At 40.8% G+C, this 70,228-nt stretch overlaps 7 protein-coding genes across 7 annotated transcripts in view; 4 read left to right on the top strand and 3 right to left on the bottom strand.

Annotated features, from left to right (window-relative positions):
• The window catches only part of LOC118776121 (WD repeat-containing protein on Y chromosome-like), a 19,215-nt gene extending 6,816 nt beyond the window's left edge, over positions 1-12,399 (bottom strand). Inside the window, exons 1-16 of the mRNA XM_036526216.1 lie at positions 12,376-12,399; positions 11,924-12,074; positions 11,591-11,709; positions 10,493-10,596; positions 7,433-7,625; positions 6,953-7,067; positions 6,218-6,302; positions 5,756-5,869; positions 5,314-5,392; positions 4,782-4,912; positions 4,483-4,550; positions 4,088-4,236; positions 3,097-3,234; positions 2,151-2,255; positions 1,224-1,451; positions 68-138 (exon numbers count right to left, since the gene is read on the bottom strand). Of these exons, the coding sequence (XP_036382109.1) occupies positions 68-138; positions 1,224-1,451; positions 2,151-2,255; positions 3,097-3,234; positions 4,088-4,236; positions 4,483-4,550; positions 4,782-4,912; positions 5,314-5,392; positions 5,756-5,869; positions 6,218-6,302; positions 6,953-7,067; positions 7,433-7,625; positions 10,493-10,596; positions 11,591-11,709; positions 11,924-12,074; positions 12,376-12,399 (1,874 nt within the window). The remainder of the gene's footprint in view (positions 1-67; positions 139-1,223; positions 1,452-2,150; positions 2,256-3,096; positions 3,235-4,087; positions 4,237-4,482; positions 4,551-4,781; positions 4,913-5,313; positions 5,393-5,755; positions 5,870-6,217; positions 6,303-6,952; positions 7,068-7,432; positions 7,626-10,492; positions 10,597-11,590; positions 11,710-11,923; positions 12,075-12,375) is intronic.
• Positions 12,400-14,660: 2,261 nt separating this feature from the next.
• LOC118776120 (salivary glue protein Sgs-3-like) lies at positions 14,661-19,386 on the top strand. Its single transcript, XM_036526215.1, has 5 exons — positions 14,661-14,782; positions 16,128-16,194; positions 17,564-17,618; positions 18,393-19,239; positions 19,340-19,386. The coding sequence occupies exons 1-5, from the start codon at positions 14,743-14,745 to the stop codon at positions 19,384-19,386; spliced, it is 1,056 nt and encodes a 351-aa protein (XP_036382108.1). The 5' UTR covers positions 14,661-14,742.
• Positions 19,387-20,261: 875 nt separating this feature from the next.
• LOC118776119 (cytoskeleton-associated protein 2-like) lies at positions 20,262-26,755 on the top strand. Its single transcript, XM_036526213.1, has 5 exons — positions 20,262-20,402; positions 23,035-23,190; positions 24,292-24,352; positions 24,672-24,813; positions 26,488-26,755. The coding sequence occupies exons 1-5, from the start codon at positions 20,262-20,264 to the stop codon at positions 26,753-26,755; spliced, it is 768 nt and encodes a 255-aa protein (XP_036382106.1).
• Positions 26,756-31,730: 4,975 nt separating this feature from the next.
• Positions 31,731-46,556, top strand: LOC118776117. Its single transcript, XM_036526211.1, has 5 exons — positions 31,731-31,771; positions 36,347-36,545; positions 37,468-37,574; positions 38,084-38,394; positions 46,511-46,556. The coding sequence occupies exons 2-5, from the start codon at positions 36,395-36,397 to the stop codon at positions 46,554-46,556; spliced, it is 615 nt and encodes a 204-aa protein (XP_036382104.1). The 5' UTR covers positions 31,731-31,771; positions 36,347-36,394.
• A 3,260-nt stretch (positions 46,557-49,816) lies between these two features.
• LOC118776947 (transcriptional activator protein Pur-beta) lies at positions 49,817-54,472 on the bottom strand. Its single transcript, XM_036527603.1, has one exon. It carries the CDS (start codon positions 54,396-54,398, stop codon positions 53,487-53,489), a length of 912 nt encoding a protein of 303 aa, XP_036383496.1. The 5' UTR covers positions 54,399-54,472; the 3' UTR covers positions 49,817-53,486.
• Positions 54,473-55,329: 857 nt separating this feature from the next.
• On the top strand, positions 55,330-59,669 carry LOC118776776 (histone H2A.V). Its single transcript, XM_036527321.1, has 5 exons — positions 55,330-55,418; positions 57,443-57,520; positions 57,633-57,746; positions 59,040-59,169; positions 59,340-59,669. The coding sequence occupies exons 1-5, from the start codon at positions 55,416-55,418 to the stop codon at positions 59,399-59,401; spliced, it is 387 nt and encodes a 128-aa protein (XP_036383214.1). The 5' UTR covers positions 55,330-55,415; the 3' UTR covers positions 59,402-59,669.
• A 193-nt stretch (positions 59,670-59,862) lies between these two features.
• On the bottom strand, positions 59,863-63,795 carry LOC118776115 (homeobox protein vex1-like). The gene is made up of 4 exons (XM_036526209.1): positions 63,504-63,795; positions 62,491-62,744; positions 62,126-62,250; positions 59,863-59,881 (listed from the first exon to the last, which is right to left on the bottom strand). Exons 1-4 carry the CDS (start codon positions 63,793-63,795, stop codon positions 59,863-59,865), a joined length of 690 nt encoding a protein of 229 aa, XP_036382102.1.
• Positions 63,796-70,228: the final 6,433 nt, after the last annotated feature.

The following is a 70,228-nucleotide window of genomic DNA, read 5'->3' as shown; positions in this document are numbered from 1 at the left end:
ATGAATGATGTTTTGTGTGTGAAGAACTGTACATGCAGCATGCAGCATGAGCAGGCAGTGTACTTACTTGTAGCATATGATGCGTTTGCTCCAGCCTGACACATAGATCCTCTTGTTGATGTGCAGGATGCTTGTTACCTGAAAGCAACACAAACATGGCTGCAGCGAGCAGGATTTCAGCACAGTGGGGTGAGACTTTTATCTTACTCGCACAACATTCCTTCCACTGCGAGGCCTGGGTTACGCTACTTTTCAAGTGTAGCAGAAACTAAAGCTTGGTCCAGTTGTCAGGAAAAACAAGGATTCTAATACTGTGTATTCTAACACCTGTGAATATGCTAATTGCATGCTAACCAGTTTTTAACAAAGATGAACATGAGATACACACACCTGTGAGGATGGAGAACACAAAACAATCATCAACAGGTACTGTATGACAAGAAAATATGAGAAATAGCAAAAGATACTACACTTTGAAGAGAACAAATAAGATCAGAGGAACAATGTAAATTGAAGGAATATGAAGAAAAGAAGAGGGGAGGGAATGACAGGTGATAGGAGGAGGGACAGTGGTTCAGTAATTGCCCATGTAGGGCAAAATGAAATCCATTTTATTATTCTCACTATTCCTGTCTATTTTTTCTTGATTTTGGTTTTCTCAGTTTTAAATCACATTTTCCATTCTCATTGAAAAACGTTTTTGATAAATGATAGAAAGAACATGTGGCATCTTCACTTCACTTATTAAAATGCTGAAAGTGAGAAAAGAACAATTCGTATTAACAAAGGACTGAAAATTTGAAGAAAATGAAACAACATTGTTTTGTACTAATACAAAGTATCTATGCCTGAAATCTTAAATACGTAAATTTAAATGTTTCTGTGCACAATCTGAAGAACGGTAAACTCCCAGATTCATAAAAATACTCATCTCTCCTTAACTTTGCAGACAGGGCCATATTTCTCTTTAATGCTTTCTTTGGCTTGCTCAATGACTTGTGAGTCATGTCTTTAATCACAAGCAGAGCCAGGGCATATTAAAACCTGTTTGCAACACTTCCCAGAAAGAATAAGGATGATTTCCCAAAAAAACCCTAGATTCCGTAAAAAACCTTTTTACACCAGTTCATAGAATTCACTTAGTCCATGATAGTATTTACCATAATTTTCTGTGAGGGGAGTAGCTGCAATGAGACCAACAAATGGGGCCATAATAGTCATACCTCAGTTTTGTCCACAAGGGGGACCTGTAAGAGCAGTGCCCCATTGTTGAAATTCCAGATGCGTACTGTGCCATCATAGGAACCCGTGATGAGTCGTCGCTGGGGTGTGTCGAATGCCATAGCAGTCACTTCCACAGGCTTCCTGGGGCATGTCTGGAACTGCATCACCTTCTCTCCTGTCATGATGTCCCACACGCAGACCACACCGTCATGGCAACCACTCACCACCTGGGTGGGAAGGGAGATGGGAGAGCATGTCTGCACGCTCATCTACTGTAGCTCACGCATGACTTTGTTTTCCCATTTACTGATCACTGATCTCCTTGTGAGAATGAGACTTCTTTTAACTCTTACACTTAAGCCCAACTTCCACCTAGGGTTTTCTGATCAGGTAATTTGATCTCAGCAAAACTGACTGACAAAACAGACTGAAACTATGCAAATGTCTGTGTTATAAAGAGGACAGGGTGATTCATGGCATTTTGCAATTTACCTATGATTAATATTTTCCACAGCTTGTGGCCACTGACTGTTTTATTCCTAACATAAAATGAAGATCTAAATTCAAATTAAGAGTGAGACTCATAAGCAGCACATCCATCAATCATTCATCACTAATGTGTGTTCATTTATTCAAATGTTGGCAGGGAAGCTGGAACTGGAGATTTGGTGAGTATCCAGACAGGGCCAGTGCTGAACAGCATCCCCCCCTGACTTACCTGTCTGAAGGTAGTGTGGTAAATTTCATCTGTGCCAGTGACAATATGTCTCTTCCAACTCATTTTTGAAGGGAGTGTGGTCATTATTCCAACATTACACACAAGTTTTTAACAGTACTCAACTCACCTGTACAAAGCTCATTTTGAGGAGAGAACTTGCCTTTCCAATTAAGGGTTAGTATTGTGTTGCAAGGAGCATCTAACTGACCTGTTTGAAGTTAGTGTTGTAGAGAGAAGCACACAGGGGCTCCTTGTGAGTTTTTGCCTTATAAATCATGTTCACATCTTCCACTGCCCCTTGTAGAACTCCCACCTACACGACACAGACGACTGCAGTTAACATATACTCTGCCTGAAGAAGACACACACTATATGAACAAAAGTATTCGGACGCCTGACCATTACATTGTAATGACATTGTATTCAAATACATATACTTTAATATGGAGTTGGTCCCCCTTTTGCAGCTATAACAGCTTCCACTCTTCTTGGAAGGCTTTCCACAAGATTTTGGAGTGTTTCTGTGGGAAGCTGTGCCCATTCATTCTGTAGAGCATTTATGAGGTCAGGCACTGATGTTGGACGAGAAGGCCTGGCTCACAATCTCCGCTCTGTTCCAAAGGTGCTCGATGGGGTTTGAGGTCAGGGCTCTGTGCGGGCCAGTCAAGTTCTTCCACACCCAACTCATCAAACCATGTCTTTATAGTCCTTGCTTTGTGCACTGGGGCACAGTCATGTTGGAATAGAAAAGGGCCTTCCCCAAACTGTTTCCACAAAGTTGGAAGCATAGCATTGTCCAAAATGTTTTGGTATGCTGAAGCATTAAGATTGCCCTTCACTGGAGATAAGGGGCCTAGCCCAAACCCTGAAAAACAGGTGTGGCCAAATACACTATATGGACAAAAGTATCTCTGCGATTCAGAATTATTACAGGGTAATATTTTTATACAATGAGTGGGATGTATGGGAAATGAAGGGGTTTCACTCAGAAACAGCAATGTAGTATATGCTGACTTCCGGTAAAATACAAAAATATATCTGATCCACTACGCCAGAGTTTTGGACTCTTCACCCAAGAACTAAGTGCAACAGGCGTATCAGAGTTCCCTGGGTTGCAGTGAATATGTATGTGAGCTGTGGCATGGCAGACAAACCAGACAGGTGGCAACCACCAGGGTGTTAGTGTCACGGTTGTAGAAGACGCCAGTGATGGGGGGCCTGCCCATCGATACTTCATTTGAGCGGATGTTCTGAAGACAGGAGCAGTCCTGGAGGTCCCACACGCGCAGGTTCTAATTTCAGAAAACAACATTACTTCAATACGCTGTGTGTCTAATATTGCTGATAAGAGACAAAGTAAAAAAGCTTACTGCTGTGAAGTACTTTTAAGTAGCTCTGCATTTCACTGGTTCATTGGCAGTTCTGCAAAATACTGTGCCATAATATGCCTACTTGTCTCACTACATGGTTCCTACTTTAATTAATTATGTTTTCCTGTCACATTTTACAAAGCTTATAGGACATTTTGCAAAGCTTACAGGAACCGCTGAACTGCAGCACCCAAGGACCATGAATGACGACATCAGACTTCAAAGACATTGAATAATTTGTCCTAGGCAGATGCCTTCATTGAGGGCAACCTACATGTGAGCCCTAGGTTAAACTCGTACATACTGTAATTATACAAATTGGAAAAGATCAAAACATGTTGAAACTGTTCTGCGCGTAACGACCTCAATGCAGTGCATGGAGTAGCAGTGTTGAATAAGTATGCCTCTGCTATCTTTCCACAAAGTTGCTGGCAATTGCATATTTACTAGAACCCTAGATGTGCAAGTGGTTTCCAGAAAGCTGACTAATACACTGTGTCCGACTGGGCCTCAGTTCAACAGGCCGTATCCACCCTTTAATGTTAGGCCAAGAACTGCTGCTCCCCTGGAGCTAGATGCTACTCTATCGTCATGGCTTTACAGCAGTATTTCTCAGCAATAGTAAACATGAAAAACAGAATACAGAAAGTCGCATAACTCAGGTGGTCAGAATCTTGCATTGTAAGGGAACACACTCCAATCAGAAAACCCTTGACCAAGTGAAAAGCATGACTACTGAGAGACTTAATTTTTTTTTCCCAAATAAGGAACTGACCTTGTCCTTGGAGATGCTAATGACCTTCTTGTCCCTGCCATTGACCAAAATGTGTGTAATGACAGAGATATGGCCCTTCATCTGCTGACAAGACCTTTTTGTCACATATGGGCTCCAGACTCGCACGATCCTGTCAAGACCTCCTGTCACTGTAGCACACACACACAGACATGAAAACCACTTACGAGATTTAATCTTAGTACAGGAATGTGCTGTGGTAAAACAAACCACAGCTTTTTATGCTACCCTCAGGATAGCAGATTCTTGGTTTTACCAGCTGTTTTGCCCTTGGTTTCTCTTAGAACTAGTAAAAAGACATCAGAAAAAGTTGCGAAATATCATGCAAAACCCTTTTTTTCTTAATGTGCAGCCATTAATAATAAGCAGTATCTTACCGAGAATATTCAGATCTGGGGAGTAATCAAAGCACATTATACCCTTTTGCAGATGGAAGACAGTGTTGCTGCCAAAGGAAAGAACCACATGAATATGGATAGCACAAAATGAGTTCATTAGTTCAAAGCACAGAACAAGTTTATTAGCTCAAAATGCACTTCATTCTACCTTGAAGAAGGGGAACGCAAAATATCATAAGGTTCTATCACAACTATCCCTCTGCAAATTAAATGTACAGTTTATGGAAAACAAATTAAACCATGTGAAATAATAGTAAAGAACACAAATGCAGCAGTACTGGACTTCGCTCTTGTATGAATCTGGAAAACTGGTCAACACCATTGCTGTCTGGTCTGTTGCAGAGCAGGTGGCAATGACATTCAGCTTTGGGAGGAAATGGATTTGCTGGCACCAATTTTTATGAAGAGCCTAAACCATCAAGAAAAAGAGATGAACACAAGGGCATAAGAACGGGGGAGGGATCTGTGGTCGGGTGGGGGTGCGGGTGGGGGTGGGGGTGGGGGGGGGGGGGGTAGAGGGAGATATGGGGAGGAAATGAGAGAGAAATAGGCTACAAGCAAATGATTAGTATAGGAGTAAAATAAGAATGAAGATGATTTCTTCATTGAACTAGGAAGTATTTCTTGTTCTTCACACCCATAGGGGATGAAGCTCCTGAACACAGCAAGGCAACAGAGTGGCAGAGAAATTCATCACATGATCATTAAATAACTTTTTTTTACCTTAAACTCATTGTAATATCTATCTAAATTATTACATAAGAAGCTAGCAGAAGCTTTCTTACACTGATTGTAAAGTGTATTACTTACAACTTTAAAATAGTGATAATTGCCGCAAGAGTTTTTCTGCAAGTCTGCCACAGTTATCTGACAGTCACCCCCTGAAACAAGAAAGGCACATCACTTAGTTTGATACAAAGGAGCATTAGAGCAGTGGAGCAAGAATGTGGGCTTTTCTACGAGGTAAACGCCTTTGGTGTGAATCCTAGTTTTATTCTGACAGTGATCTGTCATTTATATTCTACAACCTGATGCATCATAGATCTGATACCACCTGACCCATGCCTTACTGAAAGTAAAAGCATCCCCAACACACAGAACACATATGCAAAAAACAACACAAAAACATTTACACACAATGTAGGCCTGACTGTCAGTTACTGGGTGTGATGAGAATAAAGGAAAGAAACAATTCATGAGATAATCTGAAAGGGGTGCCTTTTTTCATGGAACCCCCCCCCCCTCAGTACCGGTCTTCGAGGTCCCTCTGTTGAAGAGGCCGTTATGAATCACATCAGCAGATGTGAAGACAGTCACACAGCCATTCACATCCCCGTAGGTGAACACGCCTTTTTTACCGTCTGACCTGTTTGAAGGCATCCAAATACACAGAGTGTTTATACACATACTGTACAGTATCTAGGCTCTTGGAAACAATACTGCCCCGTGTAACAAATACGGACAATACAGTGGGACTGATTGTATTTTGGGAAGAACAAAGGACGGAGGTCTGAAGGTAAGATTTTAGAATTAAAATTCTTCTTGCTACAAGCTCCAGAATTCACAAGTTAGTGTACTTCTCAGTCTAGAATGGTCTGTAATATTACATTTTACAATCTTCTCAGAAGACTCACAGGAGCCTGAGAATAGCAGATGATATCATTTAGTGACAAGATTCCATTACACTCTAAGCAAACTTCACTGAAGGCCCTACCAATAATCCATGACCGTCACCGAGCAGTCTAGACCAGTCAAGGTGAATGCAAGGTCACACTTCCTGGCACTGATGTCATAGAATTCTGAGACAATTAAACAAACATTGAAAAAAGAAGCATATGCATACATAAGTGCCTGCTGCAGCTGGTGTTATAGATTTGTTGTAAAATCATACAACCTAAATAGGTAGATAATGGGGTGTATTAGATGAGAGCTGCTAGTCTAGCACAATTTCATGATCCCCTGCAAGATTCTGCCTAAACAACCAAGAAATAATGAATGAAACTGAAACTAAGAAATGAACTATGGTTCAGGTGGAACAAATCAAACTGGCATTGATGCAATACGTACATTTTCTGACAGATAGAAGGAAGTAGTGTACACTGAACAAGATTTCATAGATATGCAGAAGCATTACTTTACGATTTAAAGTGACAATTTGAGGTAGATGTGTACAATATCATTCAGTAGCCAATGTGGCTGCCTGTTAAACAGATTGACTTTTCAAGGCCAACTGCAACAACCATAGCATGGGTTTAAACCACCAATGTATTGAGCTCTATTAGAATGGGAACAGGTGTTCTTAATAAATGTCAACAACAGCTCCAGGCTTCATGTAGTAGTTCAGCGGTCTAGTGGTTAAACTTGAAAGTTTTAAATGCCTGCTAATCTGGTTGCAATCAGTCCCCATGTTTTAGACCGTGAGCAGGGAGGCCTGTGGGGCAATACTCACCCAAATGGAGGCTGGTGGAGGAGATGGCCAGCAGGTCAATGTTCCTCAGGCAAATCATATCCGTTACCCAGATCTTCTGGAAGAGTTCGGCATGCATTTGCTTCAGGTTGTCAAGCTGGAAGATCATTGTTACAACAGTGCAGTGATAATCAACAGAGATTCCAAAGTAAAATGCTCTGCTGGTAAATGTGTACTGCTTTCAGCCTAGTTATGGCAGGCAATTACAAGTAAAAAGAATATTCTTTTTACAATTAGCTCAGCTTCACCTTGCATCTAGTTCATAAGCTGCTTGCTGATCACCATTTATTATGATAAACACACAAACCTAAATTAACTGTCAAATCATATTAGCAATATCTTCACATATCAATATAATCTGATATTATCGGCTATCAGCCCAACACTGCACCAAGCCCCAGTACTAATGCTTTCTGTCTCTAAGGCCACATCTCCTGTAATCTGACTGTACCCGCCACTCACATTCACAGAGTGCAACAGCTTGAACCGCTCACTCCAATAGCTGAGGATACCATCCTGAGTGATTGACAGGTAGTGACCTGGCTGGATTCGGGGTTTGGGGGCACACTCCTCAAACCCCCCTGAATCCCTTTTCTCTCCCTGGGGCTTCTGGAAAGGATAGAACTGCAACGCGACGATAGCCTTGCAGTGAGCACTGTAGAGTCAGAGTACATAGACTCAGGGGCAACATTCTCATACTCTGACCAGACAATATCATCATTAACACAAACACACATTTACATGCAAAAGAAACAGAGATATGGTGTATTTCAAAACATGTATGTTAGCAGAATGCGTTGTAACTTCACAATATATGCATAAAATACATCAAACTAGCAAATCCATACACTACTGCAACTCATATAAAAGTTCAAGTGCACATATTGTATTTTAGGGCATATATTTAACACATACAATTACCAACTATATAATTTCATTGAAAGGTAGCTAATCATCTCTAAACATAGTCATTATCACCCCAAAACATGTCTGGATCAGTGTGCTTGAATTACTACATTTGCTTTCAGTTAGATGGATGCCCAGATTTATGACAGAATAAGAGAACAGATTTCTAGATTTACAGAAGAGCTTGCAAATGAGAGTGACAAAGAAATAGAACTCTGAAAAGGCAACAAAGATTGTTTTTCTTTTAGCCTGTGGCTTTGTGTCACTGTATGTTACAATACTGAATATTTTTACTGTACTTTGTATGTAATTTAAATTATTCATACAGTATTAATATCTTGTGAATAACTCAATCCCATATTTGGCCCATGCAGCCACTACTTATTTAATTGTGTTCAATGTAAAATTAAATTTGGCTCCTGAAATTCCAGTTTATAACAGGCTTCGCAAAAGGGGACAGACTTCAGTTTAACCGTGTAGCTTTAACAAATGTAACGCTATGTGACCACGCAAAGTTTTTGATGACATCTACTGGACAGGCTAATGTCCTGCTCCTTTCTGCAGCCTGTTAACAGATACATTTGGGGCTAATTAACCTGTGTCTGGTTAAAAGTAGCAATGCAGTGACAATACAGAACCAGTCTGGGAAATATGAGGAGTGTTTTCTCCTGAACAGGTTAATCGCCTGTGTGGTCTTAAAGTTTTGACTGGCTGAGGACCCTGCTTGTTCTGGATGGGCAGAGACCCTGTGTATTGGTGTACATGGTTTTGAGTGAGACTTTCTTAAGGACAGATTTCATATTCTTTCCTTTCCTGGAGGCAAACAGCTGTAAGTAGCACCCTCTTCCACCCAACACTAACATGTTTCTGGCTGATGGGTTGTTGAGTGGATAGAAACCAGTACTGATGTTCAAATATATCTAAAAGCATGTATTTTCTTGCATTCTATTAGACAATTAAGCAAACAGTTTACTTATTTGCATAAATGCATAAATTAAATCCCTCTGCTTAAATCCCTCCACTGGCTTCCTTTCGCTGCCAGGATCAGATTCAAGATCCTGACCCTCGCCTTCTCTGCAATCAACAGGACAGCCCCTACCTACCTCCAAGAACTCATCCAGCCCTACACACCAGCCCGACCCCTGCGCTCAGCAGCAACTGGACGCCTCGCTCCTTGCATGGTCAAGGCAGGAGGTGCTTGTTCTGCCAGACATCGGCGTTTCACCTACATGGCTCCCCAGTGGTGGAACGAACTCCCTGTCCTGCTACGGACAGCTCCTTCACCCCATTACTTCAGACGAGCCCCCCCCCCCCCCCCCCCCCCCCCCCCCCCAAATCAGTGCTGCCGTAAATTGCTGTGCTTTTTAAATTGTTTCTTGTTGCCGCCTCTACCCTGACACTCATTGCGCCGTTTGAAGTTGTTGAAGTTTGCTGTTTGAAGGTGTATCGTATTAGTTGCCCTATACGCTGTAGTTGTACAAATCTGATAGTCCTGTGTCCTCAAACAGACTTTGCTCTCAGCTGAGAACTGTCTCATTGTGGAACTGTACACATCCTGTCCCCGTACTGTCACTATACTTACTGTATGCACTTTTGTGAGTCGCTTTGGATAAAAGCGTCTGCTAAATAAGTAAATGTAAACGTAAATTGTAATGACTTCAGGTGTATGTATAAATATTTACAAAAGCCAACCAGTGAAGAGATTCATGTGTTTAGGACCAAAACATAGACCAAAATTGCTTTAACATAATCTTAGCCATGAGTTTAGATCACAAGATTTGAACACTATCTCCTGAGAATCTGACAGTAAACCCGTTCCTTGAATCATTTGGGACTATTTCCATTAGCCACTTTTACCTGTTGAGTGGCCGCAGTAGGAACAGGTTCATTCATAAAATCAACTGCTTCCTTAAATTACCTAGAGGTGAGTTTACCTCTTGAAGGATGTCAGCCATCTGCTCCTTGTTCATTCTGCGTCTCTTGTGGTAGTAAACAACTAGCAACAAGTACAACTCCTAAGTAGTTAGTTAAATACTAGCAACTGATCACTTATTAGCAACTAGCTAGCTAGGCGGAGAAATGGTTCAACTTGACAAATTTTAATATGCTTCTGCTTTGTTTCATCTATACCAATAAAAGTCAGTAGTCCTCTTCCCATATTTTACCATTTTCATTCTTATGCGGATGACTCATTAGTCATATAGTTGGCTAGCTAGCACCTGCTGAAACACCAATGTAAATCAAACTAAAACTAATGTTTTCTCTTCTTTACTAAACAGTGAAAAAAGTTCCAGTGTGGCTAGTTATGTTCAATCTCTACTTTTAAAAATCAGATATATTTGTGGGTGACCACACAATTTAACTGGAACTTGTTCCTCCTTCATTGGTTATACACATATTCCTCTTTCTACCAAATGTAGTGTATCAGTGCCCTGACCGCAATGATCACTGTTTTCAACCACACCTCACCTACACATGGCTGGAAGTGGAAACATTTTCAGCATGATGCCAATTAATGGCACCTGGATTTGTGTTCATGGAAGCAAAGAAGCTGACTGTGACATGCTGGAACAACCTCAAACCCCTTGCAAACTCAGACCCCTTATAAACACTTACTGCCGCAGGACCTTGATGGGTTTTGGGAAGTACAGGGGTCGGACTGACTTTTGCATTGAGTCTTTGGCTTCATGCTCCAGCTGCATATAATTCTTACACTCTTCCTGTACACAGAGAGACAGAGATGTGACAATAGGAATGAATAATCCTGAAAAAAAAACATTTATCACCAGGTATGGCTCATAATTTATAAGAACATCTTTCTGATTGCACCAGAATGTGCAAACTATCTCAATATCACATTAGAATGCCTTCACGCAGACATCCAGACACTGTCACTAGTGTGAGAGCTGAGTGCCTTCTGTGTGATCATTTTGTACTCTTTGTTTTCACCTTCATGTATAAAACTTATACACAAAGATTTTATTCTTCACAAAGCCCTCTGTGTACTCTCCTGAAATGTTAAGGATGTTGTATCTTTCCTGAGTGGAGCAGATTATCTGCTTCATGGCCTTGACTGGTTTATGTCCTGTGTGGCTCTAAGGAAGCACACAGGCCACGCCCGGTCAGCAATAGGTATGGTTTCACCTGGCTAAAGTTTAAAACTATGTATTTTAAACAATGTATTTAGAGTTTTTCATTTTAATTAACCACAGAATATTTCAAAACACAATTATAACTTTTGTGCCTGGATACTTCCTAGAAATGACATATGTGCCTATTTGAGAGTTGCACGCCTTATCACCGCATAAAAATTGTGATGTACACTACTGAAAGTTGGAATTGCTCTGACTTCTCTATGCGAGTTGTTGGATGACTTTGCCCCTGAGAGCTTTCAGAATAAACACAGAATTGTCTCACTGCACTTTGACTCTGTTTTATCACTTAAGTTTCTTTCTAGAAGGTGAGATTCCATGACACTAGTAATGATTTGATGATCATTTTAAGCAACCTGGCCAACCTGTAATGGGCCCTTCACAGCACAGCCTGTTTAACATTTAAAGATGGATCTCCACACTGGGAATGTTCAACATCGGATTTGTGATTTTTCGTTGTGATGTTGAGATTCTTGCCTCAACCTTGGCTGCACAGTACAGCCAAAATAAAGGTACTCTCAGTGACAGATTTCTGTGCCATTGTAGAGACGAAGTTACCTACCCATTTCACTGTGCCGTCACAGTTGGCATCCACCTTCATGAATATACCATCAAGATCCTCATCCTTCACATCACCCATGATCGTTTTCATAACTTCCCGGAACTTTTTTTTATCCAAGCCTAAGAGTAGCACAGAGAGCCATGGTATGGGGGGTGTCAGGGTGAGAGAGAGAGGGAGAGGGGGGTGGAAATGAAGAGGGAATTGTTTACCATTTTCAAGGTTCATGGTTCTGGGTTAGTGCAGACAAAATATAGTGAGGTGCTGGGAGGGGTTTAAGGAGGGTGGGGAAGGGGGGTAAGGGGAAGATGCTGGGATGAGTAGACATGTACTAGCCTTGTTTATCATCAATGCCTGCATCATGGAAAACTGCCTCAATTAAACTCAGATTCTTGTCACTTCTCCGTTTCTCCTTCTGGCATTGCTCCTTTTTCTCAACCTGCTCTGTGGGTTTGATGCTCTTTGCCACCTCGCTGCCTGCACTTGGCTGCCCAGAGCAAAAGGCGCATCAGCAAAGCATAAAAGTTACAGATGCTATCAGTTACACAAAAAACAGGCACAGAGTGGCACAGTTTGTAGCATAGTAGCACAGCAACAGCTACAGACAATCCATTAATAGCAGACCAATGGAACAAGGATGAATATGTTCAATTAAGCTGCACTAACACAATCAAGTCACAACGGAAAATAAACAAAGAAATGGGCATATAGTACCTGCCATGTAAAAGGCTATAACAAAAAGATTCTCAATCCCTACGTGGTTTTACAGAGTGCTTAATTAGCATTACCTGGTCTGCATTATGTTTGTTCATATCTCTGTCAGAGGTTGACCTATAGATGGAACATAGAGCAATGGTGATTAAATTTCAGCAGTTCATCTTAATGTAAATAATTCTGTATTTCAATATATTTTGAGTAATTTTTTGCTCATTTGTTTCATAAAAGAATAATGGTACATAACTGGCTACAATCCCTCTTTTTAATTCTGAAAGCCGTTTTGGAAGACATTTTTATAAAACGGTGCAATCATAAATTCAGACTGAACCTTCATTATAGCACTGTGTAGCTTAGCATCATTCCATAATGTACAAACTACAAAAGTCATATGAAATACCTAGTAAAATTCTGTAAAGAAAAAGGCAGTTTTATCATAAAAATAAATTATTTGGGTCTGTTTTAAGTGCTGTAAGTGCATGTCAATCCACAATGGCCGCCAAACTGCAGTCACTATATATGGTCAATTTTTCACCTATCATACTGAAATTGCTCTGGACATCTGATTCTTCAGCTGGAATGTACCAAGTGCCCTCCGAGCACCCAGAGAGCATTCTGAGTACCAATATGCTGAGTGGATTTACAAACACAACTGAAAAGTACTTTCCATGTGTGCCTATAAGCAGGTAGGATTATATCATGAATATCACATACTGATGTACATGGGGGGCCTACAGTATTTACAGCTAACTTCTCTTCATGCCAATGTCATATGACAATTTCTCCAATTAAAATGGTGGAAATCTACAAATAATATCACCTCTTTGTAAAGGACAGTTCCACCAGATAGAGGCCTGAAATGTGGAAAGACAGACAACAGAGCAGTGAATAACAGATGTAGAGTAGATAAACCTACCTGCTGTTATTCCCAGGAGTGCTTTCCATAATGAACTGATATAAGGTATTTCTCTAGGGGTATAATGTACAGCCTTCAAAGCCTTCAAACTGGACTAATCCTTCTGAAATGGAGTGAAATCTAGTTTCAGTGTTAGAATTTTGCAACTTTTCTAGTAAAACCTACTTCCAAATAAAAAGAGGTTACATTAGACAACAACATTCCTATATGGTCTGAACAAAGGCAATAAACATACTGATACAAAACTAGGCCAACTGTAGGATATCAATGTACAAATTCAAAATGAATTTCCATGGACTTGTTTTTGGGAGATTTTAGCATTGCACATAGTCATGGGATTGAGTTTCAAATTCCTGTCCTACACTATGCAATACAGCCAAGTATCTTACATCTCTTGAGTTTGTGGATCGCTGCTTTTACTGTGGCATGTCAGGTCAAAGCCCAGAAATAAGCATGGACTAAAAACAAGAAAAATGCAGAGCACATTTAATGGATTACCTCGCCATGATCCTCCCACAGGCTGCTCCCGGAAAATCTTACTAACCAGTCATATCCACGGACTTTATGGCTGGTAAGCAAGGGTAATGTATTAACATCTGCTTAATAATGTCCAGTGTTATAAATGGACACCATCTAAATAAAATTGAAAAGTTATGTAAATGTAAAATGGGTGCGGCTGTAGGAAGAAGTCATCACTTCAAACAAATGCATTCGAGTTGTATAAGGACGGCTGCTGCATAATTGGTCAGTTGAGGTTAGAAATCTATCCAATGGTTTAGCTATTTATTATTGCTTTGATGAAATCGATCACCTACCCAAGTGTCTACAAATGTTTGCCAGATTCGTCATTTGTACGTGTTAATGTAAAGAAGCTAGCTAACGTTTCGAAACGTTTACCAGCGTGGCCCGCAAACTATAAAACTCAGTATATGTTCATAGGTTAGCCAACTTGCGAGCAAGCATTTTCTCCAAATGGTGTAGCTGTCCAGTTACCTTAAAATCTTGAGTGTTGGGGGATGAGTGGAAGTTAAATGTATTATGCTTTTAAATTAGCGTTAGCTCATTTAGGAAGACGTCATTTAACGCTAGTTGGCTAGTAGTATTGTACCAGCTAGCCCTTAACGTGCCAGGGCGCATTTAGTCTTAACAAGACCACAAACTCAGGTTTGGGGGTCTCACTGTGCCTGCAAATAAAAGCCACCGGTCTTCGCAACTAAAATTAATCTATTTCATTGGGCGAATTTGTATTCATGAATATTCAAATAAACATACACAGCAACCAATACCTGAAATAGTCGACGCGAGAAAGCTTGGTGACTTGACCAACTACAGTTCGTTTGAATTCAAAACTTCAAACGAGCCAATGACGCGAGAGGGGCGTTAATCCGGGAATTTTTGAACAGATGCGTTACTGAAGACAAGTTTTTAACGTTACGCGTTTCATTTTCTCAATCCTTTGGCTAATAAATCTAACATTAACTGTCGTTGTATATAGTTAGATAGTTGTTTACGCATATCGACAACAATGGATGAACACGATGTCGTCCCTAAACTTTCTGGACCAGGTATTTCTTCTTAGCTATCATGTCGAGCTAACAGCTAGTGACTGGCTATAACATAACTGACTTGGGGTGACCATTCGGCTCTATGGCTAAAGATATGCAATTAATATCGGATAGTTGTGTTTTAAACTGATTTTGTCACCGGTCCTGTATCTGCTGAATTTGCTGTCTGATCTAACATGGACATAATGGTAGTCTAGCTAAGTCCTGGCGCATTCTTGCTTACGTAACACGTGTGTATTGTTTAATGTAATGAAAAGTCCCCGATTTGACAACAGCTAACGTTCGTAACATATGCAGCCTGATGTTAGTGAGCTAGTTTACATTCTAAAACATAAAAACCCTCCTGTTGTTACTATTAGTAGCTATCTTGTTAGATCGGTATGGTTAACTAACTAGAATAACAACAATAGAGGAAAAAAAACAACAAAACAGTAACGTTAGTTTGACGTGCAACTTTTCGTTAGGTAGATAACGTAGGTAGCTAATGTCACCATCTGGACAGAGACGCAAAGTGACGTAACGGTAAAGTTAACGTGGAATAGCTAGAATAGGGATTAATACGTGATATGTAAGTCACTATGATCAATATTGTCAATATGTGGCTGAACAAATGCCCTGGTTGCTCCCTTGCCTCCTGGGTCTCTGTACTTGAGACACCAGTTTGCTCTCGTTCGTGGTCGCGAGAGACATAAATATTGCTCAAGATTTAGTACATTCATCATCAGATATCAGTTGAAATAAATAGTATATTATATGACATTCAGGTAAAATTTTCTTTTTATTTACAGAAGTCGTAAATGGTAAAACTATCCAAATTCCTATCATGGTCATTTGTATCTCCGTTAAGGGTAACAGAGTTATAAGAATTAAAATACTTAGTTTGTTTATATTAGAAACGTGATGGCTGTAGAAAAACCACTCAGTCAAGTTTGATGATACATAAAATTGCACTGTGTACACCAGCATAACCTTTGACAGGATCCAGTCAGAAACATAACGAAGTGTGTTCCAAAAACTCCTTTCTCACTGTATATATTGCTTAAAGTGGTTCTGTGATTTGTATTTCACTTTGTGTTTCAAAATGAGCAACACGGTGAGCTGTTAGTGACAGAAGAAACCTTTCAGCAAACTGTTTGCTGCATATGAATTAATGATTTTTTTTTTTTTCGTGATTTTGTTTGTCCTTTTTACAGTCAGGCATGTAATCTTTCAGATGAAGACCGGTAAATTATTTTGGAATCCAGTGAAGACTGATACAAATTGTTTTATAGTCAAGTGCAAATTCAGTACATTCAATATCAGTTATGAGACCAGTTTACGTGAATATTTTCTTTTGTTTCCGTAGAACTGCGCAAGAAGAAATTATTGGAGTACCTGGCAGCAAAGGGCAAGCTGAGACCACCTAACCCAAAGTAAGCAGAACTAGCAAAGACTGGCCAGTCCTGTTCTTGAGAGCTAGATTGTTTCCTGTTTCCAACCCAAGAGCAGCCAATGTTATTCCTGGACAGCCACAGTCCGATCCAAGTATCACACATGCCTTCAAATTGTACTCAGATGTATATGAACATCATGAGATTTCTTCAAACAAAAACGTATAACTTAGCAAATTTATGTGCACATAAATATGAACATTGTGGTTGATATACAGCCCTGTGGAGCACAAATACAGTCCTGTTTCCTCCTAACTATTCCCAGTAACTGTGGATATAGTACAGTTTGTCTGTTTTTAATTGCATTTGTTATATAAGACTCAATCGTGTCTTATCAGAACACACCATAACACATCTACATGCTTTTTAATAATTAGAAACACAGGTTGGGCTATATTAAGTTTCATATGAACTTACTTTTATGCATGATTTTAAGTCTTTATTTTGAAGTATTTTAGGCATATGCATTGAGAATTGCATGCAGCATCAGTGTACTTGGCCATCTGATTAAGCCATATTGAAAGCATTTGTAACTTTCAACTAACACATAGATTGATACTTCTCAAAGCCTGCTGCTTAGATAGCTATTAACAACTAACAGCTGTATTGCCAAAACAACTGTTTACTGCGGCCGTGAAACAGTTGCTACAGGCTCAGTATGTGTACCTCATGTTGGCAGACAACTGTGTTACTTTTGCAATTTTTGCTCTTTATATACACAGATCTTGGCAATAGAGAGCATTACAGTTTATGATGTCACTCGTAATCTTACCGTCAACCACACAGCACACATTACTGGAACAGCTAGAGATGTTAAAAGAGATAGTTACAGCTTATGACCCTATTCTCTTTCTGTGTAACAATTATTCATTGTTTGAAACAACAGTACACAGTGACTCCGATGGCTTGGGTTCAATAACATCTGTTTTATCAGTTGACAATGGCCAGGAGCCAACAGTAGAGGCACAAATTAATCCTGTGGATAGGTGTGTGTAAGTCGACAAAAGTTTATTACTGCTGTCAGGTTCCCTGTGATGCGACAGGCACCTCTGAGTTGATCAGATACTTGCCTCTGTAACGGGTGTAGACTGCGTTGTGTATATTAACTAGATGTTACGTGGGTCAGCGAGCGAGTTTCAAACCTGGGTTCTTGTAGAGGTTGTAGTGATGAGATGAGCCTTATGTGCAGCTGGTGATTTCAAACAGTGCAGTGATGCAGTGGCACCTGTGCTTTGTTAATTTCTGATTAAAATGCATTTCAAAAATCACTGCTCTGTTGGAAGTAGCATCTGGCTGTATGTTTTTAGTTTGAATATAAGTATTGCCCCTTATCCCTAACCTATTTCCTCAGACCCTACCTGCGGGACAACCTCATTAAGCCCCAAACTTCTGTGAAGTCTGTCGCTGTAAGTCCTGCATTTATATATGTTTTGGTGCTAGTGAAGTTTCTGTAGTTTTGGTATGTGTGTGAAGATAAAAATTCTGAATCTGTAAAGAAGGCTTAATCTTTCTTTATACGTACACATGCACACAGGTATGTATATACACTATATGGACAAAAGTATTTGGCTACACCTGTTTTTCAAGGTTTGGGTAAGGCCCCTTATCTCCAGTGAAGGGCAATTTTAATGCTTCAACATACCAAGACATTTTGGACAATGCTATGCTTCCAACTTTGTGGCAACAGTTTGGGGAAGGCCCTTTTCTATTCCAACATGACGGTGCCCCAGTGCACAAAGTAAGGACTACAAAGACATGGTTTGATGAGTTTGGTGTGGAAGAACTTGACTGGCCCGCACAGAGCCCTGACCTCAAACCCCATCGAGCACCTTTGGGATAAACTGGAACAGAGATTGTGAGCCAGGCTTTCTCGTCCAACATCAGTGCCTGACCTCATAAATGCTCTACAGAATGAATGGGCACAAACTCCCACAGAAACACTCCAAAATCTTGTGGAACGCCTTCCAAGAAGAGTGGAAGCTGTTATAGCTGCAAAAGGGGGACCAACTCCATAATAAAGTATATGTATTTGAATACAATGTCATTACAATGTAATGGTCAGGCATCCGAATACTTTTGTCCATATAGTGTACGTGTGTGTAGGCCTATACACAGCAGCATGCATTCGATCTTCTTTTCACTCCTTCTATACATTGCTGTAATGTCATTGTGTGTTTCAGTCTGACGTGGAGAAAGAGAACCAGGGTTTGAGACCCACAAGGGTTAAATGGGCTACAAACAAGCCCCAGCCATTTGCTGGAACTACAAGACGAGTTCTTCAAACTGCTCACCAATTTTCTGCTACCACCAACACTGCCAAAGAATGCAGAAAGAATCCATCTCACTCTGCAGTTACAGCCACCACCTGCCTTCCTACCACCACTCAAGCCAAGATATGCCCCCACCCTGCTGTCCCACGCAAGGCTACAACTGTCACCACTGTCACAGCCAAAATATGCCCCAGGACAGCTCCTCAGGGCAACAATGGCACAAGTGCACCTAACCATGCCAGAACAAAACATGATGCTTCCGTCCAGACTAATAAGTATTCTGATGTCAACATCAGTTCCCAGACTACAGCATGCCTCATCACAGCTGCCCCAGCAAGAACACACCCCAACACCACTACCCAACCCAAAAAATGTTCTAACAGAGTTGCCCGTCCCAGAGAAGGCCCCATTTCTGCTGCCCCAACACGAACACTCCTCAGCAAAGTAGTACCAGCCAAATCAGGGCCTGATAAAGCCACCACAATCAGGGAACATTCCAGTTTAACTGCTCCAACAACAGTAGCCCCCACCAAATCCATTGTCATTGCTCCTACTAAAAGGGACACCAGATCTAACTTCAGCGCTACTGTAACCAAGAAACCCAGCAGTACTCTCCAGAACAAGACTACAGTAGAGACAGGGCAGCATGGACCCATTTTGAACAGTACAGGATCTAAACCTGTGATTAGCAATAAAGAGCCTGTCACAAACAAGTTTAAGATTCATTTACACCGTCGCCAAACTAAAATAATGCAAGGTCCTGCACGGCCTGTGAACCTTGACAAGCAGGCTACCCAGCTAAGGCCCAACCTCAGAGGAGATTCATTCAAGCCGACCCAAGTTGCGACATGCCCCAGAGTTCCTGCTTCTGAGGCTGGCGGTGCAGGGAAGGGGAGGCAAGTGAAGGCACTGGAGAGAGCAGTGCGTCAGGCTATGGCTGATATAAGGAGCAAGGGAAGCCAGTTGGCAGGGACTGGAAATGGCACCATAGGAGTGGGCACAAGTTTGGCAGAAGGGGAGCGAAAGGTCACTGACACTGTGGGGGCAAACCCACAAATTTCCGTTACCGAAGCACATGTGCCTGGTGTGCTGGTGCCAGCCGGCAACTTAACTATTACAGAAGTTCAACCTGAAATGGGACTCCACAGAGACACAGACACGTGTGTGCCACGTGTCCCATTTACAATGCACACGGTCCCCCGTACTGTCAGACACACTAAGCAGGCCTTGGATCCAGAAGACCTGAAGACTCCTGCAAGAGCGACAAGGCCTGGCCCTGGGCTCATTGGCACTGTCCCACCACAGAGCAAGAAGCAGCTGACAACAGCTCAGGAGGAGAGGCTGTGAGTCTTCCTGCATATTTCAGCATTTGGACAAAAACAAATCTAATTCCATCACGCTATTAAGAATATGAAATTTAGATCAAGCTTCTCACAGTCAAAGGGCAGCTGCTCGAACTGCATGCAAATAATAAGTGATAATACAACCTATTGCAGTTCAAAAATGTGGATAGGTATAATGCATCGGAATAATGTTTCTGTTTAGTGAACAAAGCCAGTTGATGGTCACCTTTGATTGTAATAACTGACTGATTATGTATGGAAGATTCCAATCTGCAATGAAAATTGGACTTTTTAATGTTTGTTTTGGAAGATTAATATATCTTTTAGCACCTTTGCCTTCCATTATGTGACTAGCTCTTATAAGCTCTCACTGTTTTACAGACGGAAGCTGCAGGAATGGCGCCAGGCCAAGGGCATTTCATACAAACGGCCACCCATGCCTGTGCGCCAGTGTGTGAAGAAGACTCCAGTCATCCCTGAGCACTACTGGACTAGAATGGAGGAGGAAGAGGAGGCTCACAGTCTGGTCTGCACCATCGACCGGTCCCTCGATGACTGCATTAAGTTGCTGCAGGAGGTACCAGTACTGCCTAGCTTTTGTTTGGCCTCACCTGTTCTTTTGTGGTGGTGGCTGTGGAGCTCAGTGAACCCCCTTGAGGTCGGCATGATAATGTATGTTTGGAAGAAACAGGGCTTATTTTGAGTTGGCTGGCTTCGGTTAAAGCAGTTATACAAATCAGACTTGTTTTATTTCATGATACATGTTAAACCCATTTGCTGCCTAGGGTGACCATAGTCTCAGAAGATCTGAACATGCCCTGGACTGCCCTGGGTGACTTCAGGCAACAAACTTGTGTAGTTCACTTTTTTATATTTTACACCCAATTAAAGATGTGTTACTATGTGAAATTTGAAGTGTATTTTCCCAGTGACAGTGAATACTTTGTATCATTTGTGTTTATGGTAATATCCCTGTTTTACAAGTGTCTAGGGTAGTTTGAGTTGAAAGAGCAATGGCAGTTGTGAAAGAGTTCATATTCATTTGGAGTAGCAAAAGCAACAAGGAATTTCTTATGTTTGCAGAGGATAGTGAGGGGTGAGGGACTGGGAGCTTTAAATGAAGAGATTGACATCAAGGGGTGAGACGAAGGGGCATCCCCCACAGTGGCAGGGCAGGCTGCCTGGCAGTCAGTGACTGGAGAAGAGGTCAGGGCCACAAAGAGTTTGGAGTAGTTCTGACTCCTGGTCAGCTGTGCTCACACTACAGCTTCCAGCACTGAAAAATGAAGCGGTACCATCAGCTTTATCGCCACGCAAAAGCATAGCACTTGTGATTGCGTTCATTATCTTCAAGGAGAGTGCCAACTGCGCCATGCAGGCAGCTGAGTTTTGAGAAAAGGTTGTTGAGGGGCTCTTAGGAAGAACCAGTGTGAGGGAAACATTGCCAGAGTTTGTGAGGGAAATGCCAGAAATACCAGCACATCTTATTGCGGAAACATTTCCTTGGTTAGCACGAGAAATTAAAGCCTGACTGTTCTGGTTTGCTCTCTCATAAAAACACAGCATTCTTGGTGTGGCGCTACAGTGATGTTGATAATAGTAACAATAGTGATACTGTGGAGGTGGAAGATTGTTGAACTGTATATCCTCTGTATTACTTAAAGGAAAATGCTGGACCGGTGGAACTGGAAAATGACTGAGCTCTGTAAAATGTTACAGAAGGGAAAGGATGGATTCCATTCTCAAGTGAACCAAGGGACCAGCATGCTGTTAGCCTACAGTGGCAGAGCAAATTGGCTTTGCTGTGTCGGGGATAGGGGTGGGCATGTCAGCAGGGGTTAATCGTGTCACCATTCACAGACACCCTGCGAGTTGCTTAATGAAGTAAGTGGAGTCACAACAACCCTTAAGTGAATGGCCACTGTGCTATAGTGAGCTGTATGACTTCATTGTCATTAGTGAGCAGTATGAATCCATTTGCTGCATGTGAGTGTAGGAGAGGACTGCATGTGTCTGGCCTCAGTGGTCCAGTGCAACTGAGGTGGCAAGGCGAGCCTGGTACAATATACAATTAAGAGATTCCACAGTAGGGTTACCTAAAGGGAAAAAAGCATAGAAGAAGCATGATACTGAACGATAAGGAACCATTTGATTCATTGCCTTTGTGGTGCCACCTGATTTCCAGCATTTACTAAGATTTTTGTTACTGCCACTTTTATCAGTTCATTGGTGCTTGTCAGAGCACGCTTCCACAGTAATAAGGAGAAGGAGGGCTATGCACTAGGCTTTTACGGTACATTTGTAGGCTTCCAGAAAAACAATTTGTTGTGCTGGATTTGCAAACAAATATTTGAATAACTTGATGACTGATTATTTTCTTCTTTTTTTTCTAACCTACTTTAAAATCTTGGAACCCCCACATCGCAATCACTCACTACTGAACCGTTAAACTGGTAAAGGTGAAAATGTTTGCAATACCTGCATTTGTTCTTTTTTTATTGTTTTCATCTTTTCACCCTTGTGTACCCAACTGCTAGTAAATGGCAGTTGAGCCTCAAGCTCACTCCACTGTGATAACTACTGTATCTGCAGGGCAAAACATATCCAATCCTCCAATACACATGCAAGCCAATGTGACAGCTTTTTACACTTAAAATCCCACAGTGCACCACACGTCAGACAGTATCAGGAGGATGCACCCTCTGTTGGGTGTTTCTGTGGTGTGACGAGTGAAGTATGGCCACATTACCCAACCATGGTTGAATGAAGCTGATTTGTATCACTGCTGTGGTCTCCCAGTCATCATTGGTAGATTGTGTGGCCAGTTTTTAACAAGCACCTTTACTGTCTGAGCCACTAGGGAGCCCCACAATTTCCTTTAAGGGAGTTAAAACAACCTATATTACAGGGTTAACTTTGTTACTTTTTTGAACTGATGTTGAGATTATTTCTGTCAATGAATGTGTCTCTTGACACATTAGATACTTTTGTTTATATAAGTGGTGTCAGCTTGGGTCCACAAAATTGATCTTCAAAAGAAAGGGAAGTGTAAATGAAAGTGTAAGTGCACTTCTGAAATTCCAGACTAGGCTAGCTTTACGTCATAGCCAATGGCACACAGCACAAACAGAAGAATATATTTTCCTCTATTTCTGTGCTTGATCACCTGTCCTGTGCTCAGATAGCTTGTGTTTGTGTGTGTTCCTTAGGGTTGCCCCTCCGAACAGGTGATGGAGGTACTGTCTCGAGTGCCCATAGCAAAGAAGTTTGCAAAGTACTGGATCTGCCAGGCACGACTCATGGAGCGTTCCGGGAACCTGGAGGTGCTCCCGTTATTTGAAGAAGCTGTACGAGTGGTATTGGAGGTAAGTCTCACTGCTGAGTCTTCTCTGGGCACTGTAATCCCATACATGTAGAGTGTTGTTTAACCATTGGCTTCAAATACTTATTTACATCCTTGAAAATATAGGTAATTGACAGCTCAGCTGTACAGTGACAGATTCATTGATTGAGCATCTTAGACACCTTGCTATAATTTAGATGGAGTAACAGGAAATATTAACCAAACCACTTTCACCACTTTATATCTATTACAGGCAGAAAGATTATGATGGCACAGTTTCATTGACATTTTCGAATTTCATTTGACATTTTCATTAAAATGTCAAACATGATATTTAACTTCTACTGATTGGACTCCGTAATATCTGTATTTTAATATCAAGAGAAATTGATTTAAATTTCATCTATTGCCACATCAGATAGCTTTTTAGATGGCTTAGGTGTTTAATCACCATTTTTGAAAATAGTATATAGGCATAAGTAAGAAAGGGACTAGTTACTTTAAAGGACTCAACTGTAGTGAAAGTGTGAAAACCTACTTGGCTTTTAATGCAATGTTAAACAGCTGTTTACTTTTAGTGACTGCTTTTGCACTGCTGAGAATTGTCTGTGCCTTATGGATGTATGGACCATATTATATTGCCAGTCAGCACTCTTGGGGGCCTCTGACTCAAATGAAATTAAAGGCTACTCGTCTTGACTACACCGTAACCTTTATTCCTAAGGCATTCCAAGTGAACTGAATTTTGTGCTCCCTTGCAAAGTAATTAGTACCTGTTAATAACAATTGATGAGGTTCTACACACGAGTACTACACTACAATTTCACTCTAGGATTATGAGTTTTGTCTGGCTTGTGTTTGAGGTTTTTGGGAAATAGGCTGTTCAGTGTGTTTATCAAGAATGTTCAAGAATGTTGGCATGTCATGCAAGCTGTTGAACAATTATATGAGTAACATTACTGTTTTTGTGTCTTGTGCAGCTTTCCCAGGGGTCTTGGAAATTTTCAGGCTGAAAAATGCTTTTGTTCATAGGCATTACTCATATGGTGGTATTTTGATGACTGACACACTTGCCTTAGCTAGCTTAACTTAGCTTGCCTCTTTTTCTCTCTCTCTCATGCAGCCAGTGGATGACCTGCGGGCAGTGGTGTTTGAGATAATGAAGAAAAAGGAAACGGCGCTAGGTGGGGCATCTGAAGGGCTGCAATTCTCTTTTTTTTTTTTCTTTTCATTTTTTAATTACTTTCTTACAAGTGTTTATCAGCTTTTGGCTCCCTACTTCTGTCAGTTGGCTAACATGGAAGGCTTTTAAGAGGCTCTTCCATCCACATTTGATGTTAGTGGTTGCTTGTTCGTCATGTGCCGGAGAATATCTGGAGGATTAGGAGAAATGTGGAAAATGGAAATTTGTCAATGTTTCACATAGTAGCACTATGATTGAATTGAAAAGTCTTCATCTTGTCTTTTGTGTTTGATCTTCAAATGAATTTCAATTTGTACAAGGTGCTGTGGGAAAGGAGGACAGTCTGGGTCAAGAGGCCCAGGAGACGGCTTTATCTACCACCCCCGTAGCCATGAGTGCTATGATCCGTGGGGAGAAGGAGGGCTCATCTGTAGTGAAGTACAAGATCACAGCCACTCCAGGGTACATCTGCACACTCAGACACTCACATATTTAAAGGGCTGAGACAAAATAATGGAAACGCCAAATGAGAGAGTATTTGCATTCTGAAATAACTAAATTGTAATTAAAATGGTTCTACAGGTCAAATAGTTGGTGCCCAAATTGCAGGTGCATCAGTCATAGAAACAGCAACATTATTTAATGTGCCAAGGGGGAACCATGTCATATCATGACAACATAAGCCAAACAAGGAAACACTGCATCAGAAAAGCGGAAATGGTCACAATTTTAAGCTCAGCAGGTGGGGTAGACTAACACTTAGCAGGATAATTCCTAAAAATCACAAAACAATGGCCTCAGAAATTACCACAGAACTTAATCTATACCACCATGACCCCATCTCAAGTCATAAACTTCACAAAGCTGAATTTATGGTTGGGCTGCCATTCATAAACCACTTGGAACCACAGCCATTGTGCAACAACACATAGCCTGGTTTAACACAACACCTCAACTTCTGAGCAGTGGAAGAAAGTACTGTTAAACCTGTATTAAACACAGTGTCTCTAATAAGCGCTGGCTCCTTTTAGTGGTCAGGTATAAAACCATATTTTAGTGAATAAGCGCTGGTCTCTAATAGTAGCTGTGTATCCCCATTGTTCATTTTAATTAATATAAAGTTTAATATTATCAATCTTGAGTGTCACACCTGAATTTGCTCCAATTAGGCAACAGCCGATACAACATGAGTAGTAGTTATGATTAATAATCTTATCTTAGAGCTTTTCATATATCATAAAAAAAAATATTGACAATGAAGGAGATGCGAATCGCAGCCCACGCAATTGCTCTGGCACTTTCCCTTCCCCTTGCAGACGGACATAGGGCAGCGGACCTGTGGCTTGCTCAAAAGTGCAACATTGTATCAGGCTTAAAGCCTATAACAAGCTGAAGAAAATAGAGAGACAAATGATATGTTGCTGCTGGTGTAAAAACATTAGCTGATTCAAATGATCAACTCCTTATGAACTCCTGAAGCTGCTTAATAACAAACTGATCATTTGAATCAGCTGTGTTGGAGCGGGGAGAGATCTAAAACATGCAGGGCAGGGGGCCCTCCAGGAGAGGGTTGAGAAACACTGGTCTAACCTTCCACCAATCAGCAGATCTAAACATCACAGAACCTTTGTAGGAAGGTCTGAAATGTAGAGTGTAGAGCAGATTTCTGCTTTTTCTACAGAGAGATATTTCAGATTTCTCAATCTTTCCAACTGGGGAATTTCTGTCTTGATGAATGGCCCAGAATCCCATAAGAAACGGTTCAAAACTTTTTACATTCCAAGGAGGCTCTTCTGAGGACATGAGGTAGCCCACCTGCTTAGTATTTAACAAATATTCATGTATTGTTGGGTGTTTCCATTATCTTGTCTATCCCCTGTACATTACATAGCACGTTTGCCATCAGGATATGAAATGGTTTGGTTCCTCAAGTGTTCAAATCACATTAAGACCCTCTGAGGCAAAAAAAAAAAAGTCAGACCAGTTGAGACCTTGTCGAGGCAAGACAAGTATAAAAAAAAAAATCACACTAAAATGGATAAAATCGTGAGGAAGAACTATAGATGTTCATCACATTCCCCGACTGGAAATGTCTGACATGCAAGTGCAACATGGTCACTGAGCTGTGATACACAGGGGCTGGTGGAGCCAACAGGAGTCCATGAAACTGGACGGCCAGGAGCTGCGCTTCTTCACTCCAGTGAGGCGCTCTGTGAGAATCGGGAGGTCTGCCACTCGATATCCAGCTGCACTGCAGGAGCACGACCCTTGTGTGGCCTCCTTCCGGGACCTGCTGGCTGAAGAGGAGAGAGAGGCTGGCGCCGACCCAAACCAGAATTCCCCCCTCTACATCTACAGAGCGAATGAGGCTCTGAAGGACCAGGTCCACATCCAGCTTTTTTAGACCTCAGGGCTCAGCATTGGAGGACAGGGAGGGAGAGGGACACACTTTGCTACCCTGTTTCTTCAGTCATTCAGCTACCTAGGCCAGTGGTGACCAACTCTGAGGTGTCTATCCTGCCATAATTAACCCTGTAGGCCTCAAAAGACAGTGGTGCAACTTCTGAATTTCGTAGGCTGTCGGCCAATGGCAGGTCATCAACTTAAAATTGTTTTCTCCTTGAGTAGCAACTGAAATGCACAGTTGAGTGCTCAAGAATAGAATACATGGGTAAAAGCACAACAAATAAGATAACAGCGGTCTTATCCCTGCATATTTGTGAGTTGATGGCTGTTGTCTCGAACACCTGTTGCCTTGTGGCTGTGGATTAAAGTATTTACACAGATTTAGCACAGATATGAGAAAATGACAAGACCCTTAGCAGGCATAGTTTTCTGAGAAATATTTTAGGGCTTTCCTCTGTGCTGATGTGTCTTCTAAAGATGCTGAAATATATTTGTATCAATGTAATATATGTAAAATATTATGCATGGCTCAATGTTGTGGATTCGTTGAAATCTTATGTGTCCCCAAACACATAACCCAGGACTGCTAGATATCAGGAGTGTTCCCTCCAGCTTTGCAGATGCCAATCCCCCCCTTATACATTCGGGGGAAAACGGCTGACCCCAAGGCTCTCCCCAGCCTCCCGGGGCTCCCCAGCTGTTCTCCCACCAAGGGCTATAGGGTGGACTCTCATCGGTCACTGGGAGTCTCCTCTCTGGTCCCCCAAACTGTTCTTCTGCTGCACCGGACACCAGCTCTCCCTCCTGGAATCACCAGTTCCAAAGGATTCCCGAGTTGCTCCCTGTTCCAGGGCCCCCAGGTCAGCAAAGACATAGTCCCTCTCAGGTCCTCTTTTTTGTTCTCTTTTCCTTGCTCATTGTGGGTCACTCGTTTGTTGCAGAGAATGTGAATCCTACTTCACACCGCTTATAGAAAAGCTGGCCAACACTTCTCATAAATGAGCCAAAAGAACAAAAGGTTAAAAGAAAACAATTTACAAATATACAAATAAATACAAACCAAACAACATACCAAAGGAAACCAGCCTATGCATAGCACCAGTAGGGACAACGTGAGCCTCTCTATTCCCCAGCCACACCTGTATTTAATGACCTTTCAATTAGTCAGGTATGACTCGTTACCCAATCGGCTGGCTCCCCAAACAAATTGCCAACATGTGCACAAACTTAACTGATTAATACACAATTGACAATTAGCATTCAGTCCAAGGAAGAGGTCTCCTTCACAACATGCATACATTTTAAGCAAAATGTCAGTTTATTGTCCAGTCAGTCCCCTGCAAGGCTGGGGAGAGGCAGAAAGGCGCAAAAGTTAGCAGCTATGGGAAGATCTTCCCGAATAGTCCAGTCTAAGCATGCCAAAACACAATGGGACAACCTTTTCCAAACTCAGAAGTATTTACTGACATTGGGCATATGGCCTGCATACCCTTGCAGGACTCGAAACAACCCTCTGGTTTCACTGATTATATAGTGTGGTGAGTGTAGGCCAGGCACAAGTGGCCATGGTGGTTCTGTGCTTTTTACAGCAGAAATGTGCTTCAAGGTAATTGGTCAACAATGGCCTCATAAGTATGCAGTGCCAGACTTTATGGGTCGAGGAGATTTCAAGATGAACAATGGAGCCAGTGATTTATGGAAAACTTGAGTAGTTTTAGACTATTGATGTTCATGGTCTACAAATATTGAAGCAATAAAAGGTAAGCTAGCTAGATTACTTGTCTGCACAGATCTGGGATATTACGAATTATTATTATTGTGTCATTTTTCATGTTGAGTATTCTAGGATCTTGACATTGGTGTACACATTCCAAAAGCTGCTGCTCGGGAGACCAGTCCATACTCTTTGAGGGATGCTTAGTATACAGAGCTACCCCTGCTGCCACACTGCTGGATTAAACACCTGATGGTAATATTTAAAAAAAAAAAAAAAGCCAGATTTCCCCCTCTCCTGTACTTTCAGGTCAAGGATGAGACACACACACTGGACAAAACCAGACATGTGGATGCAGAATGAATAATGAACAATACATCTGTGTTCTTAAGTTAATAGCATTTGTGTTTTTGCTATTTTTCATGATAGGAAAGATGTTTACCTTTCCCATTTCCAACACAGTAAGCAACTTATACTCTTCCCATTTCTGGCATAGAGAATGTTAATGAATGATGTTTTCCTTTCCCTAATGCTAATATGACAAATATATACAATGTGTAGAGATTATATATATATATATATAATGTTGGGAAGTTGTATTGTTATTGTAAGGTCAGTAATGTGTACATATATATTTATGTATACATATATATTACCGGCACATGGTGAACTGGAAAGCAGAAAGCTCAAGCCGTAGCTTTAAATCGACTGTTAGTATAAACTGTCTCCGTTTACTTTCCTCATTTTACGCTAAAACAATTAATTTGGTGAATCCTACCAATAGGTAGAAAATTTTATTTTCTTATGGCCATGTTATTCTTTACATCATAAACTTCTGCAACATATCTAGATTATTTGAACTCCGTTTCTGTCCAAATTCAGGAAGCATTGATGGCCTGATACGATTATGTAGTTTAAATGCTCATAAAATAGCGCAACGTTTCTTATTTTTTTTTTTTTTTTACACATTAGGCCTATGCTCAAAGGTAGGATATACATTTAATTTTCCTCTTTACGCTATTACATCGATTTTACTAAACTGAATTCTGTGATAATTTAACCTTGGATTGTTCGATTAAATAAGGACGACATTCTCTGTATAATTAGGCCTAATTAGCAAATAATTCCAAAGTATTCTGGTTAATTACGTCTGAAATTGTACCGTCTTCTCATCAAATCAGAGAGTGTAAATGACATGGAGTTTAAATGAGTAAAAATCATCTTAATTTCAAAGAACAGGCTACACGTTCAGCTTTCCCTCTGTTAACTGAATACCACACTAGCTTTTAGGGCATCCGTAATAACCCATCATACGAACCAGTTCGGTGAAAACGTAGGTGATTTTTCATGAATATTACACTCCTTGATCAGCATGGAGAAAGACCGTGCATTTATCTACACGTTCTTTATAATATAAAGAAAAATATCACCACAAAATTATTTCTTGTAATAAATCAGCTTTGTGAATCTCACGATATAACAAATGTCCAGTTAAGTGTCCGTCTGTCCCAGTGGGCGAGCTTTGATTTGCGACCACAGTTCCTCTTTCCTGATGCAGTTTTGTTTAGCGTATGCCATCATAATTTTCAACGTAGTTACCCTTGACACATTGATTAATTTTGCCATTTCTGTGACGCGCTTGCATTTCGGGCATTTGACCTTTTTCAAAAACCTATCTCTCATGTTGCCTTAGAAATTCACATAGCCTAGTAAAATATTAATATTAAAACCTAAAATACGAGTCCTGTATGGGTGCCGATGTAACTATCTGAAATGTAGGCTATATGATTAAGTAGGCTATACAGACTGTGACCGACAAGCTTCATTCAAACATTCATTCAGTTGTCAAAATACAAAAAAGTCTCCACAGAAAACGTATCCTGTGGATTTTCCAATGCACGCTGTTCAGCTCGTTCAGAACTGACAAGCTCCATTCACTCGCAAACCAGAATATAAAGAACACAATACATAACATCACCTGGTTGATAGGCTACAAATGCACATTGTGCCATTCTGCCACATAGACATAGACTGGTATGGCTTACTCCCCATGTCCATGACACTGCTACACTGACTTGGTTCAGGATCATACTCACTCACACTGACTGTCTCCTAAAGAGAAAACAAAACTTAACCTGGTCTGTATCAACATTAGAAAATTATTCTTTTGCATCCTGTGTTATAACAACTTATAATAAGTTTACATCAAAATAGGTAGACTAGGGTTACTTTACATGTAAATTGGTAATTTACAGTTAATCCCTAATAGCATATGTTTAACCACAGTATCATTTTAAGACCTCACCTGAAGCCCTGAATGTCCAGCTGCTTCTCCCTCAACCTGTCCTACAGCATCTTTACTTGATTTCTGAGTTTCCTATATCTTCATCGACAAGGCAGGGTTAAACCTACCAAAAAGGCGCAAAAGGGGCACAACATCATTGATCTCCATGCCAACATACAAGTTCCTGGCCAGAGGGGAGGCAACATGTGCAGCTATCAGCAATCGTGACATCCTCCACCACCATGTCAAAGTGGGTCCATACAACAAGGCACAACTCCAATTTCTAGATGAGCTACACAATAGCATTCTTCAACAGGAATGGGAGTCAGGGCAACCAGAGCAAGCCCAATATGTTGTCATTTGGGATAACATGAGTTTCCATCAGGCTGCTCTGGTTCTTGCCTGGTTCAATGACCACCCCAGGTTCACCGTTATTTTTTTGCCAGTACATTCCCCATTTCTGAATCTGACTGAGGAATTTTTCTCAGCATGGTGGTGGAGAGTGTATGACCGGAAGCCCTACACACAGCAAAACCTCCTGGAGGCAATGGTGGACGCCTGTGGTGATGTGTCTGTGGAGTTTATCCAGGGTTGGATAAGGCAGTGTTTCTCAATCCTACTCCTGGCGGCCCTTGTGTGTGTTGTCTGTGTGTTCTGCAAAGTTTGATTGGGACCCAAAAGTTTGATGTTTGTACCGTTGAGTGTGAGTTTTTAAAATTGCGTGTGAAGATTTGAGTTGTTAAAGGAATTGTGTCTAAGCAATTGAGAAAAACCGTGATGCATCGGTTGGTCTGCTTATTCCTTCCGTAAAAAAATCCTGTAAATTGTTTGTAATAGCCTAAAATTTCACCTTGAGAGACTGATTGCTGCATGATGTCGTCAAAATGCACGCATTTCCGTTGGATCCCCGGTGATTTCGTATTATAAGTCAAGGGTATATAAGGGCGCGGTTTTAAAGTCCGGGGCTGCAAAAGAACTGTAGGTGGAGAAGTGGAAGGACCACAACTGGGGAAAAGGTAGGAGATCTCACGACGTTTTCAACACATCTTTGTGTATAATGATATCACTACGCCTTTTATGATTGAACTACAGTAAGCAGGCAAAAGAAGAAAGACCTCGTGGGAGCCCAGTGAAATGATGGAACGGCAAACTCATTATTTAAAAAATGTGCAATATATCGCCAGGGGTGTCCCCGGCTTCAGAAACTAAAATTCATACCAAGTACCTGGCTTAAGACTTGTGCTAATTAAATTCAGCGGGTGTAGTGCATGGGTGGAAGAAATAGGTGGCAGGACTTTTACTTTCTGAAGCCTGGGTTTTCCACCCCTGTATATCGCAGCAATCGAGGAATGCCTCCTTACTGTAAGAGGGAAAAGGACGAGACATTTTAAATTAGCCTGCTGTCACATATTTAGATTAAAATAACGTTCGTTTTCCACTGTTAAAACGTTAATCGCGGGTAGATCATTTTCAGAAATTTAAGATCATTTCGAAAATTAGCATCTGCACATAACGGGAAATTGCCAACATACGCATGAGGGCGTAAGCATTTTATACAAAATATAGTGACAGTGTTGACACCAATAGAAAAGAAGTGCATATTTTGCCCTTTAACGAGATTACTCTTGGAACATTTTTTTATTTTTTTGCAACCAAGAAAATCCGTTATGAAGAGACAATAAGAATAACTAAGCTTTAAAGACGTAGTCCTTGTTGTCTACACTCTGAACCACTTATATACCACTTATATATGACAAAATTTGGCTACTGGGATCATGACCGTTAAATCGAAAACATTAGACCTTATGTTACGGTACATTTGCAGCATGGCTACAAACTAGTCATGTTTTTGTTTAACTCTAGCACATTTGTTGTTCATCAATGTACGCTGTTCCTCTGAAATAAATAAACAAATGCAAAAAAATAATAATAAATGGATTTTACCATTTCAGATTTGAAATGAAAGCTAAGAAATGCGCACACGTGCATTTTGATGTAGTAAATAAAGCCAGCTCGACTGTATCTTAGGAATGTCTTACTAATATCGAACATCAGTCTTACTTCACTGCCGTACAAACGGACGTGACTGGTTAGAGACAGCGATGGGATGAAAACCTTAAGTGTTCTAAAAATGGCGCTGACCAGGCGGTCTGTTTATTTATAAATAACTGACACTGCTAGTCGAAGTCAAATGTATTGCGTAATTCGCAAGAGTAATATGCTTAAACTGTGCAGAAAAGAGTTGTAAAAATAAATTTAAATGCCTCCTAACTTTCAAGAGATTTGAATTTGATTGACCTTTTCAGTAAAACCTAATTTGTTAAGAGCTTGTTTTAAACGATATCCAGAACCAGGGTTTGGAAGCACTGCTGTATGTGGTTTGGTTCCGATATCATCCCACTTGCTCCGCAACATCTGCTCTTTGATCTGTAATTCACACTTTGTCATAATTCTTATTCATATCTGCCGCTCTTCAAACTGTAGACTGCTCTGTTCATTCTACTCCATTTCTAATCAAGACATTTCTGTTACTGACTTTACTCTCTCTTTACTAATGCTCATAACCCGGGTCTGAGGTTCGTGGCTTATTACCCTATTTTGAGTACTCTAATAATGTTTTTTTTTTTTTTTTTGTTGGCAATGGACATTTACGTGTTTCCTATTTGTATGCCACCCTCCCATGGTCACACACTTTCACTCCCTTGTCCTCTGATTAAAATAAATGTAGATCTGTTACTTTGTCAAAATGTTTGTGCATTTCCACATTTGCTTAGGCAACATTGATTTCTTTTTCTTTTCTAACATAATCTGTGCACTCCTTTTTCAGACATTCTTATTCAGTGTCTACAAATGGCCAGCCAATCAGCGAATGTGTAGAATATGACCTGCGAGCCGATTAGAATCAGAAAAGCAGGAAAAGACAAGCTGCTTTCCCGTGATTCATAATGCTTCATGTCTAAATCTTGCAAATTCAGTAACTTAGAAAATTCATGTCTATTAGGGCATCATGGAAGGCCCTTATTACAAATGGTTATGAGGTTAAATGAGGTGCATGAAGTTTGTGAAGTATTTCCAAGGATGTTGACCTCTGGGTCATTGTTTTTCCTTCTGTATGAAACCTCCAAAATAATTTGTATAGGTGTGGTAGCATGCTGCTAACCCCTAGGTAGGCTTGATGACATACCTGCCATCAATTTTACCAGGCATGTCTCTGCGCTCTGCTGTTTTTTGCTGAGAAGCTACCCTAGCTGGCTTGTACTAATGGGCATTTAATTGTGTATTTGATTGACCTTTTCAGTAAAACCTAATTTGTTAAGAGCTTGTTTTAAACGATATCCAGAACCAGGGTTTGGAAGCACTGCTGTATGTGGTTTTGTTCCGATATCATTCCGTTTGCTTTGCAACATCTGCTCTTTGATCTGTAATTTAGTGAGCTAATGGGCATTTAAGATAAGATAAGATAAGATAAGATAATCCTTTATTGTCCCACTGCGGGGAAATTTGCAGTGTTACAGCAGCATAAAGTCAAAAAAGAACAGGAAATAATAAAAATAAGTAATCAAACAACATAAATAGTAGTAAATAGAAAATAAATAAAAACAGACAGTACACAGTTAAACAGACATTAAGTAGCACTATTGCACATGACAGGTATAGACAATAAACAGTAATATTGCACATGAGTGAATTTTCAGCTTTGATGTGTTGTGGTCCTCTGGGAGCAGTGTCGATTGTCAAGACAGATTTTAAAGTCTGACAGCAGCAGGAAGGAAGGACCTGCGGTATCTCTCCTTCACACACCGCGGGTGAAGCAGCCTGTCACTGAAAGAGCTGCCCAGTGCTGTCAGAATATCCTGCAAGGGGTGGGACTTGTTCTCCAGCAGGGAAGATAGCTTAGCCATCATTCTCCTTTCTCCTACCACCTCCACTGGGTCAAGGGGGCATCCCAGGACAGAGCTGGCCTTCTTAACCAGTCTGTTAAGTCTCTTCCTGTCAGCAGTTGAAATGCTGCTGCCCCAGCAAACCGCTGCATAGAAAATGGCTGATGCCACCACAGAGTCAAAAAATCTCCTCAGGAGTGCTCCGTGCACTCCAAAAGATCTGAGTCTCCTCAGCAGATAGAGTCTGCTCATCTTGTGCCAGTGTTAACATCCTGTCCCCAGGGTAGATGTGAAAACAATGCTCCATGTGATGGAATTTTCCATCCCTTGCCATCCAGTATGTCAGCTTTATTAAAGGCTTAAAGGCCACCACTGGATCCAAGTGTATTTTTTCCCCATTCACTTCAGTGCTTGCACTGTCTTGCACTGACTCTGTAGCAGATAGAATATCTGCATCATTAACTTTAGCTAAGTAAGCTGGCTAGCTAACCTGCATGGTGAACAGAGATTATTGAACTAGCCTTGCAGGGAGCATGTATAATTCATTGTGGTTTATCGTTTCCCATTAGCAACATGGTTCCATGAAAAAACCCCACAGTGCTACTCCAAACAGTTAACAGTGGGGTGACTTTTTAATACAGTTTATGTCGTTTATAAGAATTACTGACATAGGCTTAGGAGTATCTTAGTGGTTAAGGTGTTTGCCTTGAGCTCAAGCTGAGCTCTACAGCCAAAGTTTGATCCCAGCTGTGTCATCAACCCGACATTGACCAGGAGCCTACAGTAGTGGAACAAATTGGCTTTATTCTGCCAGGTTTAGGGGTGTGTATGCTGGGTTTGCTCGTCTCAATGCTCTCAGACACCCTGCAATTCATCAGATAGCTTCATCCCACTCTTGAATTGTTAAACCAGCAACACGACAACTGTATCTCTGCTATTGTGTGTCCACAGTTCTATAACTAACAGTTGTACATATCTATAGCCTGCACTCATGTGTACTTAACTCATGTTCATTGTGCAATAGCTGTTCGTTCATATATACCTCATTCTTTCCATCCTTATTCCATGTATGTGTCCTGCACTACTGTTGTTGTTTGTTGTAACACTACTGTTGTTTGGAATTTGTTGTTGTCAACTGAATTTGTATGCAAGCACTACGAGACACACTGGAGCCAGAGTCAAATTCCTTGTATGTGTAGAAGCATGCTAGAAAAATAGGTCTGATTCTAATTCTGATATTAGGGTGCTAATGCGTACCATCTGCATATCAGTGTAATTCCTTTAGGTTAACATCAATGAGTTAAAATGAGACTATTCTACTGTCCAGCTAATGTGGGTCTCATCCTGATTCAAGCAAGTCAAGTGTATCCTGTTGCAGATAAATATGTCTTGCATGCAGTCCATATCCATGTCAAATGCACCCTCTACAGATAACAAAATACCAAGTCAATTAAAGTAGCAGCCAGCTCAATACTTTTTTGCCAATGGAATTCTTAGTTCCTCTTCTGTTTAGTATTGTAGTGTACTTGGAGTAGGACACTACTTTTTCTGGCATGGATGGGATATTTACTGTTTATGTGGATAGTGTCCCTGGCCACACAAAAATATTTGGAATCACTGCCGGTCATAAGTGGACACACTGTGTGGGTCGAGCTAGTGTTTTACTTAATCTCCTCAAAAGGGATGGTCTTGTGTTTCTGATATTTTCAAGCTTCATCCAACAGAGCAGTTGACACATCCGGGATCAAGCCATTAAGCATGTTCTGCAGACATACTCAATGTCTTGAGAAGAAGGGAGAAATGCTGCTGCAGACCAGTGATGGAAAGACTGCCATCGTTGACACCACCTTTGGCATCACATCCTTTGAGAAACATATTTCTGTCAAGACCTCCCAGGACCCTAAAACCAGTGAGTATTTTTTAAGTTTGCTGTTATGGTGCAGTTAATCTAGTCATGATTTTAAATGAAATGTCATTGCTTTGTGAAATTACAGTTGATATGGACAGTGAGCCCTGTAACTTTGCTACTCTTTGCCTCAAATCCCCAGCAGACTTAGTGAGGTGGTTTCATCTTATTCTCTATTCAAATTTCAAGTGCATTAGGGGGAGTCTTTGATTACCATAACGCTGGGCACAAAATGGAGAATGTCATATTAGTTTGGACCATTGCTAAAGAGCCACATACACAGATTGCTCAACTCAGACCTTACAGATCTGTATGGATTACAGACCCTCCACCTGATGAAGAAATGCATTGTGGGCTGCTGTTAAACAGGTAGCTAGTGTCTTAAATCCCTGTCAGATCTCCAAATTACCATCAAGAACACCCTCATGTTGGTATAGAATTTCTACTGTTGTATCACTGTCAGCAAACAGCAAAACCACACTGCCATCTCATACTGTTTTGGTGAACTCATTTTGCTTGAGAACTGTTCAAGTTTATTGATTTTTGCCTGGTGCCACAAAACAGTAAATAATGTCTCCTTTTTTAAAGGAATGAAGTGTTTAAAATGAAATTAACATCTTTTCTACCCAGCGTAAACTGAATAATGCAATTGCTGTGTAGAATTCTTACAGATTTATTGTTCACTTAGGTAATTACTAAATTGACATTGTAGTTATTGGCAACATTCCAGGGGCTGCTTACAGAGAAAAGGTCAGCCTAAATTTCATTAATGAACTGCCTTACCAAGCCATCTTTCTATCATAAAGATGTTGACAAGGGGTACTGTCAATGCAAGCTGAACTTATTTCATTGTAATGGTGGGTGGGAAGAAAGTTGTCACAGGGTATTATACTTGTCATGGTTTCCTCTCTCTCTTCCATTTTAGTGACTGTATATGAGCACCTGGCGTCAGATCATTGTGTCCACATGGCTTTCTGTTTCAAAGACGGCAACGAAATGTATTTTCCCTTTGTTTCGGATAAAGAAGTCAAGGTATCTGCTTTGCGTTTGTCTTGCTTTGGTCAAGCATGACCTGAGCTGGTGCATTCAAACAATTGAATGAGTTCCACTAAGATAACATTGGTACAATAAGTAACATTGGTGCCATGGTGAAGTGACATTTCACACTGTTGCTTCTTTAATGTGTAAGCATTTCCAGGTATTTTGTATGTTTGACTGTAGGGCAGTTTTGTATGTATAATCTCTGTCAGACCTCCAAGCAGCCATCATTAACACCATCCTGTTTTTTGACTTGTGCTGTAGTACTACCACAAAGGAAAATGTGCTGGCATCTCATGGCATTTTGTCAAAATCAGATACTTTCTGTACAAGGTCCTTCTTTTACCAACACCCATGTTTTAACATTTAAACCAGTGACTGAATAATGTCATGCATAATGTTACAAGTGGGCACAGTAACAAAACTGTAAACATAGTGTTTTTCAGATAATCATGTTCTTGCTTGAATTTCTCTCATCTTAATCTCTCTTCACATCCTTACAGCTGCAGAAAGTGGAACAGAAGAAGTGTTACCATGATGACAAGAGATTTCTTTTTAAATGGGGAGAGATGAATGGAGCTTTTAAGAGCCTGGAGTCTGTGGCCAAACCTAAAACGTACCTTAGTATCACAGAGGAGAAGCTTACCATTGACACACAAAGACAGTGCTTTTTTGGACTGAAAGTGTCAGGGCACAGGCGCAGACTCAAACGCAGACCAGGCTTTATTGACATTGCAGAGCAGGTTCGTAATGGCAGAACAGGCAGGGTCAAGCAGGGGTCAAAAATAGGAACAGGCTGGGTCAAACCGGGCAGGCAGGCAGATCAGGCAACCAAGGCAGGGTGGCAGGCAGGGACGAAGTCAGAAGTCAGGCAGAAGTCAGCAGGGGATCAACAACACGAGTAATCAGGTGGGCACACAACAGAGGGGGGGAAAAACTGAGACAAACTGGCAACAAGACAGAGACAAGCAGGGTTTATAAAGGGCTGGGTTGACAAGGAGACAGATGGAGACGATCAGGAAATCAGGTGGGCGGGGACGGGGCGGAGAGCGGGGCAGGGTAGGAAGACATGGGAACTGTAAACAAAAGCAATGGACAACACTGACAGACAGGGAGAAACACAAAAACAACAGATAGGGGGCCAAAATACTGACATGCAGAGTATATTGGAAAATAACTCTGTTCAAGTCATTGGTACCATTTCTTTCATACATGTGTACAGCTGGCCTTAACAGTTACAGGATATACTCTTCTTCCGACAGTCAGTCTTTTTTAACTTTTAACTCTTATAAGCATTACATTACATTATTGGCATTTAGCAGACGGTCTTATCCTGAGCGACTTACATTGGTTTTTTACAATGTTATGAATTTATACAGGTGGATATTTACTGAGGCAATTGTGGGTTAAGTACCTCGCCCAATGGTACAACCAGCAACCTTTTGGTGACGAGTCCTGCTCCTTAACCACTATGCTACACTGCCACCGTGTTAACTAGTTAGTTAACGTTTTTTTAATGTTTCAAACAGCACTCTGGTAATCTGTAGTTACTGAAACTTACTTATATATACTTACTTACTTACACTTGTGGTGATATATATTTATCAAGTCTTTCCATTAAGACCTTCTTTCCAATTGCTGACAAGTCCATGTGTTATACCGTATATACTAACATTTGCCAAAAAGCAACATTCCTTAAACCAGACAAACCATTCTCATGCAGTTGTTTTAAAGCAGTACCCTCTTGGGCCAGTATTCCTAGTATTCATCTCTTTATCTGAAAGGTGCTGGAAGTGTTAAGTTCCTGGAAATTACTCATTATCCTATTCATTTTTATGTAAGCACATTAAAAAGTACTAATATTGAAAACCTTGGGGCAGACAAGGCCTTTAATGAATATGGTACCACAGCACTATGTAGAGGGCTCTCTTCTTCATAGGAAGATTTCAATATCAGCATCTCAGTCGATCACTTTGTACTAAGGATATAGTAGTCTGAAGTGCAGACCAATAGCATTACTTAATGTGAATAAAGGTATGTATTGCATTTTACTCATATAGTGAAAATGTGAAATATAGGCTATGCAATTGCAGAAACATAATGTGACATGTACATCGTGGATCTTCAGTAACTTCGCCTGTGTTCTTCAAAGGTGAAGTGTGATACACAGTAGTTCTGGTCTCAGGATGAAATGTATGTTTTGAAGTTTTTTTTGCTTTTTTACTTGTTTAAATAAACTGGAAATCATCGAAAAAAATGTATTCCTTTTGTATGAAAGCTTAAGCTCTTATGTATGTTATGGATAACGTTGTTGTTTTATTAATAAAGATATATATTGAAATTTATAGGCTACAAAAGCATGGATAGAATGTGTGGGTAATTTAACATTCTTAGAGCCAAAGCTTTTTTTTATGACCGTAAAATTTAAGCATTCAGCAATGAACTGTTTCAGTTTGTAAATGATTAGGATAAAGATGGCTAGTATGTAGAGGTGAATTAGACTGGCTTGCACAAAGTTTATCTGGGTCCGTATTCATCAGATTAGGCAACAAGTCGGACAGGCTCCAAAATTCTTAAAATGATGTAAATTTGGTCCTACTATCACTCCTAAGAGTAAATGCGATTTATTAAGACTTATTTAGACGTAAAGGAACTCCTATCTCGGCAAATATTTAGTAGTCATCCAGCCAGGTGGCTACATGCGCTCGCGCAATTTTCAGAAGAGCAAATATGTTTTGAATAACAAGGCGCTATTCAAAAGATATCCGCCAGGAAAGACGGGTTTTTGTCCCCGACCTCATCAGAGACGTTATCACTCGAACGTCACTGCTTTAAAAGTCATTTAAAACTTTTCTTGGTTACAGAGAAAAGTTTTTATTCGAAATCAGTTTCTTCGACTTCTGACTTCGAAGTCACAAAAATCGTCTCCCCGTGTCAAAATACCAACAGCACCTCCTACCGCAATTGAAAATTACTGTACGGAGGTCCGACATCCCCAAGCCTCTGATTGATGTCCATTGTAAACGGTTGTTACCGCAGCGACTCGTGAATCCTGGCTTTTAACATTAGGGTGAATGGCAGTAAGGGAGGACCAGAGGCATGCAGAGAGAACCTCCCTTTGGGCGGGTCTAGAGGCTCTGGATTTTGTGCGTAACATCAGTAAACCAATCAGCGGAGCTTACTGCGCTGGTGAATAGCCAATCAGAGTTTAGAGGGAGGGGTGTTATCAATGATATCCTGCAAGAATCTTGTTTGGTGTCATTAGTCATACAGCATGGATAGGAGTTGTCGTGTTTAGTCGAGAAGTATTTTCTTTTGGACGCTAGCTTTGTTGATTGCTAATAAAGATACAATGGAAACAGCGGATGTTGTCCATGTTTCAGTAAATACACAATTTCACTCGCTGGACTACAGTGAGAAGGTTGAGGTCGAAGCAGCAGGGAGACCAGTTCCGAAAATCGAGATTACCAAACCAAATGGTAAGGTCAGTGTGTTAAACACCACATGGTATGAGAAATACCCATGGCTCACTGGCAGCCTAACGAACAACCGTCCTGACCTTGCCTGCTAATAGGGAAATCTCAAACATGGTCTGTTGAGTGGTATAAAGAATGTGGATAGGGCAACAAAACGCCACGATAAATGTAAAGACCACGTTGGTGCTGCAGTTCGATTGAAATTGCTGGGCAGGATGCCAATCGATCAAGTTGTGGATGAGGGTGTACGGTTGCAAACGCACAATGCAAAAGTGCGTCGTAATAGGGATACTCTGAAGCGCCTGGCTGATCCCAGTGCTTATCTGGGCATGCAAGAGTTGGCATTCCGGGGGCATATCGAAGGGGCCAGTTCAGACAACATGGTAAACTATAGAGAGCTAGCGGAGGTGATTGCACGATATGACGATTTACTTGCAGAGCATTTGCAATCTTCATCGGTGTTTACTGGCATGTCTAAAACCACCCAAAATGATTTGATTTCAGCAATAGCCACCTCAATTAAAAGCGAAATCAAGCAGGAATGAGACGCGGCTCCATTGGTGTCATCTTCAAATTCATTTGTATAGTATATGGTCATGTGAAGGACAGAACACAACTGTCATTCCCACTAGCCGCCCAGGCTAGTGGGAATGAATGTTCTGTGGTCAGATCACCCCTTGAAAATATAAGAACTGCTTACACAGCACAACATTGCAACTATATCCCAAAAAGACACCAATTAGAATGCTAGCAATTTATTAGTGGTTACTGTGCTGTTGTTGTATTTTGTATGTCTTTTAGGTAGTTAGCTCACTAGCTGTAGACCAAAACTCCTTACTGCTGCTGTAAATATGTCTGGGTTTTACATGCCTTCATATGCCCTCACTAACCCCCCCCCCCCCCTTCATGTCGGTGTTTTCAGATTAATTATCATTTTAATTATCTAACCCCCGAACCATAGGAATTTAGTTCTGAGTGGATATTTTTTATATAGTTTTCCTGAAAAAAAGTTTTTATGAAATATGTCTAAAGATATTGCATAAAATAATAATATTAACTGTCTTCTCCCAAAACCATGACAAGTCTTTTTAGAACGGTGCTGTCCACATGTGGCGTTCCCCAGTACTGCAACGGAAATAAATTAAAAACTCAATGGTTCAAAGAAGCACAAAATAAAAACGTATGAAATAACACAGACTCGATATCATACTTTGAAAGCTTCCACTCCTTCTGATAAACTTGTTGTGGAAAAATGTGAATTTACTTTATTGGAAAGATAGGTTTGTCCAAGGTGCACTGTGTTATTATGTAAATCAGTGTTATTATAAAGGCACCATAGTTCATCATTAAGCAGTCCTAAATTTCTGCTGTGTTTTACTGTATATCAGTACACAGTATTGTTCAATGTGGAGTCCGTATGTCCACATTATTAATTTTTATTTCATCATCAATAAATTTGGCTATATCAAAGTAAATGTTTGCGTAGAGAATGAGAGTCAGTGGTCTTCTGAATAAGTAGCCCAGAATAACGAAATCTTTTATAGAACCTATTCATTTATAGAGAATTCAATTCTTTCTGATGGTCATATCTTGTTTGACAAAGTAGTAATAGCAAAATATAAGTCAAGCTCCTGTTGCATTTGTTAAATCAAGCAGGTAAGTAGAGTCAGGTAGGTAAATAATTGGGTACCAAGTTAACCAATCAAAGGTCAGGAAGAGTTTGGGCGGCAATGTCATAAATAGAGTAATAAACCTGGTTAGTTCGGTTTTAGACACGCGTGTGAAAGCAAAACACACCATGCTGAGATTCAGGGAGACCTCAGAGGACCTCTGTAAGTGAGTAGTGAGTGCACATCAGTCTGGGGAAGAAAAGCATATTGAAAATACTTGGGCTCCATCAGACCACTGTGAGACATTTACATTTATTCATTTGGCAGACGCTTTTATCCAAAGCGACTTACATAGGTTACAGTTCTTTACAATGTTATCCATTTATACAGCTGAGGCAATTGTGGGTTAAGTACCTTGCCCAAGGGTACAGCAGCAGTGTCCCAACGGGGATCGAACCGGCAACCTTTCGGTTACGAGTCCTGCTAGACAAATAACACAGACATGGAGAGCCTTTAACATGATGGTGACTCTGCCTAGAAGTGGACTAGAAGAAGTGCCTTCTTAAATGTCACAAGGAGCTACAAAAAATTAGTTGAAGTTGCTGCATCTGATGTCATTGTGCGTCCATCAACACTAAGAAGAACATTGAATATAACTGGCAAGGGTAACCAGGAAGAAGCCTCTGCAGTCTAAAAAGAACCAAGGTGTATGGGATTGCATTCATCTTGCCTCAGTGCTCAGTTCATAAGCTGTCACAATGAGATGAGCCTAGCAGACAGAAAAAAATAGCATGATTATGTTCATTGTTCCAAAAAGATGCTAGACTGTGTGTTTTGAGGTCAGTCATCTGAGATGATCTTGGGGACAGCAGGATGGGGCAGTAGTAAGGAGCAAAGTTCATAACTGAACGGTTGCTGGTATGATTCCCTGCTGGGACGCTACTGTTGTACCCTTGGGCAAAGTCCTTATCCCACAAATGCCTCAGTAAATATCCAGATGTAATGTAATGTAAGTGATCTATAAGCTGACACAGTCTTAAGGCAAGGCCAGCCAGCTTGTTGCACATACACCACTTTCTTAGTTATTTTGTTACTGGTGATCAGTGGAGCATAGAGCTGTTGAACTTGTTGCCGTGAAGTATAGCACAAGTAGGGGTTTTTTTGGCTGAGAAACAAGTGGGTGTTAATGCATTCCAAGTCCCACAAACTACTGGTTATGGTCATGCTATCTGATAGTGATTCATAGGTTGGAATAATTGTTCCATTTCTGCATAGATTCCACTCATATTCACCTTTGCATGGCCTGATTTCCATTGAAGTAATAAAGGGCAGACAATATGGTCTGAGTACTGTGACATAAGGAAAATGACCTGAGTGACACTGAATTGCAATAATAATAATAATTACATTGATGGTTTGGCTCTGTTTGTGTGTATTCTTCTAATCACGTCTGTCATAAAGTTGTTAGCAAGTTGAAAGCAGTACTGGCTCTCCTTGTGTGTGAGAATGTGTGTGTGTTGGGGTTAGGAATCAATACTGTATGTGATCAAACGAGTCTGTAACCTCCTAACCACAAATTTATTTTTAAAACAAATAGCAAATGCGGACACTGCCACACAAAAATCAGATTACCTTCGTAAGTGCAAAATTGTATTTTCCTTGTGTGTCAATTTTGTATATATCTGCATAATCTCACTGCACATCCTCTGCACTCTGCTTCATTGCTCTAATGCATGGAAGGAGGGTGTGTGTGTGTGTGTGCGTGTGAGCGCGCGCACGGGCATTTGGGCACTGCTGTGCACATTCCCGGCACATGGCAACACTTGCTAAATATAGCCCAGCAACCCACAGCACGCTGAGATCAAGGCTTCTTCCTGTGAGTAAGGGATCCCTTCACCATATAGCGCTCCCTGTCTGCCCCCTCCACACTCTCTTTCTCGTCCTCTCCTCCATTTCTCTGCATTATTGGCTGGTTCAGTTCACTCTCTCTCTGACACCAGGGAACTCTGCTGCTAGGGTTGGGATTGGTGAGCTTGTTGCTATGGGCAGCAGTGGATTTATTAAGTCAAGTATTAGGGAAGCTAAACAGGAGACACAGCAGGGGTCTGTTTGTGGCCTTTTCCTCTCTCCTCTATCACCGTTTCTATGTTTATATATCTTGGTTCGTGCATTGACTGGACCAAAGATGCTCAGTCCGTACAGTAAGGTTACCTACATTCATTTGACTGAATATGCATCTTCTTGCAAAGATTTAAGCTCTTTTACACAAACACGTTTAAATTTTATACATTGTTATCTTGTTATAAGTGACACATAAACTGCACTATTTTTCTTATTTCTTTTTATGCAATTCATGCCATTTGTGTGTCACAAATCTCCACGGACCATTGATTATTTCAAATGTATTCCTCTAGTCCAGGATATTGAAAATATATGTGCACCTTGTATATTCTATCCCAGCAGAATATCCACTTATATTTGCATTACACCCATTATGACTAATGTCTCTGTACAAATGTTTGTGTACTAGATCCAGTGTTATTTTACATTTACTTACGTTACACAAGGTACTGTCTAGATCAGTCATCTTAACAGCATGAGTTTCAGAATTTTCAAGCCCGTTACCTCTTTAATGAGCTAATACATATTCTGTTACCCACATCTTGTTAAAATTTAGTCCAACTTATGTTCAGACATGGATAGATATTTTTTTTAATTTGTCAGAATAACAGCTTGTACACCAGTGAATTGCTGTGTTAAATCTATCACGAATGTTTACAGATAAGGTCTACCATATATTTTGATCATGTTTCTTGTGACGTAGCTTGACCCCTCTCATGACATTAAAATTTGTCTAGGTTCATTGCCTATTTACTGAGGGAATTATAGGTTAAGTACCTTAGGTACCACAGCAGTCCACCAGTGGGGAATAAACCCAGCTACCTTTCAGTTACAAGTCCTGCTCCTTGTCACTAAGCTACACTGAACCCCTGATGCCAGTGAAGCAGTTCTACAGTTCCCACTTACTCAAGATATAAAGGCACACAATTATTTCTTGCATAAGAGCATTAATAATCTGTGAGAAAATAAATCTGAGCATCTTGACATCAAGGTCTTAGAAGCTACAGAGATGGAGAAACAGTAGGAGGTTTAACAAAGAGCAGACGCCCATATCAATTCAACAAATGAAACATCATGAACACGGATCTACAGCCTTCATTTTTTCTAAAATTTACTTACCATAAAGTTTATGTCGTGCTGCAAAATTGCATTGATAAAATGAACAAGGCAATGAAAACAATGAAAACTTTCTAATATTTATAATATTCATATTGCAAAACAATACTTCAATTTCTCCTGGCTGAGTCATTTGTTTAACAAGCATCCGAGAATAATGCAGCTCTCAAGGAGAGCATACATACATATGTCCCTACACATATGTAATTCTTAAATTCATAGGATGTGAGTTAATATCTCAGATTATTTATATGGCTACAAAAGAGAACACAAAGTTTCTTCAGCTGACTTCCTAAGCCTTTAACTAGGTTATTTTGAAACCTTCAGTGTGCCCAGTGTTTTAACTGCAAAACATCGCTTGAGCCAATAAGTGCAGATGTTTGTGTTATGCTGTTGTTTAAGGTCATCAAGTTATCCATATACATGGATATATCTCTCTGCTTCACGAAGAAGTAACCACTGTGATTCTATCAGACTTAGGTTGGAAGGGGGTGCTGATTGTAAGAGTTAGGATTGCCATGATGACACCTGAATCTCCAGGGGTCATCACCATGGTTTCCTTGCTCTTTCAATGATGACTGACAATGTCCTGTCCCCCTAACGTCAGCCAGGAGCCCAGCACCACAGCACACTCCCAGGGCCCAGGGCCCTGAGGCAGACAGGGATATGAGACTGTGTGGATCGTGGCGTTATCACAGCAGGATGTCAGGAGCATGCAAAATAATCCCCACTTTATCTGGCAAGATGCCCAGCATGGTATTACGTGCCCTTGAGCTGTCCCCTCTGCCAGCTCCTGCAGCACCCAACTGAAGACTAGAAGGAGGTCAGTGAGGCTGCCTGAGAGGAAGGGGGTGCCCGCATCACTGCAGTCCTGTCAAATGATCAAAAATAAAAAGCTATGCCCATTAATGCTCCAGGAGTGTGCCTCACAGTGATGCAATCTTCAGTAAAACTGGTGGCACTGACATTGACAACAGTGACACAGCCCTCTGGAACAGTGTGATAAAACCGTAAATGTTGAAATAAATGCCCCGAGGCCCTTTAGTGTGCTTACGTTCTGACTGATGCCCGGTGTCTCCACTGGCATCAGGCATTGTGTCTCCATGGGAACCAAGACAGCTCAACTGTACATTTGAAGAACACTTTTTCCAGAAGACTTTACAGGCTCTCGGACTGAAAAAAAAACATATCTGTATAGGAAAGCTAACTTGAGTACTCATTGAGTATACTGTACTTGAGAAGACATGAGATCACATTCAAATTTCAAAGACCGGTTCTAATAATGTTTTCATTTTATGTGATTTCCAGTAGTGTTGCCAAAAAGGTGTTATGTTTACTATCAGAATCAGCCAGAACTATTTCCACAGACTAATAACGGGGAGTTTCAATTTTTTTTTTATCAATTCAATAAAGACGGGAATAACAATATGTTGGGTGAACATCATTACAAATTCCCACCAACAAACACTACATTCTAAGCAACTTGATCCAGACACAAAGCTACTGTAGCAGCATTACATTCGCTAACTAGCTATCCAACAAGTTATTAACAATCATTTAATAGCTTCTGTATTTTTCTTTTGTATGTGGCTGACCTATATTGTCCTATATGCTGTATATATGTTGGCTAGCAACAACTCCCTCCTTCCTGTTAGCTAGCTCTAATAAACCATTGGTTTTATCACCTTGGTAGTTAGCTTCAAAACTGTAATGAATCAATTTAATATCAATCTTTCATATCTCATAGTGCTACAGGCATCATGTGTCTGTCATTTACAACAACCTGTGGATTATCAGTGAAAGATTTCAGATGGCCATCTAAGCTGCTTTATATCTAGTTCATAACAAATTTCTATTCATCAATGCATAGTACTTTTTAATGATACACCAAACTCATTTAACTAACACTGTCTATGTGCCGATTTCTGAAAACAAAAGACAGGCCATCTTGATTCTCAGTGGAGGAAAAGCTCCTATTTTTGGAGAATCTGTCCAACTTGTGATAGACTGAGCACTGAAGTAAACTTCTCTGCACTGGGTATGCATCCCGATTCCTCTAAGTATATGGCATTAATTAATAACTTATTCACCTACCTCATAGTTTAAACTTAAAAGGATTGATGCCGAAAAGTATTTTTTGTAAAAGGTTTTTTTTTAGTAAACTACATATTTATATTTGATAATCAAGCACTTAAGCATAAATTCTGTCATTTAGATAGTCAAATGTTACCCCTTTTACGACTTTTACAGCAGATTGTGTGGCAAAGTGCAGTTTAAACAGTTGTAACTACTTTGATGAGTGGTACATTACATAGTATATATATGACAGAAAATATATTTCATCACACACAATTGTAATAATATACCTGCAAAAAAGTTCTGTAGTAAAACCTTTCAACAGAAGCAAACTGCAACCAAGCAATCTTTCTTTGCACAGCTTTATTCAGCACTGCTTCTGCCCACCAGCAGCTGGTTTTCACAAATGATTTCTCCAGATATGAATAAGAAAGTCTCTGGTTGTCTCAGATGAAGTGTAGCCATTCCTGTAACTGGATCCACCCTGTCCCTTGAAAGAGATCTGCCCACAGGGTTTCCCTCCCTCCCCACCCCCCTTGTGAAGGGAGACTGACTTAATAGTACAGTGCACTCCGTTTATTTGAACTAGCGGCATAAGGATCGCCCCACATAGTCATCGGACACAGGGACGGAATCATTCCTATAATAATAATAAAAATAATAATAATAATAAAAACAATATGCTTGCAAGAATCAAGCAAACCATTCAAGACCATTTTGGAATACAACTAGGAAATTGGGTATTCTGGTATACACCTTGAGATTTTGAAAGACAGCAGACCATCATGAAGAATGAAGGAAACAAATTAATGCAAACTGCTGGATGAGTTTGTAATGAGAAAGTGACTGTGCCACAGCACCGTAGCCAATAGAGCACCATAGAGAGATTTTGTACGCAAGTCAAATTGTATGTTTGAATTCAGTTAAGGACATTGATTTTGCCATGGTATTATAGTCTAAACTGTGCCATAACAATCTGCACAGTAACACTGAAATAATTAGCATCACTCATATTACTTTAATGACATTTAAAAATATTCATTAAAACATTAACATTAAAAATATTTTTTACATTCAGGTGTTTTACTCCATGTTTGTTTAGCTGAGGACAAATCTCAAAGAAAAATAGAGAATTTAACCACTTAATGGAAAACACTTTTAAAAAAGGCATCCACTTTGTTCATTCGTTATTCCTCCTTTAGGAATAAAATCTTGGAGTGCACTGTATTGCCTGGAGTACACGCCGGCGTGCGTGCACACACACAAATAAGAATCATCTAGGTGAGACTTCCAGGGGTCTGCTCAACCACCCACGCTTAACCTGACTGTTGTTTCCTGTCTGTCATTCCATACTGATAGAGAGGCACAGCTGTGCAGGTCATTCTTCCCTTCAGCTGTCAACATACAGCGCACATGCCATGTTCTCCGATCTCGACCCACACACAGTCGCTACAGCACACCCCACATAAGCACATCCCCACTGTGGATTGATGTGTCTCACACTTTCTTGAAATAATTGTGCACAAATGCTCGTCAAGTAGTAAAACAGTCGACCATTCAGTCTCTTGCTTTCAGCATGTACACTCAAACTCAGTCCCATTCATTCCCACACAGTATGAACAGTACGTGGTGAAGTGGCTGTAGCACTAGACACTAGATCTGCATTCGCCTTACAAGTGCACAGACATACCTTTCTTTAATAAGTAAATAAAAAACATGGTCATTATGACCACTCCCTCTTGTGCACTTCTCAGAACTCCCCCTCTTCCATTAAGCAGCAGTTTTGAACAGCAGACAGCAGCTGAGGGGGGGGGGGGGGGGGGGGGGGGGGGGGGGGGGGGGTTGGGGGGGGAGGAAGAGCTCTGGCAACAGCTGCCTGTGCTGTCATTCTCAGTGAGCTATTTAGCACCTGTTGCCAACTTTGGTCTCCTCCAATTCAACAATATCTCAGTTTCTTCAGACTGAATCATTTCAAGTCCACTTGTGTTCAGATAATTAAAAAATCTGACATGCAGCCTCAGCTGAGTTCACACCGAAGAAACAATCAAAATTTCAAGTTGTGTTCACAGTACAAAAACAGCCTAAGAGAAGCCTGTGTGCTTGTCTCAGAAACAGAAAAATGACAATCCCTGGCCTGTTCCCGAGCACTTTAAGAATCTGAAAGTTGTGGCATTTTCAATCTGGACTCCATCTTAAAGTGAAGCACCTTTTTGGACATCTATTCTACAAGATAACACAACTCTTTGTTGTGAATGAAGCAACAGATCACATATCCAAACAACTCGCACAACAGACATACGAGTCAGCATTAAATTTAAGATATGCAAGTGTCTTTTTTTGTAGCCCAGAAACTGATCAGTCTGTGATTTTACAAATGATAATGCAGCTTTACAGCAACATGTTTTGTTGGCTTTAATGTTTTTACAGATCTTTATCTCTTGCAGCCAAGATCTAACATGAATAAGCATTTTATTTCCTACTGCTTCTTTTAAACAAAGCCACATCTCATTACTTGAAACATTCCCCTGAATTGAGCAGACACCACATACACTGGTGAGAGACATTTCACTAGATGTGTTATGATTAGCCACTGATTCTCAGTGACCCACCATGATTTTTGACTGATGACATCTGATTCTCTACCAATAGTTTGCAGGGTGGGGTGTCAGGCTTTCCACACCTTGCACATTAAAATTATGGTAAACGGCACCATCAGGTTGCAGCGTTGCATTCACAGCTGCCTTGGTCCTGCATTTAATGCTTTGTATGACATTGCAAATCCACACATAAGCACACACAGAGCACTGGACGAAACTACAGTGACAACTGGCGGCCAGACTCCTCTTTGCGGAGGACATTCAGGCTTGCTTTGAGCCAAAATGGGTCAACAACAGTTTGTCTCACACCTTTTCCTTTATAATTCCTGCTGTCAAACATTCTTGTCATCTTATGTCTCAAAGCATACCCAATCTTTCCTGGAAAACAAGTTTGTTTTCCTCAGCAAAGAATTTTTTTATTTATTATTGAAAGAAACTTGATAGAATATTACAGCAGAACACACATGACTGAAACAGCTGCCATTTCACGTAACACAGTACAGGAATAAGGATGTAGTTAAAACTCATATATAGTAAAAACAATAAAAAAAAAGAACTATTGCTCCCATACGGTTTGTATGACAAATTCTTTGCTGTGGAGAAGAGTAAATTAAATTAAAATATAAAGAAAAAGTTCACATCAAGCTAAATGGACTGTCAACAGTGAGACTTTTTTTTTTTAAAGTGCAACAACACGTGGCAAAGAAATTAACGCTAAACACACATTCTAACCTGGCAGAAACCCATTGCTTTAGAAGATTTCTTTAAATTCTGAAATGAATGAGGTCATCGATAAAAGCTGTTCTGAAGATTCACCTCAGTTTGTAATGGAAAATAAGAGTGTATGCCACGAGAGTTGAATGTTGCCCTGTAAACTCTTTGTTGCTTTTTTTCTTTCTTTTCAATATATACTTTTTGCTTCACAAAATAAAATAAAAAACTAAAAATGTCTACAGTTGATTAATACCAACATACAGTAATCAGAATAAGCAATAAATTAACACAAGGCAGCTCCAAACTGGAACAGGCATGCACAATTTAAAATACTTAGTAAAGGACCACTGGAGACACATCTGATGCCCTCAGGTTATCTTTTGTGCTAAATTAACAGAAATAGCTTGAAATGAACAGCAAGCTACTTACTCTGAAAAGGGGGAAACAGAGTTCAAGAATTACTCCGAGAAGCTGAATTAGATGTCTTGGGTGAAAGGATAGTGTAATGGGGCTCTAACATGTCTTAAGCATACAGTCCAAGATATACCATGTTTATATTTTGTGTTTTAATTATGGAGGCGCTATACTCTTCCATTCTTATTCAGAATAAGAGAAAGCTTAAGGAAAAACAACCAAAAAAAATCTTCCTGGACAGATCCTCTGCATCCCAGCTTAATTTAAATAAGCGTGTTCTGCAAGCATTCATAATTCTGTAATTCATATATATTTTTTCAGTTAGGTATTTAAAAATAATTCTATGCTGGTTTGTTCAAAGTTAATTTTCTTTTAAAGTATAATCTTTCCAGTATAGTTTAACCATTCATCCATGCATTTCTGTCCAAAACACAGTTGTGTGACCAAACTTAAACTGTTCCATGTACTCAATTCACCAGTCCTTCAAGATCTTGAATTAAAATAATGACTGATGTTGCCTTGAGAATACAGGTCCAAAAGTAGCTAGTGACTGAACTGACGACTTAAAAGGCGATTCCCTCAAAAAAGCAGTTCCAAAAGTAAGTTATTATAAACTCCAGGAGGAAGTGGTAAGTTATCCTTGCGTCAGCAACACTTTGGGACGCCAAGGCTGCTGCAGGGCCCGGCGAGCGTGGTTCTCTTACCAACATAGAGATTCTTCCTACGACTGAGAAACTTTGTTCAAACCTCTGTACTACATATTGTACTTAAGTGCGTTTCTGAGGTGTACGTTTTACATTTCAGATATAGTAGCTAAAGGTTAATCACCGGCTCGGGCCATGACAAATTTAACATCAGACATCTTTATAAATGAAACATACAAGCACCCAATCAACACACACGAACAGACTGGATGGCGTATGACAGTCTGCCGTTTGGTTTACATATTTGTTCAACTACCGTGTGATAATTTTCATGGGTCCGTGCCGGCGGTCACATTCGTTCGCACCTCACATTCCAGTTTTCTGTCATTAATAGCGTTAGGTGTGCCGACGCTACAGAAATTATTGGAATTACAACTGACTGCGATTCTTTTCCAGATCTTTAGCTTTCGTACTGCTATGTTCAGTACCCAATACCCTGCCCACTGAAGTTTATATTTCCATTCAGAGACAGCGGATTTAACTGGTCTCACAAATTACTTTGGAACCCACACCGCCTAGGTAGCTAGCCTGGCAAGGCCGACAGTAATACATTGGATGCTGGTTTTAACTCGTGGACTTTTTATCTTCTTTCCTCTGTTAAATACAACACGTATGCACATATATACTTTCAAATCTTTAGCTACAATATTAGCTAATAGTTCAGGTCCAGGTAAAGTCTTTATATTTATAAATATATATTTCAAAGGAAACCAATTTAATAAGCTGCTGTGTTTGAAGAAGGTTATTTAGATTTGACAATAAAAACATTTTAACAATGAGAAACCTCGTTAACAGCTAGCTAGCTAGCTAACTACCGTTTTAGCTAGCTAGCTAACTATAATTTCAGCTAGCTAGTTAGCTAGCTATGCACCTAAACTTTATAAAACAAATTTCTTTTAAAACGACATTTCTCGGTCAAATGAACTTTACTTACTCCACGATATTAGTATTAATGTTCGATTCGTCATGCATGTAATATTCTCTTATTTGCGTTTCGCTCACGCTGTCGTGAATCTTTCATCGTTGTAACTAGTTAGCTGGCTAGCTAGGCAATCGGCTAGCAAGCTAGCTAGCGATATCAGTCGTCATCCACGTCGTCGCCCTCCGATTCTTCTCTTCTTTCGTACATTTTATCCCTCTGCCTCTCCTGGATCTCTTTCATCTCCTCGGCGTAGCGACAGAACGCCCCTCCAAACTTGCTCCATGCTTTGAAGGGTACAGTAATTGAGTTTCTGTAGCTGGGCTTTACCTCACTGACTCTAAGGAACACCCCATATTTGTTGGACCCGACGTCAAAAAAGAATCGTTTGGAGTCCACCATGATGGATGTGCCCTCAGGAAGCTCGCCGTACCCTCCGGCTCCTCCACCGCCGGCCAGCTCCTCGTCATCCCCTCCGTAGTCATCTATCAGCTTGGCGAGGGCGTCTCGAAACTCTATCAAGCCCTGAGCGGGAAGGGCGATGGTTTGGCCGGCCTGCATGCCGCCTCCAGGCCCCCCACCACCTCCTACCCCGAAACCTGGCCCACGGTTGACGGTCTGTCGGATCCGGAGAAACCTTCCCCGCTGGTTCTCCTTCAAATCGAGGTAGTATTTTCTGTTTTCTCTAACCAAGAACTCACTCTTCAAGGCCCGTCTAGGCCCACCGTCCTCGCCACCGGAGGACTGTGCGATCTGCTCGGGGCTGCTGGGCCCAAGTTGGGCGTAGTGCTCTATGAAATCCCCCAGGTAGTCACGAAACTCCGCCGCAACTGACATGGAAAGGGTCAGGCGACTTTTGGAGCCCCCGGCGCCGACCTCGGCGATCTTGATAAACCTGCCCTTCGAGTTTTGTTTTACGTCCAAGTAAAAGCGTTTGTTCTGGATGTCAAGCCGCTTAGACGCAAGTTCCTGGGTCTCCTGCTCCCTTTGGAAGTGCTGAAACCCGCTGCCGCCTCCCCCTCCACCACCGCTACTGCCACCGCGCTCGCTCCCACTGTCTCCATCCGCCATCTTCGCCACCAGCAGCCAGCTTCTCCCTTCTGCGTATCTTTCCCCCCAGCGCACACCCCCTTCGCAGACTCAACACAGTCCCGCCTAGTTTGCTCTCATTGGTCTCACATCTGCCAATTACAACATCACATCCTAAATTTGTCTTCTCGTAGGTACATTTTTCCTGCCAGTCACACTGATTTTACTAATCTTCGTCGATATCATTCGTAGAATTATTAAATCACATAACCATTGCTCCCCATTTCTTCCTTAACTCGCCTTCTCGTCTGTTCTGACGTCCAGTTGGTCGTCATTTTGTATTTTCCTATTGGCCACTTTTTATAATATCGAACCGACACTCAACGACTAGTCGCACAGAGTACAAGTGCTTAAGTGTCAGTCTATATTATCTTGCAATCAATGTGTACATTGCGTTAGTATGTCAGTAATTACGTTGTGATCAATGTCATTAGCGTCCAGATTACAATATTTGCTGGGGGATAAAGCTAAAATATATAGATATACAGCGTAGCTATACTAACCATTGAGTAATAGGGGAGGAAGTGAAGGCATTAACCTGGCATGACAACTATTCCAGTTAGCTTTTGGAATGTGCATTTTTTTCCAAAGTTGGCAGATGTGTTTTACGTGGACTTCAATTAAACTGGGCAAGCTGCTAATCGCTGTTCATTTTTCAGTTCAATGTCCACCATGGCGGAAACTGTTAGCTGGTTCATTTCTGAATAGCATTGGTTTACTTTCTTGTCTATCAGTCCCTCCTACCTTAATAGGTCCGTGCGCAAAAAAGACAGTTGAAGTACATTTTGAGGTGGGGGATGGGGCGCGATTATACAAACAATAATGCGATTGGTTAGAAAGATTATTCAAACCAACACCAAGGCCTCCTATTGGTGGGCCACTTTGCTTGCTATGGTTCTCTCATACAGGCTCTCAGAAGGGTTTATTGTGTCTCTCCGTCTGGAGCCGAAAATTGTATTCGATTTCTCCATTTCAAAATTGAAATAGCAGAACGCTGAAATGGTAAGGTATTTATTTGTGCATTTTGCACAGAATATGCAGCCATATGATTACCATGTATGAAATAGGGCAATTGAGGTTTATCTTTGTGTAGTTTTACTTTACAGGCTAGCTAGCTATATTGATTTAATGACTGAAAATATTGACAGCGTAGCTTGTACAGTATACCTATCTAGATGGTAAGCGCTTATTACAACAGCAATACAGTTAGCTAACTAGCCATCCTATCCAAAGTTTGCGGCAAAAGAATGAATTTCTCCAGTCTTACAATTCTTAGCTAAATGGCCAATATTATTGCTGCGTCTTTAATCTACCATTGCTGGTTGCAGCCATAGGTTATTATTTTGCTGACAATGTAGCTAGTTAGCCAGCTAACGTTAACAACTTGACTTAGAGTGGTCATAGCTTACTAGATTGTTATCGTATTAGAATTTGCAAAAAAATGTTAGTGTACACCGTCAGTTAACTGGGTAGCTAGTCATCTGGTTTACTATCAGTTACTAGTAAAGTGTCACATGAGCAGAGCTGTTTGAACTCTACTCGTTTGCTAGCTCGTTATATCAACAAAGTTAGCTAACTAGTTAGCTATTCTTGTTTTGCGAGCTGTCTTGTTAGCTATGTATTGGTAAAAGACTCGCTAGCCGCTAGTGCGCTACCTAGCTAACATTGTTGATGTTGGCACCCTAACGTTAGCAGGCTATGTTAACTGATGGAGGTCGGAGAACTGTATCGCAAGACCGGTAGCTAAGTAACATAGAATATATGTATCTACGGATGGAAGAAATTTGTCTTGTGCTCCACGTTGAATGAAAAGGATAATCAGCAGTAAGGAATTATGTGTCCATCTGAGTCAGATGAGCTAGCTAACAAACTGGCTAGCTGGCTACATCTGTTGTGGCGGGAAAAATGATTGTCGTGTAGGGACTGTCGGCTTGACTAACGTTAGCTACTGACTAGCAAAACATAACATGCAATTTAGCAGTTAGCTAACCAGGTTTTGTAGCAGTTGCAAGCATACAAAAATAATGAAGTAGATACCAATTTAGCTATGGATTTAGGTAGCTGTAATAACTTTTTGACGTAGATAGCTAAATGGCTTACAAACTCATTTTCATTTTTCCAAAATTCTTGTCCTGGTTTGACCTAATGTAGCTAGCTTGCTTGTTATCTAACGTTATTTGTGCACAATTCTGATGTAGCAAACATTTGATGTAATCGAAGAGTGCGTTGAAGTTTCCAGACCGACAGACAAGTTGGAAATTGGTTAGTTAACAGTTAACTGGTTGAGGTATTCGGTTCTCCATATGGGAAGTAGTAAGCTTCCCGTATGTGACGTATGCCGTTATTTCGGTTTCGCTTGTATCTTACCTTACTTGCCGTAATTTGCGTTACATAGGTTTGTATTTCAGATTATAAATGTTGCTTGACATTTATTTCTGTATTAACCCGAAGTTAGCAAACTATCGATATTGGCTGTACAACTTGCAGCAGAGATAGGTAGCTGTTTGATGTGAATACTAGCTTAGTATTTAACATGAAATCTGGTAGCTGCAGTCAAATGCAACGGGCGATTGAACATTAATGCCATGTTAGGTGGCTTCCTGCTTTTGTAGGTTTAAAGTTAACTCTATTGTAATAATTACTCAACTATTCTGCAGCGCCCATGAATGAATGTATCAGAGCCGATCCCCTCTTTTCCATTCAAACAGAATTTGAAACCAGACAACCAACGACCACCCCTCTGTCAAAGAAGTTAATAATATCGATTAATTGTGTCATTATATTCATGGCTCATTGGTTGTCCTCCTTTCATGATGCACTGCCTCAAAGCAGTCCAATATTTAACTCTTAACCGACCAATGGACACACACAGTCTTTAATAAACCTGTTTTGTGGAAAGGTGAGTTTATTTATCAGTTTAATAGAGAACAGTATGTATTTTTACATATCTCAGTAGCAACTGAAGTTTTTGACTCAAAATGTCTTGTGTTCCTGCTTTGCCTGACTTGTATCTGACTCTCTCCCAGGCTGGAGGAAAGGCTGGAAAGGACAGTGGAAAAGCTAAGGCAAAAGCAGTGTCTCGCTCACAAAGGGCCGGCCTGCAGGTAAGATTGCCACACATTTCACGTGGGGGTTTCTTTTATTGTCTTTTGGATGTTATTGACTGCACTAGCTTACGGTGGGTAATACTTGTTACTGTGTCCTCTTTGCCAACAGTTCCCAGTGGGTCGTATCCACAGACACTTGAAGACCCGTACTACAAGCCATGGCCGTGTTGGGGCAACAGCAGCTGTCTACAGTGCAGCCATCCTTGAGTACCTCACTGCGGAGGTGAGACCTTCCCTCTACTACCCCACATCTCCACAACTCCACAACATCTATCACAAGCATTGTTCCTGTCCTAAGATTCTTTTCACATTCAGTCTTTAGGAAGTTGATTCGGTGTTGAAACCTCTCAAATCCACAATGCAGCGATGATAGGGTGTAATGTCAAGGCAGTGCTATATTAATCCTTCCAGTGACTGCTGAAAAATAGCAGGACATGCCACAATGTTGAAACAAAATTGAATCTTGGATGTTGTAAAATTAGAGGAATGTGGGTGAATGACGAAGGTATTGAAGAATTTCCCCTATGGTGCCTTATTGTAAACAACTGGAAGTTGATCATCGTGTGTTCAGCCAAAATAGTTTCGGTGCCAGCCCTCATTAAGTTGTTCAGTGCAGGCTTTAGTGAGCTGAAAACAGTGGACTCTGCTGTGGCCCCTCTCAAGGTGACAGTTAAGGGACATTTAAAAAATGTAGGTTTGGGCGATGTAATGGCTTAAATGCACTGCTCATAGAAGATGCACAGTAATTCAACAAGCAGAAAAGTTGTAGCTGTAACTGTTGCTCATAGATGCCATCACCAATGAGCAGCAGAACCATTTCACAGATAGTGTGTACATATGTGTAAGTGAATTTATAGACTGTTTACTTAAGAGTTGTGGAACAAAGTTTTCCATGGACTTTCAGAGGAGAACTCATGGTCTTGCGCCAGTACTTACAGATATTTAAAGTACGTTTGCCATATGAAATCCTAATATTCAAGTTTCTGCTGTTATAGGGTGACACTTGGTGTGCTGCTTTTATATATAGAAAGAACCTGTGATTCAACCTTACATAATCTTTCAATACTCAGTTGTACCACATTGATGGTCCTCTAAGAAACAGGCTGCTCCCTCTTCTGTCAGTCTTCCATATTTAATCAATTTAAAGCTGCACTTTGTCATCCCATTGGGGTACTTGAAACAGCCTGTGTGCTGTTGTCATTCTTTGAATAGAGAAGGGGTGTTTATCATTTCCATGTATCCAAATTTCTTGTACCACATTGGGGAATTAGACTGAGTACTAAATCTACAAATTGCAAAATGGCAGTAGAACTTCCCTTAGGTAGTTAAATAAGGCTTTAATAGTGAAATGGGTAATTACAGTAATTCATTGGATAAATGTTGTTTAAAATGAAATTATGAGAAAGGATTACAAATTACTTGCTTCATTGATAGAAGCCAAAAAGATAAGCCATGATATCTCAGAATCACCTGTTGGTTTCAGTATTGGGTTGGTTGACTTACGTGTGCGTTGCAGGTGTTGGAGTTGGCGGGTAATGCCTCTAAAGACCTGAAGGTGAAGCGTATCACCCCTCGTCACTTGCAGCTGGCCATCCGTGGGGATGAGGAGTTGGACTCTCTCATCAAGGCCACCATCGCTGGAGGAGGTGAGTCAGCTAGCCATGCACACATGTGTACATTAGGTCCATTTTTTTTTTTACAAAATGGCAGCTTGCTGGCTCTTCAGTTTAGGGTTAATGAAAAACCAGGTGAGTTACTTAAACGTTTTCCCGCTGTCTGACTGTACCAACCCCTTAACTTGTGTTTGTTTCTGCAGGTGTGATCCCCCATATCCACAAGTCCCTGATTGGGAAGAAGGGGCAGCAGAAGACGGCATAGAAGCCAGAGCTACCTGGATGCCATGGCTCAGCCCCTGCTCTGACAGAGCAGACAGAGGGCTGGCCATGAATTCCGCTTTTTATTATTTTTATTTTTTATTTTTCCTTTTTTTTTATTGTAGTTAAAGATGAGTGATTGTTAGGTTTTTGCGTTGTAAAGTTTTAAAAACTAGAAAAAAAAGCTAAAAATTATTTGTACGTTATTTTAGATTATTTGACTGACCGGAATCATCTTTGTCAAGTTGTGACCGCAAATTTGTTTGATTGGCGAGGGCTTCAAAAGTGTTTTATACTGAAAAATGGAATTGTTAAACCATTTTTTTATAAACTAAAGGTTGTTTGTGTTCATTTCATGTTGCACATTTGTCATGTAGATAAACAAATATCATTTGCAAAGGTATGTTAATTTGAAGGAAACATTGAGTTCTCTTTCCAGAAGACACCCTGTTTTATTTGAATGGTTCAGCCAGAAAAGCCACAGCTGCAGGATAAATGGAGCACAGCATCCTACAGGGAATGTTCCTAATAATGTGCTCCCCGTTCAGACTTTATCTTCTACTGTGGCTTCCACTAATACCAAGTTAATTCCAATTGATTGAATTCATTGATTATGTAAGGGTTGGAAACGAACCATTCAGAAGGAAGAGTTCCACGGGTGGTGCTGCGCAAAAGTATTTTTTAATTGTATTGATTACGCTGTGTTGGTTCCTCTAACACTGGATATTGCACCTGGGATTTGCCTGATTTTGTAAGCTGCGGGTGGCAGAGTCTTGCTGGGAAACGAATGTCCTCCCATCTGTGTGCCTTTTTAAAAGGCAGGTCTTTATCGCCAGCCTTGCTGTGTTTGTCACCACACATGAAGTGACAAAAAGGTACTTTGCATTTTGACAGCGAATGAATACAGTTTTGCGGGGGTAAAAAATAATTAACACTCTGAAAAGAGTTGTTTCTTATATTTCTCATCTGTAAAACAAATGAAGGGGACACGTTTTTCTATCTGCTTTGTTTTACTGGCAGTTAGGCACTCTCCTGAGGGGATACTCATTCAAAGAGCACTGCCCCTCGTTATTACAAATCTGCAATTTATTACGATAAATAGATTTTAAGGTTTTTGGTCTTAAAGCACTTTCCTTGGCGATACATATCCGTGATGGTGGTTGACTTGGCATTTCCTTGTTTGGTATGCTCAGTACAAATTTCTTCAAATAAGGTCAAAATTGAAACAAACCTTTCAAATTCTGTTAGCAAGTTCAAAAATGGTATTTAGAAAGATATCGCAAATTTATGTATAATAACCATTTAAGATGGTTCATGCATTGGATGAAGATGCAGATGAGTTTATCTACCAGCAGAGGGAGCCAAGAACATAGTCATAATGGGCTCTTGATGTATTGAATGTGTTTTAATGCATATGAGAATATGTAAATCAAGCAACATACTGCTTCTGGCAGAAAAAATGAATATTCTAACTCAACAATAGCCATTTGTTGGAGGAAATTTAAGACCTTATTAGTTTATAATTTGGCATCAGTACATAAAGGACAATACAACACTGTTTCAGAATGGAAACATGAAAGATTTAACTATGTATTTATAATTCAATTATGTCTCAATAGATATTCATACATATTTGTTTCATTATGTATTGCATATCATATGTTCTGCCTTTATTAGATGCAAACATGCTGGAGTTTCATCATACAAGATATCTGCTTGCAGCCCCAGACAACCTGGTGTGTCAGTAGGGGGTGCTGTTACACCTTGTTTGAGCAAAGGCTTGCAGAATGTCAGAAGTGATGTGACTACTGTATGCTTCACTAGTCCAAAATGAGTATACAGTATGTATATATAAACCAAAACTTTTGTATTCTCAAAGGGCCTTGGCAAGGTGTAATGCTTTCTCAGTTCATTCTGTAATATAAAACAAAACAAGCTAAAACTAAACTAAAACAAGCCCAGTTTTACTACCTGAGCCAGCAATTCTAATAACATGGTGTTTTGGATTAAAATGATAAAAGTTTATTGATAAAAATTAACAATTCTGAATGTTAGAAAAACATATTAAAGAATTATATTCTCATTAAACATTTTTGGACATGTACTATATACTTATGTACAATTTTATTTTAAATAGCACAATTGTAATAGTAAAAAAAAACAAATTAACAGAGTGCTATACATATTATTGCACCATTCTGACATGAAGATAACATATGATGAACAGAGGTAGAGCTTGGTAGGCTGATGCGGTTTTCTGCTCGCAGTTGGAGGGTTAAAGACCTCTTCTCAGAAAAAGAAAACAACCAGTCTCTACAAACAGGAAGGACTGTGGGTTGACATCTGTTAAAAGCAATCTATTTAGGAAGTCTGTCATATGATAGTTATGTCTAATATTTCAGCCTTAAATTCAACAGAGTGAGAATATTAATTGAATTCCTGTTGATTATATTGTCGTAGGATGTGAAGACAAGAATGTGACGCGGACAGCTGCCTCCCAGCAGCAGAGCCTTAGTGATGGGGAGGGTATAGGCAATACGGTGGCATGACTGAACTACTCCCAGGGAGCAAGAACATGCTGGGCAGGCTGTCGTACTGGCGGTAAAATGAACCCGTCGTCATGGCGGGGGTGGTGTTCCCCGCAGGAGAAGGGGTATAGCCTAGGTTAGATGAAGGTATATGAGCACGGTTTTCCTGAGCAGGGTAAAAGCTAGGATATGAAGCAGACCCAAAAGCCTGGAGTTCAGGGTAGTGCATCAGCTGGGAGGAGAGGTTTGTCTGACAGGCCTGGGCCATTGTGTCCTGCAAGGTCCTCTTCAGCTTCATGCGTCTGTTCTGGAACCAATTCCTGATCTGGCAAAGGTTGGGAGGACAGAATGAGGATGCAATCGTACCTTTGTTCTACCAGTGTCACTCACTTGCCAGGCTCAATACAGTGATAGATCAGCTATGTATCATTCATTTAAACAGTTAATGTCTGTCCTATAGCTCATTCGGCTAGCACAAAGGATCTGTGGAACCTCTTGAGTTTGTATGAAACCCAGTCTGCTCCATCTAGCCTAGCTGGTAATAAAGTTCTTTGAGGCAACCCACCTGTTTGTCTGACAGACTGAGCTTCTTGCAGAGCTTGGCCTTGTCGTGGGTGCCTATGTAGGCGTGCTTCTTGAATGCCCTTTCCAGCCGGTTGATCTGCTGGGCGGTGAAGGCGGTGCGTGGTCTGCGTCCTGTGGCGGCACAGGTCTGCGCGATGTCCTGCGGGGCCGCCGGGGGTGGAGAGCGCCCCCCTTCACTCTCGTACCCGGATGTCTCCTCATCTGCGCTGCTGCTGGAGCCTGCATCTGTGGCTGCTAGGAAGAGAAGACCCTCGCTGAAACCTCAAAGTGTAGTGACACTACACCCGGCTGTTAACTGTCAAACATTAACTACATCTCCTGAACTGACAAATGAACAATGTTTTGGAAAATCTGAGTACTGTAAAACGTGCGTGGTGCGTTCACTCGGTGGGTGAAATTGCCCCACTGTTGTGTGCGAAGTGCAGGCTCTGGTGGTCTCTTGTTATATATTTGTTTAGCAAACACACTTATCTAGAGCAATGTACATACCGTAGTGTTACTGTTCCACTGACTCCAAGAATATTCCCATTTTTCAGTTTTAACATTATCAAAAATGTTTTCTATTTAAAAATTAAACATGGGTTGGAGATGGCTGTTCTATTCATTCATTTCATGTTCCTGGCCCTGCAAAATCTAAGGTATGTGTAAATATGGAGGGCACTGAATATTATGTACATACTATATACTGCATTCTGTATGGTCATACACTGTATATGGCTGTAACGTTACATTGTTATATGAATATATATTTTTCAGTTAATGAGACTTGTCTTTTTGTTTTGTTCTGTTAAAAAACAATTTCCATTCAAATTTGTTGAATAGATTCAACTTCATGCCAGTTTAAACTACTTTCCATCATTTATATCATTGTTTTAAGATAGGACAAAACTGTGCTAATATGTGTTGACAAAAGCATGCAAAAGAACAACAAGCAGAGAAGTTTCTGTTGTCTGGCTAGTGCCAGCAGGCCTGTGTAGGGAGAAGCACGCTTACCTAGAACATTGGAGTAAGCATTGGCAAGGTTTACAAAGTCAGGCCCTGGGTGTGGAGTGATGCATGTGTTCTGTCCTTGGGCCTGCTGCTGGGATGCTGGTCTTTCCTGGGGTTCTGCGTTTCCTTCTCTCTCGGTGCAGGTGAACCCTGGCAGGTCCTTCGTTGGGGTGCTGTAGGTGGGAGGATCCCTCAGCTTGGCCTTGTGCTGTGAGACAGCGGGGACCTTTGGATCAGCAGCACAGGTGGCTCTGCTGCTCTGGGACAGCCATTCAACAGAGAAGTGCCCTTTCATGTTCTCAGCCTGAGAATGTCGAAGGGAACCAGATCCAAATGGGAGCGGCTATCACAACCTTTTCCAGAGCTCCAGGGGTTTTAACAAGGATCTTTTTTATGTTGTTGCTCCGCCACGGAAACCACAGTGCTCTCGTTTACTTTGAGGCGATGGTGGGATTTTGCTCTCCTTGTTGTACCCAGCTTGTGAATAGGGCGGCTTGACGTCTACAAGCAGCACCATGGGCGAATTCACTCTGAATGGAGGTGGCTTCTCTCTTCCGGTGGTGATGAGTCTGTGAATCCTCCACCCCGTCGACTTGTGCCTGGGTATTTATTAAGGGGGGATCCCCACTTCATTTACAATTCACTTAGCCCAGGATCAAAGGAAATATGCACCCTTTTCCACTCCCACCCCTTGAGTTTTCACAAGTGTGGTAATTAAGACGTCTCATTTGGCTCTGAATGAGCCCATTAATTTCTGGCTCCAGTAAGTCTAGGGATGTCACCCCACCCCTTGTTCTCCCCTTACTTCTGTCTCTCTTATCTGTTGATGTGTGTGTGTGTGTGTGTGTGTGTGTGTGTGTGTGTGTGTGTGTGCATGCGTGTACGTCTGCCTGTCTGGGGGAGGGAGTGGGACAAGTTCAACCTGTACTGCTGCCGGCCTTTGAATGTGTCTGCTGGGGGGGATTTTGTTGTCATCGCAATAGCAATTTGGTGTATGGGCTGTTCATTAATCTTTCAGGATCTTGCAAATACTTGAGCATAAGGACAACACTGATTTTGAGAGCAGTGCTGTTAATACATTTGTGAAGTACTAATCACTCTACTTTCTCACATCTCCTGTTGTAACATTGCGGGATGCCAGCATCTACAGGGGAAGTCTTTTCTTTTTATTCATCTTTTCCTCTGTGTTCTGGATTATGCTGCCTCTCTAATTTTGGTGTTTTAAAACATTTTTTCTGGTTTGGTAAGAGAGCACCTTTCAGTTGTCAAGTTTTGTGAGTGATTTGGCTATATTTCAGGATCCTGCACAACAAAAATCTGAGTGTTTTGAAATTAGCAAATTGTAATACTATGTAATTTCCACTCTGCCCTAAGTTGTTTACTAGATGATAAGAGAAGTAAATTATTGTGAGTAAGACAACAGTTACCCTGAAAACAGCCGGGGTTTGGTTTAGCAATGATAGTGCAGTTGAGGCTTTGGCTGATAATTGGAAAGGGGATTGAAAGTGCATAATTTGCATAATTTACCTCATTATTGTGTAATTTATTTATAATACTTTATTGATTGCTGCTTAATGTCTGATTGTGGCTGGCTGCAAGAAAGGACAAATTAGAGGTATTTGCTTAAATGATTCCCAAAAGGAAGAAAGACAGAAAACATCATATGCTTAACCTAAAAATGAACAGGTGTTTCTCATAACCAAACCTATTTAAAATGACTACTTTTCTGGAACAAAAACCACAGTACATGGTGTCCCTCCAGGTCCGGGGTTGGGAAGCACTGATACAGATCATTAGTGTCCTATTAATCAGCTGCAAGTACAGAGATTATCTGTATAGGATCTCTCTTCACACTTAGTCTGACTAGTCTATGAAGGTATCAAAGCATCAGGTAGCTTTGATTTGCAAGTTAATGACCTATTAGCAATTACACAATGCCAAATAGTCAGCGGAGACATAAGTCTGGAAAGTGGAGTATCAACTTAAGGATATAACAGGTCTATCCAAATCCAAGCTAAAAGGTGTTAATTACCTCCACCACTGGCTGGTGGGCATGTGATCTCTCCTGTGTGTCTGTCTGTCCCTGATCAGGACCATGGAATAAGCTATTGACAGATCTGAATGAAATGTGCTGAAACTGTTGCCTTTGGGACATGGAAGAAAATACCCTGTTTTAGGGCAGCCACTGCTGAAGGTGGTGTGGATACACATTCAGCCGGGTGCCACTCACCATTTAATAATTGGCTAATCCGTAATTTTACCACCCCTTGTATGGTGAGCACGCTGAAAATGTAACTCTGAAAGGTTTCTTCTCATGCCCTCTTATTGTACCTGAAGATCATCATCAGAACAGATATACTTTGAATTTAAATTGAAAAATGAAAATAAAATGAAATTATAAAATTCATGAGCTAACAGATGTTAAAAATCCAAAAATGGTGGCAACATGCAGTCTTACCAACACAACAAGTCCACATGGTTCATAGTATTTTTAAACAAGTGTTTCAAAAGACATAGGCCTACAACACATCAGCCTATATTATAAATCTGTAGGGATAATTACTGTAATCACATTGATGGGCTGCCATAATCATGCAAGAGAAAAGTGATTTTACAAGTCAAATCACACTGAAAGAACTGGGACAGATTTACTTTCATGATATTTTTAGCCACCTCTTTATGGCTCATAACTTAGAAAGCACTGCCATTGATATCATAATTATTCCGAACGGGGACCTGAGTATCTCATTTTGTTCCCTGTCATGCACAACATGTCGAGGAATGACAATAAAACATCCTTATCCTTATCCATTGTCTGTCTTTATGTAAAAATACTAAATACGAAAGAGATTTTTACACGTAAAATAAATAGTCTTATAACTTACAATAAGAAAATAGAATAATAAGTATAGAATAGAATAAGATACAGTGGAAAAGTGTTGCACTAGCTTAAGCAAATGTTCAGAAGAATTTTCTCATAAGTACCCAGTGTTTATAGACTTGATGTCATGTGGAGACAATTGAACCTAATCTCTGATAACAGACAATGATAAGACAACACTGGTTGTGGTTTCTGATTAAAGTAGCAGCATTTCTTTTCTTCAGTCAGAATAATTTATGGAATAGTGTTTGCGAAAATTGTTTGCTTATATTTGACAATCCATAAGAGCAAATGCAGAATCTATTGCGATGCTGAATTGCAGTCTTTTCTTTTGTGCACTGATGTAAACTTTTTATGAGTCCTACGCATATTGCAAGTTCACTTGGCTGATAAGTCAAAAATATAGTTGCACATTTTTTGTAGGTGCCCACATTTTTGTCAACATACCCACACATAGAACCAACGAAATACAAGCCCAGGCCTCAGCGGAGAAGATGAACGGATGGCGCTACGAAATCAAATCTTCAAAGACCACACCGCTGATTCTCTCCCTCGCGCTCTGCGCCGCGTCCCCCAGCGAGGAGCGCAGAGGTAGATGCTTCAGCTGGGGAGAGAGGGAGGGGGGGTGCGTTGCAGACAGTTTCCCTCCGCCTCCTGTCTCATCCGGCACCTGATACGCAGTAATAGAGGCTGAGCGCTTTGAAGTGAGCAGTGGCGGCGGGCTGAGGATGCAGCGCAGACAAGAGCCCGCTTTTTATTGACGGCAGAGGGGAGGAGCAGCAGACGGCGCTGCTCCCCTGTGCCAGCAATGGAAAAACAGCGACCAGCAGCGCGGGGCTCGATCGCCTCGTCGCTGCGCGTGTGCTCTCGCTTCGGCTCCTCGCTTTGCGGTTCTCTGCACACCGGGCGAAGCAGGGATGGCCGGGAGCAGAGACAGATGGACCGATGTCAGCAGGCAGGCAAATGAGGCAGATTAGCAGTTTCTTTCAAGGGTTTGTTAAAGAACGCGCTCTGCTTCCTCACTTGCCCTTTTTTAGCCACGTGAAACGACCGGCCTCTACAAACAAGTGCAAAGTCTAATTTATAGAAATACAGTCTGAATACTTACATACAGTTTGAAGCAAGTGTTGTTCTTACCGTGAGAGACAAATGTGATGCCAGTGTGTGCGATTTCCCCAGCATCTTTGGTTTGTCTCATTTAATTGTAAATATTATATGAGCGGTTTTGTAAAGATGAGGACATGCAATTTCTTTCGACATTTTTGTCAGATTAGCGAGTAAGAACTCTTTGCCTTTCACAATATAATTGGTAGTGTAGGAAGTGACCTAAAGGAGAAGTCATTTGAATCTGCAGGCATCCCTGTGTTGAATATCTAGGTTAATCTTGGTTAATGTGTTACAGAACATGGTTTTTCATGCACATTTTTCTGTCTTTTTCAATGAAATTTATGTTTTTTATTAGAGTCCCATGGATACTCTCCCCCCCCCCCCCCCCCACAATCTTTGAATACAGCAAATTCATTTTTTTTAAATTATGGACTGGGTTGTTGTATTCTTTAATCTTAAAATATGTTTTATATGGTTATTGTTACATAAAATGCATCTCTGTGATTTCATGTAATATATGTGTGTGTGTGTGACACTGTGCTTCCTCTGAAAGATGTGAACATTTGAGGGTTATGACATGCTGAGAATCTTTTTTTTCTATTAAAACGTTGTTTTCACCTCTGACAGACTGTCTCAAATGGTACATGTTAACATGTGCTCATGTAACTAAATCCAGGCTGTGACAGTAGATTTGCACGGCAGCAGTCTGGCTTGACTGTGAGCCCTGTGGATGGGGACTGTACTGGCCCTATGTGTCTCCAGAGATCACACACCCACCAGCCCCCCAACAGATATAGGGTAGACTGCCCTCTTTCAGGGTAATGGGCTCCAGCGGAGCCAGTCTCTGATTGCCCTCAATGAGCCCCTTTCATCTCTAATGGGGCTGTTTGCTGCCCTGTTACTGATACAAAACACCCCATCCCTCCATTACCCTGCTGGGGACGGCTCAGTGGACCCTTTATGGCCAAAATTAACAGGCCAGGCCTCAGGGGCAGGACTGCTCACACCCCTGCTCAGACCTGATATACATGACCAATGCAGAAGTTCACTCAGTACCGCTGCCACCCCCATGCTCAAAATACTCATAGGACAAACTCAGGAACCAAAATCCCAAGAAATACACATGCCATGTGATGTTCACTGTTCTTTGCCTCACTATTCAAATACATACATCCTGAGGTGAGTGTAAAGTTTTACCAATGCGGACAAAAAGAGCTGAGAGATCAATACAAGACTGTGGTTCCTGGAAAATAAGGCTCCTTGAATTACAGACTGTTCTTTTGAATTCTGAAATGGAAGAAATATTTAAAAAGCAGGAAAGCTGGCTGGCTGAGTCTAGAGTGAGGACAAGGGACTCAGGAGATTATAGGGAGTAGTAGGGAGTAGGCCCTCAGCTGCATCAGACTTTCCATCTGCAAAAGCACAGATGTATATAGAAATAGGGGTATCATGCATTTATTCATCATAAAGGTGGGTTGAGCAGGGCAGAGTGATTCCAACATTGGGATGAAAAAGAGGGATTTTTTTGATTTATGAATAATGTGTCTGTGTCAATGTTTTCACACTAACAATATTTTAGCAAATAATATTTTTAGCATTAATGTGTAAACAAACGTATAATCATATAATACATTGGAAAAGCATTCCTTCTAAGGTAATAAATCATTTACATGTTATAATGAAATGAAAATGATAATCCTGTGATTAATAATGGAGTGATGGTATTAACTTTAATTCTATCAATACCACAATTAAAAGGGAGGCTTTGATCGTGGCTTAGCCGAATTTTGTGTGAATACTCTCTGCCTTCACCCTGGAGTCATTTCCCATTCAGCTACATGTTTTTGCCCATTGATCCTGTCAGTCTTTAATGTTGACTTCTTTGAGCGACGTCTAATCTGTTCCCCTTCAACAGTATTGATTCCAATCGGACTTCATCAAAGCAGCGTTGGAGGCTTTGAGCTGAGAGGTGGAACCTGTGGTATGAAAGGCTTGGGGTGGATCACTCCTGGCCCCAGGCCTGCTCTGATCCAGACATTGTCTCAGTAAGTCTGTGACAGGCCTCCAGTCTCCCTTGCTCCCCCACCTGTGTGTCCAAAACTCCAAAAACCTTCCTCTCACATGTGTGGCATGGGAGGATAGCAAGAAAGGGGATTAAGCTCTTTTTATCTAGATCTCCTCCTTGCTGTCACTGAATCCTTAATTGTCAATCTCATATGTTTGTGAATAGAGGGTAGTTTGGGCAAACTGGTGTAACCTGGTATACTGACAAAGCTTTTTGAGAAACAGGGGGGACAAACTTCAGCTCTGAAAAAAAAACAAACATCCAAGGTGTGAATATGGACACATTGTTTGAAGTGAAAATAAGATTTACAACTTAATTATGCTATTAGAGGTGGCCAAAGATTTTGCATCACCACAAAAGGGTTTTGGAGAGTATATAAAGCAAACTCCTCTTTCTGTTGAAAGAATGTAATTAAGTCTTGAACTTAATGTTAATATTTATTTGTTCAAAGGCCCTTTGTTTACATGTACTTTTTGTTCAATATAAAAAATTATACCCTTCACAGTACAATTGCTTTTCTTTAAATATCTCATTGTTGGAGACATAAAAATAAAAATATTTTTTATTAAACATTGAGTTGAAAAGTTCAAAATATCTGAATACAAAATGAATAATAACAACAGTAATCCTAACAGCACAAACTGAAATGTTCACAGACATACTTGGTTACATGAA

Source organism: Megalops cyprinoides, chromosome 4 (assembly GCF_013368585.1).
Source record: "Megalops cyprinoides isolate fMegCyp1 chromosome 4, fMegCyp1.pri, whole genome shotgun sequence".
Classification (NCBI taxonomy): domain Eukaryota; kingdom Metazoa; phylum Chordata; class Actinopteri; order Elopiformes; family Megalopidae; genus Megalops; species Megalops cyprinoides.
Note: the sequence above shows the minus strand (reverse complement) of the source record. Positions and strands in the feature narration are given on the sequence as shown.

What these genes read in the sequence shown, in the direction of transcription:
- LOC118776119 (XM_036526213.1), top strand. Translation starts at nt 20,262, where the DNA reads ATGCCTGTGCGCCAGTGTGTGAAGAAGACTCCAGTCATCCCTGAGCAC. An exon ending in GAAAAAGGAAACGGCGCTAG is followed by an intron (nt 24,353 to 24,671) that starts GTGGGGCATCTG and finishes AATTTGTACAAG; the next exon opens with GTGCTGTGGGAAAGGAGGAC. An exon ending in AAGATCACAGCCACTCCAGG is followed by an intron (nt 24,814 to 26,487) that starts GTACATCTGCAC and finishes TGTGATACACAG; the next exon opens with GGGCTGGTGGAGCCAACAGG.
- LOC118776117 (XM_036526211.1), top strand. Translation starts at nt 36,395, where the DNA reads ATGTTCTGCAGACATACTCAATGTCTTGAGAAGAAGGGAGAAATGCTG. An exon ending in CTCCCAGGACCCTAAAACCA is followed by an intron (nt 36,546 to 37,467) that starts GTGAGTATTTTT and finishes CTTCCATTTTAG; the next exon opens with TGACTGTATATGAGCACCTG. An exon ending in GGCTGGGTCAAACCGGGCAG is followed by an intron (nt 38,395 to 46,510) that starts GCAGGCAGATCA and finishes CCCTAACGTCAG; the next exon opens with CCAGGAGCCCAGCACCACAG.
- LOC118776776 (XM_036527321.1), top strand. An exon ending in TTGAGTACCTCACTGCGGAG is followed by an intron (nt 57,747 to 59,039) that starts GTGAGACCTTCC and finishes TGTGCGTTGCAG; the next exon opens with GTGTTGGAGTTGGCGGGTAA. An exon ending in GGCCACCATCGCTGGAGGAG is followed by an intron (nt 59,170 to 59,339) that starts GTGAGTCAGCTA and finishes TTGTTTCTGCAG; the next exon opens with GTGTGATCCCCCATATCCAC.
- LOC118776120 (XM_036526215.1), top strand. Translation starts at nt 14,743, where the DNA reads ATGGATGAACACGATGTCGTCCCTAAACTTTCTGGACCAG. An exon ending in CCCTAAACTTTCTGGACCAG is followed by an intron (nt 14,783 to 16,127) that starts GTATTTCTTCTT and finishes TTGTTTCCGTAG; the next exon opens with AACTGCGCAAGAAGAAATTA. An exon ending in CCAAACTAAAATAATGCAAG is followed by an intron (nt 19,240 to 19,339) that starts GTCCTGCACGGC and finishes GACATGCCCCAG; the next exon opens with AGTTCCTGCTTCTGAGGCTG.
- LOC118776115 (XM_036526209.1), bottom strand. Translation starts at nt 63,795, where the DNA reads ATGAAAGGGCACTTCTCTGTTGAATGGCTGTCCCAGAGCAGCAGAGCC. An exon ending in TGCTTACTCCAATGTTCTAG is followed by an intron (nt 62,745 to 63,503) that starts GTAAGCGTGCTT and finishes TTCTCTTCCTAG; the next exon opens with CAGCCACAGATGCAGGCTCC. An exon ending in TCAGTCTGTCAGACAAACAG is followed by an intron (nt 62,251 to 62,490) that starts GTGGGTTGCCTC and finishes AACCTTTGCCAG; the next exon opens with ATCAGGAATTGGTTCCAGAA.
- LOC118776947 (XM_036527603.1), bottom strand. Translation starts at nt 54,398, where the DNA reads ATGGCGGATGGAGACAGTGGGAGCGAGCGCGGTGGCAGTAGCGGTGGT.